We start from the raw sequence: 72,089 nt of genomic DNA on the forward strand, positions 1-72,089 counted from the left end.
AAATATACAAAAACCGCCGAAAATTTAAACGTTTACGCTGTTCATACCTTTTAAAGATACATAAGATAACTTTAACTCCGATTCTTAACGGAAGATGTGTATTCTGTGACACTAAGAATAAATCAGTAATTTCTTCTTTTTACCATGAACTTAACAGCAGACTCTAACGAAATTTCACTAGACCAAAACTCCATCATGGACTTTATCCGCAAATTCGCACAAATTTTTGCCGCGATTGGTATTTTCAGCCTAACAATAGCTAGCGTATTGCGGCCTGGACGAAAATCCTTAGGAGGAAAGAAGACTCCCCCATTAACCTTTTTAACGTAGCTGTGATAGCAGCGAGACAGCGTTAGATGAAACAGCAGACGATACAGTGGGAAATGTGGCAAATAAGCGACAAAATCTTTGTTCTTGGATGATTAGTCTGATTGGAGTTCAAATTTCGGGTGATCTTCTGATCAATGCGCGAAGTCTGCTAACTCTCGGTCTCGTTATCCCCATCTTAAGGTCTAGCCTCAGTCCTATTAGTGTAATCCGATGATACAATCGAATCCACCAATAACTTTAAATTTTGCAATCTACCCTATAATTCAAGCCGAAGTTGTTGAAGTCACGTTTGATTACTTTTCGGTTAATCCGCTCATCATAGAACTTGTGGGAGAAGGCCGTTGATGGTCTATTGTGACCTGTCAATCACTGCTATCTTTCAAATAAGCCTAATGAAGTTCAACCAAATTATGCCTACGATATTGACGATACCGACCATATTCTACCAATATAACCCTATGGCCTTAAACTTTTTGTTTTAGCGTTGTATTCGAATGCGGCTATGGATATTTATTATTTTATAGTATATTTTGTGCTCATGCATGGCATACTCAAAAGTGTAGAGTCACGACTTATTTGAATTTGGTATAACTTACACCACTCGCACACACACATATCCAACTTCTTTGGTCTCCCAACTGCAATAGCGTTCACGTAGGCCGCTGGATAGGCCAGCTACCACGAAATATCCTTACTGCTATTCGATACTATTTTCATCAGGTAATTATTAATATTTTTTTTTTGTTTACTTCTTTGATTCTAATATCATTTTATACGTTCAAAATTTTTGCTAACCCACCTTTGCCTCTTCACGCTAACCAGTCCATTTAAATCAGTGTGTTAACCTCCAACAGTGACTTAAATTTAGACGACTCTTTTTCGAGTCAGTAATTACTATTTACCTTTCTCTGGACATTATTATACATGGATATCTACAGAGCCGCACCTAATTAAGCAATAAACAACTGTGACAAAAATTATACCTCTAATCAATTTCAGATATAATAAAAAATTTCTCGTTTAAGATTCCTTGTGACACAGTTCCCTTCCTGCCCTAAAGTTCCAAATGGTTGAAAATTCGTAGGTAGAGCCTTTTGAATCCCTAAGGTAGTTTTCTCTCCCCCTCCACAATGCTATCGCTGTCCCGTCGTATTTGTAATTATAACATTCTAAGCTATTTGCTTTGATAATTAATTATTTATTGGTTGCAATGTATACTTATTTTTACAGAACTCCCATTATCTTTTTCAATAAATACTGTATTACCGCTATGTAGTTTCGGGGGAAATAGTATTCAAAGGACCTAACTAGATAGAATTAAATTACAAACATTAAAATTTATAAATCACACAGTACACTTTGGGAAATTGAATTGTTGTTCTTGTGCGCTATACTATAGTATAGGAGTTTTGCAGAGAATGCACGAAGTAAATTGTTAACTGAAAGGACGATGATACAATTTCTTACAGTGTACGGTTATTTTCATTCCTTGGGCGATTAAAATTTTGGTTCTCACTTGTAGCTCTACTAGATATGGAAAGTGAAATTCATAGATAACAAAATAATAAATTTATTTCATGAACGATTTTGGTAAGCATTATCAATTCAGATTTAAATTTCCTTATATAATTTTTAAATGAATCATTTTAAACTTCTAGGTATGTTATAGCTGTACCAAACACAGTTTTATTATTTTTAAATTTACATTTAGTTATGAATGATGTGGGCACATACATAAATGCTACAATATTTTTAATTACTAAGAAATTTGTACTCTACTATGATTGATCTATTTAAAAACGAAATAAAGGACAGACACTGAACATTTTCCGGATTCTGTTTTACGTATTATCACAAATATTGCAATCCAATACCAAACTGGAACTGCCGAAAAACATCAGTTTTAAAGATTTTATATGGTATTATAAAATTTAATTCAACTCTTGCCACATTTCCTAACTTCATTGCAACACCTGCTCCAAATGACAAACGAAAGTCCTTGGTAAACATTTTAATATTTTCCTCGTAAGTACTTCCTGAAACAAAATAATAATAATATAATAAGAAACATATCTTAAAGACATTGATTAATGCCCTAATATTAAAGCACAGGTTTTAGAACTAAAAGCAACTTTTCATGAAGATTTAAAATGTTCTTCCCATAAATTGATATCTGAATTCAACAGCCACACCATTATGCACCCATCCACCAAGTTATATCAGATTACATAGTCATTGTTATGAATTACGCCTAGAAATTCAACGAAAAGTTGTAGTTAGTTGCTAGATCTATAATAAAGGATACTTGTTTTTTAGCAAGGTGTAAGGAATTTTGGTGTTTCATTGTTTAAGTTACTAATCAGATGTCTTAATGAGATATAAAAAATTGAAAACTAATACGTTTTTTATTAATAGAAATTAAAAGTGTTTGGCATAATTGCCATATGTTGAAGTAAAAATAAGGAACTATATCAATAATTTTAATGAAATAAATCTTGTAAAGAGAAATTGATTTCCAGCAAGCAATTTCACAACATGTAACGATTTCTCAAGCATTTCATGTAATTAAACGGATTAATCAAGTGGTTGAAATTTAATTCAAGAATATCTTCTACAATGTTAGGAATATGTACTTCTTTTTAAATATCAAATTGGATAGTTTTACTCTGCTTAAATGCGATATACTTTTGCTTTTTGGATTTTAAAACATTATTACGAATAAAAAAGCCCAAAGTACGATGCTGAAGCTAGCAGCTAGACTTAGCAGCCGTTCAGGGACGAATAGGCAATGGGCGCATGTGGGGCCCATATTAAAATCTGATGATAAATTTCTCCTTTAAAATTCAAAATACTGACGTCTATAGTTTTTGATAGATCAATTAGATTAAAATGTTCTTCTTTTGATTCCGTAAAAATTAATTTTAATTAGATTAATGCTACCCCTGCACCTATCTTCCTTGCAAGTCAACTGTCCACCAGACGCAAAATAAAAGTTAAATAAAATTTGGCAGAAATATTCTACACTTAGAGTAGAATTAATATGCATTTAGTTTTTGAGGAAGCGGGAAGGGTAAACATTGTTTTCTTACTTTCAAACGATCCACTGCACGCACTTATGTATGTTAAAATCCCACAAAAAACAAGCTTCGCTTGTAAAGAAAGGGCGGCAAGTACATAAGTCGTATCTAGCATAATTAATATAGTAATATAAAATATTTTAATTAAAAAAAATAGTGAAATCCAAATGCTAGGCAAGTATAAATTATTGTTACAATGATGAAAGTTAAAATTTGGAAAAAGGAAAATAGTAACACAAAAATTACTTGCCGGTGGCCCGTTGTATGCAATCGTATTAAATAGCCACATTTTTAACTTATGAGAAGCAACGCTTAAATTGCAAGATAGCGACTTACACATGAATATTACGGGCCCGGCAAGTAATTTTTGTGTTACTATTTTCCTTTTTCCAAATTTTAACTTTCATGATGGTAACAATAATTTATACTTGCCTAGCATTTGGATTTCACTATTTTTTTTAAATAAAATATTTTATATTACTATATTAATTATGCTAGATACGACTTATGTACTTGCCGTCCTTTCTTTACAAACGAAGCTTGTTTTTTGTGGGATCTTCTATACTTAGAGAAGAATTAATGTGCATTTAGTTATTGAGGGAGCGCGAAGTTTAAACTTTTTTTTTTTACTTAAGAACAGCCTCAGCCACGCAATTCTTCCCTTTAAACTCAGCTGCTGACCAGACACAAAATAGGATTCGATTGAAATTTGGAAAAAATTTTATTGTAGCGGTGTAGAAGAATTATTTATACATTTACTTATATTGTATGCATAGGATTTCTTGTGATTTTTAATTGGATTACATTTTACATTTTTCCGCCAAATAGTTTTGAATAGGCACTAATAGATTAGGGAGATTCTTAAAAAGCAAAAAGAAATTATATTAAACATTCCACAGGAAACGTAATTATTAGCTTTTATTACTTATCTGCTTATCAGTGAATAAATTAGTTTGAAAACTCTAAACTTTGTAAACAACATTTACTAGCTTATTATCATTCACATTACATCGACATAAGCATAGATTTTGTTATCTGCATGCAGTAAATGGATGTGAAGATGAGGACAAATACGAGTGCTCCATCATTAAAAATTAATAGATATTGTATATACAGAATTTTTAGATTAGTTATATTAATTTTCACATGCCTTTTTGTAATGCCTGCAATATTTTTATCCGTTATTCCGTGAACATATCCATAAAAAAAGGACCTTATTTTTTTTTATTTTTGAGCCTTGAACATACCTACCCTAGCAAATTTATTTAAACTGTCCTGCAATTTTTTGAGAAATACTTTCAACTTTGGGTACAAACCATTCTTTTTATTTAGCTAGCTCTATCTCAATTTTCTCCAAAAGCATAAAGCTTGGCGTATCCTTGTGATTCCTCTCTTTTTTATAAATTATACATTTAGTCATTTCAAAAAATTCATAAAGTTATCATTTTCATGAAGTTCTTCTATCGCTACCATAAGATCTTCAAATTTTGCAAGAATAAGATGCTATATATTGTGACGAGGTAAAAACTTCGTCCCGTGGTTTCTGGTTGTTCGCGCTTCAATGGTCGCGGAAGATGGGGAGGCAGCGCCATCTGCCTGTCGCAGCGATCATCCCGCTGATTAATTTACATCGCGGATCGAAGACGGAGTCGATACGCGCATGCGTGGTTGGCTTCGAGTCGCGTGCCGTCGTCGCCTGACGACATTCGATCGCTGGGACCTACCAAAGACAGACGCGAAAATTCTATCGGGATACTTTTCTCTCCGAACAAGACGAGTCGACGAACGTTTATAACGATTGCTTCGTCCACGGTAAGGGAATTCCCTGAGGATATCCTTGTAGGAATTTAAGTAATAGCAGTGTGCACAGGTGTATGGCAAGTGCAGTGTAGAACTAAGTAGTTGCCGGATGGAAACCCTGATGGAAATTGGGATCCAGGAGACTTGGGATTTGGACGGCATGCAGTATCGACCCGAATTACCACTAGACCTGCATGAGTAGCCTATTAGCAGGTACAACTGGCTTTTCGCGAGAAGAGCCAGTTCCCTTATTACCCTATAATACCTCTGTTTCCACGAACCGTGGGGTTCTCATAACAGCCGGGGCGCGTGGGCGCAGCGTGCTCAGGGAGCAGCCTGCCCGTGCCTTATCGTCGGGCCTCCCCGCGGACTAGCGTACCTCGGTGGATCGAAATAGAACAGATCCTCTATATCCCTACTTGGCATACCGCGGATTTAGTGGGTCCGGAAGCCCGATGCCCCGTAGACGCCGCGGACCGGCGCGTATTATTAAAGAGGAGAGACGCATTATTGACTTGTCCTCCTGGGCTCCCTGGTAACTCGAGAGATCAAGCCATCCCTGGCCATTAGGTAGTTTCTCCTTTTAGGCGGAATCGTACAGAGTGTCTAGCACCATCCCCTGAAGCAGTCTCAAGCCGGACAGCTGTGGAGAGGGACTCAGGAAAAGCAGCTAACTAGCGCCCGGTAGTTTCTCGTGTGAATTCCGAAGCTAATGAAAATTATTACCAAGAGGGAGTGCCCTATCACATAGCCTTGCAGATGTGTGCACGAGAAACTTTTATTTGTTAAATATAGATGTTACGCTGCTAAAACCCGAATGTTCATTTACCCTTCTTCAGACAGGCCAATTCCCCTCTCCGCATGCCTTGTGCGTCGATTCTGGTCACTGCCCATCCCCTGGCAAACCAAGGTCTAGAAATAGTGTTTTTCCCGTTCCTAGGCACTACCCTTAGTAGAAGCACAAAATTGGCCAAGCCGCGAAATACGACGTCACAATATATTTTAAAACATCTGAAATGCGTATGCTATAAACATAATAGAAATTGTGAATTTTAATTGTTTCAAATTACAAAATAGTTGAAATCAGGCTGTCGTTCTCTTATTGCAGCATTGAATATTGGTTAAAGTTTAATAGAGTGTAGAATTATTAAAATGAAAGTTAAAAAAGTGAAATTTGAAGATCTTGTAGTAGCGATAGAAGAACTTCATGAAGATGATAATGTTATGGATTTTTTGGAACGACTTAAATGAACAAGCTATAAAAAAAAGGGAATCTATGGGAATTGGTTTGTCGAACAATTTTTATGAATATTATAGATAATAGGACAATAAAGAGATACGTAAAGATATGCTACTATACGTTTCATCGACATATCAAATCAATAACTGAATTGTTATCATCACAATCACGAAAGAAAGAATCGAGGAAAGAATCATCTGCTGTTTATGATTTAAAATCTAAAATTGATAATAAAGCTGATGAACCAGAAAGAATCATAGATGACGTTGACTTTGTTGTTTATCATTTTTGTGATGAAAATTTTGCAACTAAGAATGCTGGGACTTTAACCAAACATTTAAAGAAAATCGGTGATGATGACTTTTCTTTATCCTCTACAATTACACAAGATTGTGATAGTGTTAAAACTAAAGATTCGTCCTTTATCATACTAAAAAAATGTTGGGAAACCTTCTGGAATGAACCTAAAAAGTCATTAAAAAAGGGTTGGTGTGACGAGTTCAATAAATACTTCGAAAGAAGCTTTGAGAAATGAGTTCTAGCTATCAAGTGGCATAAATGCTATGGAAAAAGATCTGGTAATAACTTCATAGCATCAGCAATTTGCAAGCATTCCACCTGTTGTACGTACCAATTCATTGTTAGGGAAGAAATAAAATTTCCATTTGAAGATACTGTTGTCCTCGTCTCTAGAAGTAAAGAAATTAATCATGAAATATCTGAATGTCACCGTCGACATATTAAGGGAAAACGGTGTAAACAATATGCAGAAGAATTAAGAGCTACAACGCGCCAGGCTTGCTGAAATTGGACAAATTATCCTCTACTTCCTTAACCAAATTAAATGCTGAGAACCTCAATGATGCACCAAGCTCTATGCTTTTACAGAAAATTTCAAGTGAGTTACATAAAGAGAATGATTTAGATCCGAACTTGGAAATATTTATCAAAAAATTGAAGGATCAATGTAAAGAAATCTGGAAGGGCAAGTACGTTCAGGGCTACATACAACAAATATGTGATCCTTTTTTTATCATTATGTACACAGAAGAACAAATCAAATTATTACAGGCATTACAAAAAGGCAAAGTATTTTGTCATTTAAATGCAACAGGGTCAATAATTGATAATCCTGAAGGAGTATTGAAAAGAATATATTATTATCCATTAATTTTGCCGGGTTCGGAAGAATATGGACCTATACAAATATCTGAATGCATTTCAAGTATGCATAATATTGTATATATATCACATTTTTTAACAAAGTTTGTTAGTGCTGCTAGACAAGTGACGCGCCATCGATATATTGTACATAAAGTAGAAACGGATTTTACTCTTGCTCTATTGCAGTTTGCGTGCCTTTCTTTTAATGGAATGACTCTAGAGTATTTTTTAAATGTCATTTATAACGAGTTGATGGGTGATAATGTGACAAAACGAACTATTCTTCACATATGTTCTTCGCACTTCATTCATACCGTTTTAAAGAAAATTAAACAGATATTTAATAAAAGCCCTGATGAACTACGAGTCGCTCCTTTGGCGATAACACAACTACTCCATACAACCAGTTTAACGATGGCTTCATCTATTGCAGCTAAGTTAGTTCGAATATTCGCTTCTGTATATAAATGTAATAATTTCTCTCATATTCTTCAATCTTTCGAAAGCGCTGATACTAATAATACATTATTTGATTTGGATGATATCTGTGATTTTAGTCCTGTAGCGAATGACGACAATGAATTTGCAGATGCTGTAAGATTGAGCTCTCCATTTTACAAACATTTTAATAATTGTAACGTTATTCCCGTCAGTGTGAGGTGCCACTCACACTACGGGTTTTCCCATTACCTTTGCCCGTTCTTATTTATCGGTATCAGGGCGCCAGTTGGTCAGTTGGGTGGCCAACAACCCTACGGTATCATTTGAGTCTTTCGACTCCATTTTCTATGCATCTTATACGGCCCTCCGGCCATGCATTTGGACGGTAGCGGTAGCCAGGGTCGCTCAGTATGCTAGGTCGTGGAGAGAGGGGAGGGTTCCTCACGGAAGTCCGAGCCTCGCAGACCTATCTACTGAGGGGCATACATTTATCCCTCACCACCCACACACAGGTGGTGGTGAGGAGTGCGGGAACATGCGGTATCATTTGCCAAGCATAGAGCCTGCCAGGAGCGGACCACCACGGAGGCAATGTTCGCGGCTCGTCCAGTCATAGCGCAAGCCTATGGAATTACGGAGGGCACCGGGACACATTCCAACGGGCTAACTACGCCCCTGCACAACCCACTATGCATTGGCCGGTATCCAGTCATGACGTACGTGCAGGCTGGCCTATAGCACACGCCTCACGTACGCGAACCGACCCATGGCTACTGAGTGCCGCGTCACGCGCTCACCAACACGCACGGACACATCAGCACAGTCCCATGGTCGCGTTCCGACTGCCTGCTTCAAGCGCGTAACTAGCGTTCAAGCCAGACTCGATGTTCTATTTCCCCTCCTCGTGGGGACTTATAGACATGGTCATTCTTTTTAGGACTCCCCGAGGCCGCTTCTCCTTATCTCAGGTTGCCTGGATTGTTTGGCATGGTCCTGCCTTACTTCTCAGGGTAACCTGGACATCGTTTACTGGAGCGCCGGTCTTTTCATCCGGGCCTCTGCCTGTCAACGGGGTCTATCCTTGACGTTAGCTATACTCCTCTCGTGAGCCTATCTCACGAGTCGGTAACGTAGGGATTAATAATATCCACTGTTCGGTAGCTTTTATACTTTTTATTCGGTATCTCGTATACGTAACGGGGAACTTCGTTACATAATATTTACGAAAGAATATTGACAGAAAAGTCAGAGTTAACAAATGTTCGCAATCCATATTATTCATTACCCTTTATAAAGTATGTGTACTGCTTCCTACTTCCGTATTATCCAATATAGTCGGGAATTTTAATAAAAAAATTTGGGTTATTAGTGCTTACTGTCAGATATTCTATTTTTGCATTATAGAAGTATTGGACAAGTCTTAGAATATTTTTATCTACGACGGAACAATTTTTTAAGGTAATAATTCCTCTCTGCAGTGCGAATTTTTATGGAACCATTCAAAACTTTTGCATTTATCTCAATTTTCATCGAAACTTGAAATTGTTTGCAAATTTTGTGTTAAAGAGTTAATTGCAGCCCAGATTCTTCCTGCATTTGCTACAAAATATTTTCTTTGTTCGAATTTGAACCTGGCTTAGTGTCGCGTAATGGTTTTTGAGAGCAGAAACTCAACCTCAGAAATTCAATAAAATAAATACTTCTTTTCATTATTCTGTCTACGGATAGTGATAACTTAGTCACTGAAAATCTGAATTCGTAAATATTGTAAATATGCCCAAACGGAAAGCAGCAAAAAATATCTAAAATGGACGAATCTAAATCTACCCTGAATGAAAATTTAGAATGTGATGAGGATGATGAGTATGTAATAATACGTGATGCAGAAAACTTATGTTCTAATAGAGATTTTGAGTCAGATGATGAAAATTCTAAGTCGAGCATTTCACTTTCAAATGTATCATACAAATCTATTTTTCATAATTATACCGGAAATAAAAAAAAATTAGAAGCAAATCATAATTTTTCATGGAGTGAAGGAGAAAAGCATTGGATGGGGAATCTAGATGATCAATTACTTTTGAGCGATGAAATACAGAGAGAAATATCGTCAATAACCTGCAGAATTATTTGAGCTTCTTTTTTCTTTAGAAATAATAAATTATGTCATCGAAGCTTGTGAAAAAAACGGATTTGATTTATCTATAGAAGAACTGAATATTTTTTTAGGAATATTATTGCTATCGTCATATAACATACAAAATGATCAAAAAGAGTATTGGGAAAAGGACTGTCTCGTCTCATGCCCTGCTGTTTCTTTAGCAATGTGTCGGGATAAATTTATTGAAATAAAATCTAACACAAATTATTCAAAATCTTATGATAAAAATGATAATGAAAAAGCCTGGAAAGATGGGACAATTTTTCTATTTATTTAAAAAAAAATTCAACAATTAGGATTTTTTTAAACCGCTCTTTCTGTGGATGAAATGATGATTAGATTTTTCGGGCGCACATGTCTAATATAATATTTGCCCTACTAACCTGACAAATATGGTATAAGGGTTTGGGGATTGTGTGGAGCGAATTGATATATTCTCAATTTAGACATTTATTGTGGTAAAAACGATCAAAGTTTTGGAATAAATTTATCTTCGTGTCCACTTGGCTCCAGAGTAGTCTTACAAATGATCAATCCACTTTTAATGGGGCTATCAAAAAGAAAATTTTCTAACTATCATATTTAATTTGATAATTATATTACCAGTCCAAATTTAGTAATTCATTTGAGTAAATGTGGTTTTTGATCGACAGGAACAGCTTGTAAAGACAGAATAAAAGGAAAGCATACATTTGAAAAACAAGCTCCACGAAGATCGTTCAAAGTAAGTCCTGACAAGAATAGTTATATGAATTTTGTCAGTGTGATTGACTCAAAAGAATTTTCTATTCTATCTACAGCTGCTGGTGTGACTTCTATCAAACTAATTAAAAGATATTCACAAAATCTTTGCAATAGAACAGAAATAGGATTTCCTTTTGCTTTCACGTTATACAATACATGGAACTGATTGACTTACATGGTTTTCGATGTACGAAAGCTTCACCAAGCATTAGTTTAAAAAAAATGGGCATTCAAAATTTGTATACGAATGATTGAAACGTCAGTCACAAATGCTGTAACAACCTGGAACATTTGCAACAAACATCAAAGTACTGACAGGAAAACAAAATATCTTTGTAAAGAATTGAGTAGAAGGTATTTATCGAACTCAAAGTTGGTTAATATAAAATCCGACCAGTACCAGCAGATTTTGCATCAATTACGGCAAATACTATTACTTGCACTGTTTTCCAAAATTGCATTCTGGAAAAGCACATAAAGTAAACGATCGGATAATCGAAAATAGAAAAGGTAGAAAATGCGAAAAGCATTCGTTTAAAAATGATAAAATCAAATAAAACTAAAAAAGATACATAAAACCAATAAATTGTTCAAGAAAAAACGCACAAAACAGACTATTTATATTCGTCGACCTCCATGCTGGTGATAGTTGGGCAACGTGAACTTTATTTACGGCAAACAGACGATGAAACTATTGCATATTAATACAAAATTTACCAGAATAAAAGACTTTGAGAATTAGCTAAAGCACAGATGAGAATTTTTCGGAAGAGTTTTGAGCTATTTTTCGATTTTGCAAAAATTTTATTTGCAAAAAAAAAATCTGCAAAATTTTTTTTTTTTAAATTCGGTGAATTGGTTGAAAGATTTTAAGAATATTTTCCCTTTTGACAATTCACTGATAAGCTTGTAGTTTTCGAATAAAAAATTCATCAAAGTATTAGTAAAAATGTTACGATTTGGACACCATTTTTAAAATACTAAAGCTTAAAATGAATTCTTCAAGTATGTATTCTTTAACTTCAGACGTTTATTCCACGGGTTAAAAAGGTCCCAAATCAATTGCTAAAGGAAAAATCTTTGAAAACCCGAGTTAATAAAAAAAGAGTAAAAAAATCCTCCGTTTTTTGTGTTTAAATGAAATTTTCATATAATTAGCTATGTTATAGCAATTTCGATTTTATCATCGGAAAGAACAGGTTTCAAGCTTTAAAATTATGTATTGCCTAAATTTGTCTAATGCTTATAACATTAGGTATAAGCTCTGAAAAACCGGTGCACGGTGAGTGTGGCATTCTCGGCCGAAACGGGTTAAACTGGTAACATTTAAATTGAGTTAAATAATTTTATTAAAACGTTAGCGTACTATTTACAATTTGAAGAACAATTCTTATTGTGTTAAGATGATTAAGATGTTCCACGATGAAGACAAAACTTCATTTGAAAAAATATAAAATACAGGGAATAAATAATTTCCCCATCAACATAGTTATTTAGTTTATTGCGCATAATGGTGCTAAAATTTTGGCATTTTGGAAATAAAAAGAAATAGAACTTTTAATATAAAGGATAAATTAGTCAGTCAAGTATATCTTCCAAATTTTTAAGAGTATTTGTTTCTTTTTGGTATTAAATTACTCGTTAACGTTTGCCCGAAGGCGCTATAATGCTCACTTTTTTAAATTTATATGAAAGGAAATAAATATTAATCTTACACTTTTCGTTTGGATTTTTTTTGTGTATTTCAAGAAACTGACTGGGTTAAGCCCTTAAGCACACTGAATAGAATAAATTTAATCCTTCGTAAACAAATCGTATCTTCAATAGTTTAGAACAGTTCCCTGATATCCTGTTAGTTCCCTTGTCTGCTTGTTGAAGACGGTGACGCTAGTAACATTCACCACTGCTTCATATACAGGGTGTAACAGCAATGATGTTTTTAATTTTAACCACATATTCTTGAGCATAAACTAAGGCGAAAAGTCCGATACTATGACACCCTTAAAAGCATCATTGCTTCGATAAATCAATTTTAAACCGTTAAATCAGCGTTTTGATTCAACAGAAAAATTACTTTACTTTCACTTTCGTTGATAGTTCCCCTCCAAAAAATAAAAGAAGTTTGTACTTCTCTGTCGATCCGTATAGTCGTACACGCATATACACACACGAACGTAACTACGCCGATTATTAATATTACCTCCTTATGTCTTACATTCCTAATCCTGATACTGATGAAATTCATTTTCTGCCTATTTTTAAAGGACTCTCGATAGCACCCATTTAATTGAAAAGTCTGGAGAATAATACGGCGTAATTCGTAGATTAACTTTCAAGTCGTTTTATCTTTTCGGTAACGCGACATATGAACTGCTCTAAGGTAGTCAAGAAATAAGTATTATATTAAAAAAACTATTATAAGAAATTGTACTTTTTGCCTGTTTTTGGAAATCTCATTGTTTTATCAGATAAAGAAGTTTGCTGTATCATTGGAAGAGCAAAATGATTCGAAAATTGGTTTTCAAGTAAAGCCATAGTCTTATCTCGAAATTTCGGTCTAATAAATGGAGAGCTTGAAGGATCCCTTTAAGAATAAATGAGCCTTTTTTCATTTTAAAAAAGGTCAAGCTACAAAATTAAGAATAATTTTTTGTTAATGCTGTAGATTATTATTCATAGTCTTTGCACGTTCTTAGGTATATACGGCGAGATATATCCTGTCCAACTTATAACCAAATGTTTTAAGGAGCGTATTTCAATAGCGGTCAACACTTTTCCACATCACGCTGGTTACCTGATCTAGCACCGAGTCCTGAGCAATAAACCGAGAACAATCGAAGAACTCTAATATGCCTGATACTCTAATCACTAATCCAAAATTACAATTTTTATATTTTTAATCGAACATATTTGAAATAATTATGAATACATTCCTTGTATTTTTAACATGAAAATGAGTCCAAATTCGACATTAATCGGTCCATTATTTCTTTTAGTTATACCTTGTACAGTTGCTACTTTATTATACAGGGCGTTCAAAAAGTCCTTGTATCCCTAGTTATCACGGAAACTAAAGGTTTTAGAAAAAAATTGTGAAGTAGGTATATTTAATATTTTTGAAAAGCTATCAAACTGGATTATTGGCTTAACCTTGGGTGATGTACTGAAGGTCATATGAAGGTCACAAAGAGATTTTTAAATGGATTACCCTATTTTTTTATTACATAATCTTGTAGCTTATTTCAAGGGCTTTTCAAAACACTACGACAAAGTTTGATTCCATCCAGTCGTTTGTTAGATATTTCAATTCCAAATAACAAGAGTGTCAGGCGTATTCGAATTCCGCACTTCATTTTAGAATAAACATCTGATGTAAACGATAGCCCAAATAATCGATATGATTTTATGCGAGGAATCCAATAGAAACTGTAATTTCTATTCTGACTTTGAAGTCATTTGAAGGTCATAAGAGGAATTAGAAACTGAAATGGATAGACACCAGTAATTAAAAAATTATTTTCTAGGGAAGAAACGTATTCGCAAAATTATTTTCCTGTCAGTACTCTCTGATGTTTATAAATGCTGCATATCATAGTAAACCATCCATATGTCAATAACTCATCGCAGTCTAGTCTTGAAAACGTTTTCTAAGTTTACTATTTCACGAATTTACTCGTATTGATTTATTAATTTAGGAGGTTACTCGTGGGAGGAAGTTTACTGAGAACCGATAATCAGTCTTTTTTACGATTTTGTCATCATTGTATTTTTTGACGGACCTACCTAAACATTCATTATGGCACAACTATCTGAGAAGGAGCGTCTATCTCTGCTAATGATGTGAGAATGGGGCGATCAGCAAAGGAGCTATAAAAAAGTAGCTCAGTTATTTAATGAGCAATTTCGAAATGAGAATGATAAGATTCCTGTATCTACAGTTGCTCATACAGTTAAATATTTTGAAAAGACAGGCTCTGTTAGTAATCGTTCAAGATCTGGTAGACCAAAATCAGCAACAACTAACGAGAAATCACAACTGATTTTACAATCTTTCATTGAAAATCCACACGCTTCCATACGTCATGTTGCCCTTGAACAAAATATCTCGACTGGATCCGTTTCTAAAATTGTGAAATTAAATAAGTGGCATCCCTACAAAATTCATTTACATTAAGAGTTATCAGAAAATGATTACGACAGATGTATTGAAATTTGCGAAATTATGATGAATATGATCGACAATAATCCTCTATTATTAAACAACATTGTATTTTTTGACGAGTCAACATTTGTAATTACTGGCAATGTTAATAGGCATAATTGCAGGTACTGGAGTGATTATAATCTTTACTGGTCAAGGGAAAATCATACTCAAAATCCACAGTCTGAATGTGTGAACTGCCATTTCTAATCATCAAAAAGTCGGTCCTTTTTTTATAGAAGGTACTATGAATGCTTTTAAATACGAAAAAATACTTCGAGAACAAATTGTTCCAGCTATTTTAGCCTAAAATAATAATCAAATAAGTGAAATTTATTTTCAACAATATGGGGCTCCTCCTCATTATGCTCGAAGTGTTTGTAAATATCTTGATCAGGTGTTCCAAGGAAAATGAATAGGACGAAGAGGTTACATTGAATGGCCGCCACGTTCGCCCGACTTAATACCTCTTGACTTTTTCCTATGGGGCTATTTAAAATCTAAAGTATACGCAACTAAACCAAAAATTCTAGATGAATTGCGTATCAGAATGGTGGATGAAATGAAAGCGATACCCTCAAAAATGTATCAAAATGCTATTAAAGATTTTTACACCAGGCTGGGTCATTGCCAAATTAATGAAGGAAAACATCTCGAACATTTGTTGTAGGCCAATGCATATTTTGCCTTAAGAGATCAGATATCTAATATTAATTGATAGTCTGGGTTGAGGTCATATTCAATTATAAAATTTCCACTTCTTTCCATTTCTGCGGTAAAATGTAGAGATACTGTTTCTAATTCCTTTTATGACCTTCAAATGACCTCAAAGTCAGAATAGAAATTACAGTTTCTATTGGATTCCTCGCATAAAATCCTGTCGATTATTGGGACTACCGTTTACATCAGATGTTTATTCTAAAATGAAGTGCGGAATTCGGATACATCTGACACTCTTGTTATTTGGAATTGAAATATCTAACAAACGATTGGATGGAATCAAACTTTATCATAGTGGTTTCAAAAGCCCTTGAAATAAGCTATGAGATTATGTAATAAAAAATAGGGTAATCCATTTAAAAATTTCTTTGTGACCTTCATATGACCTTCAGTACTCCACCCAAGGTTAAGCCAATAATTCCAGTTTGACAGCTTTTTAAAAATATTAAATATACGTACTTCACAATTTTTTTCTAAAACTTTTAGTTTCCGAGATAACTAGGGGTACAAGGACTTTTTGAACGCCCTGTATAATAAAGTAGCAACTGTGCAAGGTATAACTAAAAGAAACAATGGTCCGATTAATGTTGTATTTGAACTCATATTCCTGTTAAAAATACAAGGAATGTATTCATAATTATTTCAAATATGTTCGATTAAAAATATAAAAATTTTAATTTTGGATTAGTGATTAGAGTATCAGATATATTAGGGTTCTTCGAATGTTCTCGGTTTATTGCTCGAGACTCGGTGCTAGACAAGGTAACCAGCGTGATGTGGAAAAGTGTTGACCGCTATTGAAGTACGGCCATTTAAAACATTTGGTTTTAAGTTGGACAGAATATATTTCCCCGAGTGTACATGTGTCTTATTTTCGATCGCGTAATCGCCCTTCTAAATTTATTGCATTGTCCTTTCTACGACAAGCTTTATAAAAATAAGAAATAATTAGAGTTGTATGTACATTATCGTGAGCTTGTAATGTATTTATTCAATGGACAATCATACTTTTGCTTTTCTCAAAATGAATTGCAGAATAAATGAGTCAGTGACGCTTGAAGATCTGAGAGTACGGAAAACGCGGAATAATAAAACAAACGTATTTCTAAATAGAATTGGGTGAAGCTAATTATAAGCAAAGCTATTCTTCGTGTATATTGTCCTAAGAATCTTGAATTTTGTATGAATCTTTTACTTTCTTAAATATAAATAACTGAAGCTGAGCGGGGCACATACAGGGTTTTTCTCTAACTCCGGCATATAGGAGATTCGTGTTAGTTGATTATAGCACTCGGTTAGATGAAATCGGAGGACGCTAATTGGTCAACCTTGTGTAGTGCCAACTTAAAATGGGGCATTACCAACATATGGAAAAAGAAAATGAGACAAATCCGCCATCTTGGTATGTAGAAGTGTTTACTAGCTAGTCATAGCAGAAAGAGGTGTAAAATGGAGAAATGTCAAAAATAATGGGGTTAAGGAACAAAAATGTAAATACATGAAGTGATCCTTAGAAAAATATTAAACTAAGGATACGTAAGAAAATAATTAGAGTTTAATATTGTAGTTAATTATGTTCTTTGATATAATAAAAAGCACTTTTTAATCAATATTAATTCTCAATTATTTGTGTTAGATTAATTAACATAATAAGGGTCTTATTAAATTGCACAATTAATAAGACAACGAGAGGATGCACAGTGTGTCACAAATACATTAAAGCAATCGAAGAAGATCAGGTAGTAGCGAATCTCAAACAAATAATGGATTTTTACCTGTAGACATGCTTGACCATACTAAATTCCAGTGTACTTATAAACAAATTGATTAGACGCTGAAGTAATTTATAAATAAAAAATTAAGGGATTAATGCAGCGCACAGGTTTTAAGGTATGAAACATTGATTGTCATTAAAGTTTCATACTTTAATACCTGTGCGCTGCATTAATTCCTTAATTTTTTATTTATAAATTACTTCAGCGTCTAATCAATTTGTTTATAAGTACACTGGAATTTAGTATGGTCAAGCATGTCTACAGGTAAAAATCCATTATTTGTTTGAGATTCGCTACTACCTGATCTTCTTCGATTGCTTTAATGTATTTGTGACACACTGTGCATCCTCTCGTTGTCTTATTAATTGTGCAATTTAATAAGACCCTTATTATGTTAATTAATCTAAAACAAATAATTGAGAATTAATAATGATTAAAAAGTGCTTTTTATTATATCAAAGAACATAATTAACTACAATATTAAACTCTAATTATTTTCTTACGTATCCTTAGTTTAATATTTTTCTAACGATCACTTCATGTATTTACATTTTTGTTCCTTAACCCCATTATTTTTGACATTTCTCCATTTTACACCTCTTTCTGCTATGATTAGCTAGTAAACACTTCTACATACGAAGATCGCGGATTTGTCTCATTTTCTTTTTCCATCTGTTGGTAATGCCCCATTTTAAGTTGGCACTATACAAAATTGACCAATCAGCGTCCTCCGATTTCATCTAATCGAGTGCTATAATTAACTAACACGAACCTCCTATATGCCGGAGTTAGAGAAAAACCCTGTATATATTTATCTTTATATATATATATATATATCGCATGGATTAGCTGTTGCGTATCTTCCATCATCAGTCGTCTATAGCTGGATGACTATAAGTTTTACTAAAAATGCAAGTTCTTTATGATAATTTGCATAAAGATAAACATTTACTACATCCAGTTTCATCTCTATTTCTGATAGGAAATACGTATGTAGCATTATACGGGGTTTGTGCCGTATGCCTTGTATTTCAAGCGTTACGAAATCACCTTTTTGACGATTTTATTTCACACACAATAATAATTGCATTTAAAGCAATTCCCTTATAACGACAAGATGAAATGTTCTCAATTTTATTTTTCCAATACTTTTGTGTAGTTGTGATAGGAGAATAGCATAAGTGGGGTAAGCTTTCGCATTAGACCATATTTTGACACTGAAAAGAGGGAACACATTAGTATGAGCCGCGAGAGGCTAGCTTTCTTCCCTACAGCCCTCCTTACAAGTTTCGGTTATCGTCCACCTCAAAAACGCGGGATAATGAGAGATACGATGTTATTTCTTATCTGATTTCAATTTTTTGGGCTTATTGAAATCGTTAGATCGGATACCTTGCCTTAAATAAGCCCATTTTTCATTTTATTTTGCATTTAAACATTATTAACGCAATTATTTAAACAATTTGATTTTTCTTTTGGTTTTTGTCAAATCCGGCTTTCTCATGACACGGTACCTGTCCTAATGATTCCAACTAGCCTAAGAACATTGAAATCGAACGAAAAATAACGCCGGACCATTACCTTTCGTTTTTCCTTCCATAGTGTTGGTAACATACAGCTTGAAATTGTATAGATACATATTGCTTGTTAAAAGGATAAAAAGTTTAGAAAGCTTCCTTATATTCTGGAGCAATTAAAACAATAATATTTTTTTTAAGTACTTTATTGTTACAAATCTTTATGAGATCCCACAAGAATAATAAGCTTCACTTGTAAAAAATTTCAACAAGTACATACATATCCTAGTAAATATAGTAGGCTAATAGGAGATAACATTATTAAATCATTCATTTACTAAACAATACAAATAATATTATAAAGTAATTTTCCTATGAATAAAATCTACCAAACACGCGCGCGCACGTGCGCGTACTAGAATTACAAATATTTATAATAAAAAAACAGTGAAATCAATATTGCACGCAAGTACTATAAATCCTAGCTGAAGATTCTAATATATTAATTCCGAATATAGTTAAATCGAAATATGGTAAGTAGTTGACTTAGACTATCCATCGTAAAAAAATGTTCAAGAAATTTACATCACTAGAATGAACATATGAAAATGAAAATGTCAAATTGCTTATGAAACCATAGTAGTTAAAACATAATCAGATGCATACATTCCTAAACAGAAAAGTAACTGAAATTTTATATCTAGAAACTAATATCTAAACCAAGAAGCTACTTGCCGAGTCCGTGCTTTATGAAATGACTAAAAGTGACCAAACTTTTTTTAATAACGATAAACAAGGTTTTTATGATAGTAATGTAACGATATAGTATTTGTATAAAATGCACGAGCCCGGCAAGTAGCTTTTTGGTTTTGAAATTAGTATCTGTAGTGGGATTCTGTAACACTTAGCGACAACTTTCAATATCGTTAAGTCCAGTTACCGACAGAAATCACTAAGTACGATTCTGTAACACAGAGTCACCGATGATTGTCGCTAGTAATGTCGGCACTGTCGGTAGCCTACTGAATCCTACCGAATAATAGTAGCTTTTCGTTTTAAGAAAATTCTCAGCTCAATCTCAATTAAGCGATGTAGTTACGAACAATTGAAGTTAATATAAAGAGTACTAAACCGAGTCGATCAGCTGAAAATTGAGATTTAAATGAGTTTTTTATTGAAAGGAAAACTAATAATATCGTTATAACTTAACAACGACCGAGATAGATATCGCTAGAGGTTCAACGGTATTAATATAAAATTTATCCGAAGAATAACTTTAAAAAACTTTAGCTTTTCCTTGGACGCGTTCCACCAAAGACTCACAATGCTCGTAATAAATAATACATATCACATCAACTATTATATTATGAGTATTTTTGGCCTCAAGTGGGTCGCTCCCCCCTTAATAATAGCTATCGGTATCGCTAACTACCGACAGAGTTATCGCTTGCGCTAACAAATGAGCAATTCTGTAACATTGGCTTAACGACAATAGTCGGTGCAACTTATGTTTGTATGATAACGATAAAATTCGTTAAGTTTTTAGGAAAGTTAATAATGTTGGTATATGTAACACCAACCTCAATAAGAATTTCTGTGTTACTTGACTAAATCAATTTTGACTATAGCAATTTTGAAAATAGCAAAATTATCATATTTTATTTAAACGAAGTATTAAACTTATAAGTATATTTGAATCAAAATAAGCATTAAAAATTAATGTTCTAACATTTTTTTAAGTCAGACAATGTACAGTTAGTGCCTGTGTGTGCTATAGTTAAATAACACAATTAATTCTATATTTTATAGAAAATTCCTGCATGTATGTATACATGGTGTAACGAAACGACCGCCTTTTCTCGTAACTAGAGGTTCGGAGTGACAACCTGAGTGCACGTTTAAAATTTTGTTCGAATCGTTCAAGGGGGTTAAAAGTTATTTCTACTTAAAAATCACCCTTTTTTCGGTCCTTTTCGAACGGCTTTAACTGCACAATGGAAAATGGAAAAAGTGAAAAAACAATTGATGAATACCCCCCTAGAATGTAAAATTTATCGTTCATACGCGATAATACTTTTGCTATTTTTGAAATTAATTTGGCTATTAGATTAACTTCATAAATAGCGAATTCCTTTTCATTACAATTCCAGTTCAATTCAGTATAAGCATCATTGACTGAATTGATGAAAAGAACGAGTTGACACAATGAAGGAAAGTATCAGAAGCTAAGAGTCGCGCGAGCGCACTGATAGTTTAATAGGTAATGCATGAGGGCAATCTCTTTTTACTAACGAAGCTATAGAGAATGATTCAAAATCAATGCATTGATGATAAAGAAAACTAAACTTGTCTATTTAACGTTCTCCAAAGTCCTTTAGATCGAAGTTTTTGAGAAAGCTTCAAACTAGCTCCTCGATGATTTCCAGAAAACACACTATCACTGTTTTTGCATTTAAACACTCGCGAATTTAAACAAATTAGGTATTAACCTACGCTTCTTCAAAATACTGGTCAATTTGACTCTTTTTCTGTTTGAAGTAGGCTGACAAAGAGTGGTCGAAACCAATTATTGATTATTCTTTCTCTCTGTGTCTCTCTCTTCAGCCTACGTCAAACAGTTCAAAAGTGTCAAATTAACCAGTGTTTTGAAGAAACGTAGGTTAATACCTAATTCGTTTAAATTTGCGAGTGTTTAAATGCAAAAACAGTGATAGTGTGTTTTCTGGAAATCATCGAGGAGCTAGTTTGAAACTTTCTCAAAAACTTCGATCTAAAGGACCTTGGAGAACATTAAATAGATAAGTCTAGTTTTCTCTATCATCAATGCATTGATTTTGAATCATTCTCTATAGCTTCGTTAGTAAAAAGAGAATGCCCTCATGCATTACCTATTAAACTAATAGTGCGCTCGCACGACATCTTAGCTTCTGATACTTCCCTTCATTGTATCAACTCGTTCTTTTCATCAATTCAGTCAATGATGCTTATACTGAATTGAACTGGAATTGTAATGAAAAGGAATTCGCTATTTATGAAGTTAATCTAATAGCCAAATTAATTTCAAAAATAGCAAAAGTATTATCGCGTATGAACGATAAATTTTACATTCTAGGGGGGTATTCATCAATTGTTTTTTCACTTTTTCCATTTTCCATTGAGCAGTTAAAGCCGTTCGAAAAGGACCGAAAAAAGGGTGATTTTTAAGTGTAAATAACTTTTAAAACCCTTGAACAATTCGAACGAAATTTTAAACGTGCACTCAGGTTGTCACCCCGAACATCCAGTTAGGAGAAAAGGCGGTCGTTTCGTTACACCCGTATATACAATATAGTTTTTATTTGAATATAAAAAATTGGAAAAATATTAAGTTTTATTTCCTACGATTTTTATTGTAAGTTTTAATTTATAAGGTAAATTTATTGTAAGTACTTTTCTATGATTTCTAAATATTAATTTAAGAAATATTTGTGACATTTATCATATTTACTTTTTCGATAAACCTCTACCGATGCCTATCTCGGTCGTCGTCAAGTTAACGATAGAATTCGGTAGCGACCCCGAGAGAGACATTTTTAACGACAATTATCGAAAATTTTGTGATACAGAATTGTTGTTAGCGATATCTCTTGGTAACTCGAGTCAACTACCTAAAGTTGTCGGTAACGTGTTACTGAATCCTTATAGATGGAAGTTACAGAATAGCTCATTTCGTTACTGCAAGCGACAACTATTGGTAGTTAGCGATACCGATAATCGTTGCTGGGAAGTTATAGAATCCCACTACTGGACATAAAAAATTTCAGTTATTTATATATTTAGTAATGTAAATTTCCGACTATATTTTAAATACTATGATTTCATAAGTAATTTGACATTTTCATTATCATATATTTATTCCTGCGATGTTAAATTTGTGAACGTTTTTTTTTAAATGAACAATCGCAGTCAATTGCTTACCCTATTTTGAATTTAGCTATATTCGGAATTAATATATAAGAATCTTTTGTTAGGATTAATAATACTTGTCTGCAAAATTGATTTCACTATGTTTTTTAATTATAAATTTTTGTAACTCTAGTACGTGTTTGATAGATTTTATTAGTAGGAAAAAATTACTTTAATATTATTTGTATTTTTTACTAAATGAATGATTCAATAATATTGTCTCCTACTAGCCTACTATAATTACTAGGACTTGTATGTACTTGCCGAAATTTTTTACAGTCGAAAGCTTGTATTTTTGCGGGTTTTATTCACCGCGGTTTGGTTTCAAAAAATTGCCATTTAGACATTTGGAAGTTTATCGAAAATCAAAAAGCGATAAGGCCCCTTGAATTTAGTCTAGTTTAACAGCATCATTCCGTCTTTTCTTTTACATAGATTGGCAAGATTGTAGAGCGCCCCGAGCAGACTAGTACCGTGTTCTAAAATTTACTGCCAGTACTGCGGACATCATTATATCTTTATAAATAATGAAGCATTGAAAGAAGAAAGAAAAATATTCGCATTGCTGGGCACTGAATTCAAGAACACGGCCTAGTTTACGACTTTATTTAACAGGAGGTACGAACGCCATTTTGGATTTGTTTATGTCAATAAAATTGGAATGTACCCTTCTTTGATAGAAGAATAAAATGTGCTGAATCCCATATTTAAAGAAACTATATTATATAAAAAAATAATTCCAAAGGTAATGTAATTTTTAAAGCCTCTCGAAGGTATAACCTCCCATTAACGGGATCCCTCACACGTGCTTTACCGACAGTATAAGTCAATAAACAATTAGTTTAATAAAATTCAAATGCGAAGTAAATTGAACAATCGGGCGTTTGTAAGACAATGTGCTAGTCCTAACGAGTCAAACGATCTTAAAAACACTCAAATTAGTTGAAAAATAACGCTGTACCATTGTGCCGCGTTCTTGAAGAAAGGTTACTTTTGGTTATTTCCACTTCAAGAACGCGGGAGAGTGGTACAGCGTTATTCTTCATCCAATTTGAGTTTTTTTAAGCTCGATTAACTTGTTAGAACTGGCACCTTATCATAAAGATGTCCGTTTCTTCAATTTGCTTCGCATTTGATTTTTATTAAACTAGTTGTTTATTGACTTTTGTATTGTTGGTAAAACAGGCGTGAGTGATTCCGTTAAGGCTATACATGCGTTGCATAGCCAATCGTATCTAAATTATGAAATTTTCTGTTTTTTTCCAACTGTTTTATTGCACGAGTAATTCATCCAGCCGTGAAGTTGTATTTGAAAAAAATATTTTCAAAGATTCTTTATCAATGCAATTTCCAACGCTTAAGATAGGGCGAGCGCGACTCTCTAGTGAAATAGAGTTATATATGTAATTACAAAATTGAAAGTAGTACTTTACTTATTCTGGTTATGATAGAAAACCAATTTGTAAATTATAAATAATTTAAGTGTTATTTTTATCAATATTTTTGAAACAATTATATTAACAGAAATACGCATAAGATTTGAGTAGTTGTCACATTTCCATGCAGAATATAGACAAGCACGAGATTTAACATTTTTCACGAGTAATAATAAGAGATTATTATCGGTAATATACACGTTTTTGATGATTAAAAAATTGCTATTAATTTAAAATATATTACTACAGTTTTTTATTGCTTTGTGCAGTCATTGCAATACAGGACATCATAAATTTCTTCACAATGTGTTGATCGCCCATTAGGCTACACGTTAAAAGTGCCAATTTCAAATAATTATTTCTTTCTTATGTCATCGGTAACACATCATTCCAAATTTTAGTAGATTATTCCTCTATGCCTAAATAACCTTTCTTTAAAATTTTAAATAATTCTGAAGAAATTTTAAAGAAAGGTTATTTAGGCATAGAGGAATAATCTACTAAAATTTGGAATGATGTGTTACCGATGACATAAGTAAGAAATAATTATTTGAAATTGGCACTTTTAACGTGTAGCCTAATGGGCGTTCAACACATTGTGAAGATATTTATGATGTCCTGTATTGCAATGACTGCACAAAGCATTAAAAAACAGTAGTAATATATTTTAAATTAAAAGCAATTTTTTAATCATCAAAAATGTGTATATTACCGATAATAATCTCTTATTATTACTCGTGAAAAATGTTAAATCTCGTACTTGTCTATATTCTGCATGGAAATGTGGCAACTACTCAAATCTTATGCGTATTTCTGTTAATATAATTGTTTCAAAAATATTAATAAAAATAACACTTAAATTATTTATAATTTACAAATTGATTTTCTATCATAACCAGAATAAGTAAAGTACTACTTTCAATTTTGTAACTACCTACAACTCTGTTTGACCAGAGAATCGCGCTCGAACCACCTTAAGAAAGATATATATGTATAAACTTAAATATGAATGTATATTAAATAAGCCCTCTGAAATGTTTTTCCGCTCCCCTATCTATATTATATGCTTTTAAGAAAAAACAGCAAAATTCAGTTTCTTTTCAAACGTTAAAATGGTGCTACTCTTTGAAATAACTTTAAAACCGCTACATTAAATCCGCAATCTCGAACTCTGTTACTATGACGATAACATAGTAATTGGTGACCCTAAAAAATCTCATGAAGTATATAATTTTTCCAACGAGAAAAGTTTCTGGAAAAAGGCTAATTAGTTTCGGAATTTAGCTTAAAATAGACACATAAGTATATTAACAATTGACTTTTCAAGTGAATTATAGGAATGAATCCATAAAACATGCTTTAACGACTAAAATAACTATTTAAAAATAAAAATTTAATAAAAAAAAAATTTCAAAATAATACCGAAATTTAATCGGAAAAAGTATAGTTCATAATATTGTATTTAATATTAATATACTATTGAAATATGTTACTGTTTTTTAATTGCTTTGTGTGTGTGAATAATTCATAATTTATTACCTAAATATAGCTTAACTATATACAACGTATCCAAAGTGTAAAATAGATATTAAAAAAATTAAAACTGTAGGCAAATAACATTAAGGCTTATTGGCATTCAGTAGTTGAATATAGAAATTTTGCTAATTTCAAAATGATCATAAAATATTTATACTTACGTAATTTAAAAGTAAAGTTAGATAAATTTCCTCCATTAATGAAACCATGAAGTCGAAACATGTCACTAGAACTAAAACCTCCTGGTCTGAATGGTAATGGTGTATATATGTGCAAACCTAATGCCCAATAAATTTCTCCACCCATAAAGTCTCCATCGCAACAAGGACCACAACTTCTGGTTTCAAATCCTCTTATATTTAATGGTCCACCAAGAAAAAATCGATCAGCAATATTTATTTTTAAATCGTTATTAATTCCTCTCATTAGACCGAATTGAAAGCCTAACTGAAGTATCTGTAAATTAAAATATTTTATGAATATAATTATTCAATATAAAAGTTATAAACAATTTCGTTTTCAAACTTACAATATTTTCCAATAATAGCCAGTTATTCTGAAAAAGAAATTCATTTTTTAAAAATCCAATATCTCCACCTAATCCAGCCAGCTCTGATGTCAGCTGTAGAAGTGACCCGTAGCTTGGGAAAATTGTTTCATTTCGTTTATCTATTGAGCAAATGTACTTTAATGCTGATTTCAGATTAAAACCGCATTGCTCACGAATTGTAAAAGCTACTTGTTTTGATGTAGATAATTCTCTAATTACAGCTTCATACTGAAATTTATGTTTCAAAGCACCAGCCCGAATTGAGTTAAATGCTAGATCTATCAAAAATCCATAATCACACTGTTTATATCCTGACGATGGATATTCACTTGATGCGTTAAAAACACTCCCAGTAAATCTATCATAAAAATAAGAAAATATTCACATATAAATACACAACTGACCGAATTAAGCTTTTCTATAAACATAATATATGTAGACTGAGCTAAGAGCAATTATAAGGACACTCCTAAAGAGAAAGGATAAAATGATGTTATACCATATACATATTTCATTTAATGTATGTGTAAGATAGAGAGCAATGACATCTCTTAATAGGTCTGTTTCTTTTTCTCTGCATTGCTGCACTAATACAATAACTTAAACTAAGAAAACATGTTTGCTTATTTCAACTAAGTGCATCAGTTCAATAGTGCAAGAAAAAAGAACAGATCCAATAACTATCACCATTCTCCATCTTCAAGAGGGTACCTCCTACAATAGGTGAAGTAACCATGGCTCAGCCTATATATATTATGCCATAGATGTTTCCTCTGTATTTAAACATCTTGATAATACATCTGTAGTAATACTAATCTTAATTAAATATAAATTATAATTTTTACTGAACAGATGAAATAACAAAGTTGAAGCAGTCAGCCTTATATAGTATACAAGACACTTTTCTAACAGCAAAACGTAGCATTCAAATTGTTTGACCTTAACATCCTCTATTATCATGTTTCCTGATACCTGAAATGTACTAAATTTTTCTATGTCAGTTGAAGAAACTATACTCATCAGTAGAAGTATTATTTTTTCTTAATTGATCACAATTATTTTATATAATACTAAATTAAATAAAATATAAAGTACTAAAGTGATTTAGTTAAACAACAGAAAATCAGCAACTGCTTTGCTTTTAGAAAAATGATTTGTATAATAATTCTTATTAATGCTTACAACTATCTTGCAGCTTTATATCAACTATTATTCCTGTTATTGCATTGTAGTAAGATTTTTGTCTCATCCCTCTGATTCCTACATGGTATTCTGGTGAGCTCGTATGAATCATTAAAAAGTAACAAAATTTCAATGATATCATTATAATAGGAATATCAGTTGATCTGACTTCATATGCCTACTTAATGGATAATGCAGCAACTGAATGTAAAAACACTTACATAGGTTGAAGTCTGTTGCTATAAATAGGTTTGATGATAGATACATTGAAATTTGTTGAGTTTTTATTACTGTATGAATATTCCATTTGAATCCTTTCTGCTCGTCCAAACATATTAGGTGCTGTGGCTCCAATCATAAGAGATCCCTCATTGTTCCCAACTGTAGTCTTTATTCCACCCATTAACCTCTTCATTTCATTGACGATAAATGTGACCTACGATTTAAAATCTTGTAGTTTTTGAAGAGTAAATAGCATTAAAAATAATTATAATATACTTATGCAATAGAGTTTTTAAAAGGCTTAATACAGAAATTACTTATTCTTTGTTGAAATAGTTTGTAATTATTTAGACCCACTTCTACACCTTCTGGGGTAGCATCTGGACCTTGGCTTGTATCAATATAAATTCCAATGTTCTTGAAACATCCTAATGCTTCTAATTTGGCCCGTACATTATGTGCTTTTAGAACAACATCTTGGAAATCATGTGCATTAAATAATTCGGTCACTTGAGCTTTCACAATATCATCTTTGGTTCTTTTGAGTCCATCAATATGGACTTTATCTACACGCACCTACACGATAAATTAAGTAATATATCAATATATTTCTCTAGTTTATTTACAACAATAATTTTTATGTTAATTAAAATAGAAACCTTCACTTCCTCTAAGTTTAATGGTTTTGATTCCATGGTACTATGTTTTGATACAGATTTAAAATCCTTGTTTTGCAGAGCAGACTATAAATGAGAAAAATGGAGTTTAACAAAAATTAAATATAATAATTCAATATTCTTATAAATTTTTTATACACAATATACAATTTTATACATAAGCTTTAATCAAAATTTTTGACAATCAACTTTTAGAAAAAATGGTCAAAAGCTGATAACAAAATTAATGTACCACAATGGAAAAAAACATTATGATATTTAATAACATGCAATATGATATATGAAGCTAATGGCTTCAGTGTCGGTATTTTTAAAATTATAATACTAGCTTAAAACATTATTAATTCAAAGCGCTTAATTATACCTATTTTTAATTACGTACAAATTAATAGTTAAAAGCTCTGTAAGACTAAATTAAAAATAATTTATTATTTTATCAAACATTACCTTTGCATAAACCGTGCCCATATTTTACCTACTTCTATATATTATTGATAAAATCTTATGTGTGTGTGTGAATTATAAAACAGTTTCTTATAAATCCTTCAATTTCGCTGAAATTAATATAAAACTAACATTTGCAAAAACAATTAAAATTTATCGTTCCTAAAATACCCACCATTATAGCTCGGCTGAAATTTGCTGAATATCAAAATGAGCAATTTACAGCGGGGATTGGTGGAACAGCCAGAAAATCATATTGGCAACAAAAACCTGATCCAACACCCTACTTTTCTCTAGTAAAAAAATGGCGATTGAGGTTTTTTGGGGTAATGCGGGTCAACAGTGTCAACACCTACCAAGGTTGCCAAGTGTAGTACTTTCGGTACTACCGTAGTACCCAAAAGCGACATATCCTATAGCGTAGTACTATTTTGGGTACTACGCTATAGTCGCTGCTGATACTACTGGTCGGCGGAAATACGTCAGAGGGTAGAGACTGTAGAGGGACCGCAATATAGATATTTCTAATTACTAATTTCAAAATACATAATGCATGGTCCGTGAGCCAAGACAAATGTTAGTATATACATACCACAAGTTATAAAGTAATATAAAGAAATAAAGTGACAGTTTTAATCTTACTGACAGCTGATGTACTGATGGTATAAGTGAATAAATAAAGTGACGAAATTTGTAAAATGTACATAAAAATAATTTTTAAAAGTATATAAAGGACTGAACATTTTAGATAAGTATAACAATAAATTTTATAATATAAAATGTAAGATATAAATATTTTGTGGTACTTTGTGGGATTTTATTTCAGATTAAATTATAGTAATGTGTTTACTATGTCACTGTGCTGAGGATGGAGCTATGCAGATTTTCAAAATTAAAATAAAGGAATAGACTAAACATAATGTGGTTATTGTGTCATCGTTGAGATTCAAACTATGTTAATTGAGACGGATAATAAAATAAACGAGTGAAAAAACTGGGTAAATACAATAATAAATAAAGAAGCTGACAAATTAGATATATAATATAAAATGTAAGATATTTTATAGTACTTTCTGGGATTTTATTTCAGATTAAATTATAGTAATGTGTTTACTATGTCACTACTGAGGATGGAGCTATGTGGATTGAACATTAAAATGAAAGGAATAGATTCACCATATTATGGTTACTGTGTCATCGCTGAGGATCAAACTGTGTTAATTGAGATGAATATTAAAATAAACAAGTCAACACATTGGGTAAATACGATACAAATAAAGAAGCTGACAGATTACATTTGTAATTTCAAATGTAAGATTTTATATAGTACGTTTTGGGATTTTGTTTCAGATTAAATTATTGTAAAGTGTTTACTATGTCAATGCTGAGAATGGAGCTATGTGGATTGAACATTAAAACAAAAGGAATAGATTCACCATAATGTTGTTTCTGTGTCATCGCTGATGAGGATCAAACTGTGTTAATTGAGACAGACATTAAAATAAATGAGTCAGCATTTTGGGTAAATACAATAATAAATAAAGAAAATGACAGAATAAATATATAATATAAAATGTAAGATGTTTTATAGTACTTTGTGGGATTTTGTTTCAGATTAAATTATAGTAATGTACGTGTGTTTACTGTATCACTGCTGAGGATGAAGCTATGTGGATCGAACATTAAAAGAAAAGAATAGATTCACCATAATGTGGTTACTGTGTCATCGCTGAGGATCAAACTGTGATAATTGAGATGAATATTAAAATAAAGAAGCTGACAGATTAGATATATAATATAACATGTTAGATATTTTACAGTACTTTGTGGGATTTTATTTAAAGTTAATATATGTAAAATAAAATTTTTGTTTTCTTTTTACAATTGTATCTATATTAATTACTATATGTTGCAATCTCTTAAAATTAAGCCTCTGCTTTTATTAGCAAACTAATAGTTCCACACGGCAGTGATGCCAGAATCAAGCTTTTAGCAACAAAAATGAAGATAAGCGCTAGCCAGCAGGAGTATAGAAAATTTAAAGGGAAGCGGTACAAACACAACTATGCCTGGAGAGCATAGGTGTGATTTGGACTTCAGGCAACATTGGCTTTAGAAGAAGAGCGACTACCGCTAACCGTGACATTTTTACGTGTTATCCGTGTGAAGTGGTGCTGCGTTTACCTAAAAACTCAAAGCAAATAAAAATGCTTTTCCTAAATTGATTTGTAATATTGATAAAATGGTCAAATGTAGCCATTAATTAATTAGATTTGGTAATAAATACAGAAAATGCGTTTTATTATAACAAATGAGTTGAGGTAAAATAAACTCAATGTTTTTATATTAATCTGTTAACAAATGCATTTTTTTATTTATTATTGAGTCCAATAAATTAATGGTTATTAAAAAAAAAATTCCTTGTAATGAAAAAAAAAATGAAAAAATTCTAAATTTCACCAAGACTCGAACACGAGCCCACCGCATGACAAACGATAACCTTACCACCTGCGCTACAGCGCTCACTTGATGTACCAAGAGCAAAACAGCCTTTTAAAGACTGACTACAATTCTTTCACTAACTCGTCATAAACGATCAAGAATTAGCTGCAATAATAAATACATTTATCTCCATAGCATTATTGCACTAAATTTATTATGTTTTTAATTTGAAGCATACATTTTACATGAAGATACGATACTTTAAGGATGTTCATGCAATACTTTAAATACAAAACTATTCATATGCTGGTTTATCATAGTTATTCGACTACATATAACAAATATTATAATATTACTTAATTAATTTATGATAGTTGAGCATATGAGTAGTTTTATATATAGAGTACTGAATGGTTTTAAATTATCATATCTTCATGCAAAATGTATGCTTCAAATTAAAAACAATAAATTTAGTACAATAATGCTATGTAGATAAATGTATTTATTATTACAGCTAATTCTTGATCGTTTATGACGAGGTAGTGAAAGAATTGTAGTCAGTCTTTAAAAGGCTGTTTTGCTCTTGGTAGTTGGTACATCAAGTGAGCGCTGTAGCGCAGGCGGTAAGGTTGCCGTTTGTCATGCGGTGGGCTCGTGTTCGAGTCTTGGTGAAGATTAAAATTTTTTCATTTTTTGTTTCATTACAAAGAATGTTTTTTTTAATAACCGTTAACTTATTGGACTCAATAATAAATAAAAAAATGCATTTGTTAACAAATTAATATAAAAACATTGAGTTTATTTTACCTCAACTCATTTGTTATAATAAAACGCATTTTTTGTATTTATTACCAAATCTAATTAATTAATGGCTACATTTGACCATTTTATCAAAATTAAAAATCAATTTAGGAAAAGCATTTTTATTTTATTTATTCACTTATATCATAAGTACATCAACTGTCAGATAGATCAAAGCTGTCACTACTCCTTATTTCTTTATTACACTTTATTTTTCCGTATACTAACATTTGTCTTCGTTCACGCCGTTCACGGTGACAGGCTGTGAATATAATATATATAATTTTTGATATATTACGTTCTGCATTTAAGATGGCTACTGACGTATTTCCGCTGGCAGTATACTTTGTGCAGTCTGCATTCCTTATATCAAAATTCACTTACTATAGAGCGTAGTACTATTCAAGATGGCGGACTTGGCAACCTTGACACCTACTTTTCTCTAGTGACAAGATGGCGGCGGCGGTTACGTTTTCTATGGAGCGCATTCCATCTATGTTATTAAATGAATTATGGAGGAATTTTTTTGTAACATACACTATTGCTCAATAATCTTGCGTCAGGCGAGGGGCAGTGGGGATAAGAGGGTCAAGGGGTTATCTAGGGAATTCTAGTGGACACCGTCAAATTTTAGATCGGCTATCCCTTTGACGTCAAAAGAGCTGTCAAAACCTAAATTAACCTGTATTTTGAAGAAATACAGAAAGATAAATATTTTTAAAAAACGAATAAAAGGAAAGAAAGAAAGGATTTTAATAAATATATAAAGAAAAAATATCAGATGAGTATTAGTTAATAGGAAATGTTAAAGTAATTATAAATTATTAAGAAAATATACTTTGTGGTTTTTTTATATATGTTACAGGTTAAATGCTGTTTCTGATGAGTTTAAATTACAGCAAAGAAATATATATAGACCAATGAATAAAAAAGGACTAATTTATGAAGCATTTCTGTGTGGACCAGTTATTTCAATAATTATGGTTTAATTATGTTATAATAGTGATTGTGAAAGCGTTTGGTGTATATACACAAAGAAATTCTATTATAAATTAATAATTATATATAATAATGTGTTGATTCCTATTACTATAAATTAAAGCTAGTTCAATTAAAATACTCGTTCTCTTTCTTCCTTATCCAAATTCTATACATACATAGTAATTAGATATTCTCATAGAATCTATCCTTTAAACTAATTAAATTGCAACTATTTGAAATGTGCAAGTCATAACTATTTGCTTCAATTATTTGTATTATTCAATGCGAGACAAATTGCATAAAGACTCTTCAAATTTCTTATTGATCTGTCACATTCTTTCACATCTTGTGTGACATTTATTTGCCTTGTTTGTTCCTTCTTCTTTTAGTTTTCAACATATACCAATATTTCTCTAGATATTTTCAAATACGCTGAAGTATGCTTATTCTGCTGTCTAATTGATTCTATCAATGTGAGGATGATAGGTAAGCTATTGCTCTATTAAATTTGAAGAATCTAGACACTTCACTTAATTTATTGTACTTAAATGTAATGTTTGGTACTTCATCTACATGATATCTTTTCTTTACATTTGACAGGATATTGTCCTCCAATACATTCATGTATACTGCTGAGTTAATCTTGTTTTCAGCTTCAAATAATTTTCCAACTACATATTTGGATATCCATTCCTAATATACAATACTTATTTTGTTACTCCTATTTGTTGTTGAGAATTATCTGTCTTAAATCCTTAATTTATCTAGTCGCCATATATATATTCTATTATTTTCAGATGATTGATATATCTTACTACCAATTCTGTCAACATTATAATAGGAGTAACAAAATAAATATATTCTATATTCAAAATGTATATCCAAACACGTAGTTGAAAAACTATTCGAAGCTGAAAGCAAAATGAACTCATTAGTATACACATACCTTCTAAAGAACTTTATCTTCCCAAGTACTATGAGAACATATCTCACAAAAGAGATACCAAATTTAAATAACATCATTCAAATGCCTATTTTTCAAATTTAACTAGACAATGGTTTATCAATGATTTCAATATTTATAAAATTAATTAGAGATCAGCAGAATCATCAGATCTGCGTGTAATAATTAATGATTGTAAAATTATTTTTATATGTTATAGACTAGAAGAAAATAGTGCAAAGGAGGCATATAAATGTCATAAAAGATAATATGTAGAAGGATGTGACATATTAATAAGAAATTTGCAGAGGCTCTATGCAATTTCTCTTACAATGAATAATAAATATCATTGAAGCAAATAGTTATGACTTGCACATTCCAAATAGTTACAATTTAATTAGTTTAAAGAATAGATTCTACGAGAATATGTAATTACTATGTATGTATAGAATTCAGATAAGGAGGAAAGAAAAAGAATATTTTAATTGAACTAGCTTTAATTTATAGTAATAAGAATCAACACATTATTATATATAATTATTAATTTATAATAAAATTTCTTTGTGTATATACACCAAACGCTTACACATTCACTATTAGAACATTACATCATAATTATTGAAATGACTGGTCCACACAGAAATGCTTCATAAATTAGTCCTTTTTTATTTATTGGTCTATATATATTTCTTTTCTGTAATTTAAGCTCATCAGAAAACGCATTTAACCTGTAACAGAAATAAAAAAACCACAAAGTATATTTTCTTAATAATTAACAATTACTTTAACATTTCCTATTAACTAATACTCATCTGATATTTTTTCTTTATATATTTATTAAAATCCTTTCTTTCTTTCTTCTTATTTGTTTTTTAAAAATATTTATGTTTCTGTATTTCTTCAAAATACAGATTAATTTAGCTTTTGACAGCTCTTTTGACGTCAAAGGGATAGCCGATCAAAAATTTGACGGTGTCCACTAGAATTCCCTAGATAACCCCTTGCCTCTCTTATCCCCACTGCCCCTCGCCTGACGCAAGATTATTGAGCAATAGTGATGTATTTCCGGTGGGTACAGTGTGGTAAAAAGATATGAACGATATGAACTGACATAATACGAAGATTTCGAAAAAGAGGATATATAGTTAATAATGTTTATTAAATGACCATTTATTCTAATTAAAACGAGGAAATGAGGGATTTAAGACATTTAGATACGTAAAGTAATACAAAAATGAAAGTATGAGTTGTTTTTCTAAATTAAAGATCATTTATTTTGTGAACATTTCAATTTGTTACAGGTAAAGTACATGGATTATTTTATTCTTATCCGTGTTTGGGATCTATACTTTCTATTAGAGTATTATGAAGGAAGCATTATCAGTGTATTGTACAATGAATGAAAAAAAGATTACGTATATATGACCTACGAATAAACTCATTTACTCTTAACGGGAATCCGTATATCGACATTACAGAGCAAAAACTATTTCGCATGCAGCTTCATTATTTGTTGACGGATTGTAAAGTTATTACAGGTGTTTGGAAATGCCAGAAGTTTATCTACTAAGTTACGTTAGGAAAATTAACAAAAAATGAAAAAAAATTTTTGTTTAAATAAATATATTAACATTATTGAGAAACAACAATTAAATCGCAAAATCCCCCAACGTACTTTACTAGATAATGTTCATACGTTTCCAAAAAGTCCACATAAATGCAAATCCGTCAAGAAATGACGATGCTGCATGCGAAATAAATAATGGAAGAATTTCGTGTTAGCGACTTCCCGAACACGAAATTCTTCCATTATTTATTTCGCATGCAGCATCGTCATTTCTTGACGGATTTGCATTTATGTGGACTTTTTGGAAACGTATGAACATTATCTAGTACAGTACGTTGGGGGATTTTGCGATTTAATTGTTGTTTCTCAATAATGTTAATTTATTTATTTAAACAAAATTTTTTTTTCATTTTTTGTTAATTGTCCTAACGTAACTTAGTAGATAAGCTTCTGGCATTTCCAAAAACCTGTAATAACTTTACAATCCGTCAACAAATGACGACGCTGCATGCGAAATAGTTTTCGCCCTGTAATGTCGGTATACGGATTCCCGTTAAGGATGTTCTACCCCAAAGGGGTAGTATCCCATATGGCCGAACAGTATTATGGCCGAACAGTATTATGGCCGAAAGGTATTTTGGCCGAAAGGTATTATGGCCGAAAGGTATTATGGCCGAAAGGTATTATGGCCGAAAAAGTGCTATAGTTAGATCAGACAATCTGTCGTAAGATTGTTACCGACAGAACAACATTTCTGTAGGTAACTTGACAGTTAGCCGGAGAATAAGTATATGATACAGGCTGTTCAAAAAGTATGTACGTGTGATTCTCTAACGGCGGGACATAGGCTATGTCCCGCCGTTAGAGAATCACACGTACATACTTTTTGAACAGCCTGTATCATATACTTATTCTCCGGCTAACTGTCAAGTTACCTACAGAAATGTTGTTCTGTCGGTAACAATCTTACGACAGATTGTCTGATCTAACTATAGCACTTTTTCGGCCATAATACCTTTCGGCCATAATACCTTTCGGCCATAATACTGTTCGGCCATATGGGATACTACCGCCATGACCAATCTCCCGTTTCATCTCTGGTTTTATTCAAGATAGGATCCCTATAGCCATTTTCTGCAACTACTAACACATACAAGGTACATACATACATGTGTTTTTGACAGGATGAGGTTAACTGAGAAATAATTCCAGTGAGAAAATAGGAGTAAGATATAGTATAGAATTGAAATACTTGGAAAAATATATAAGAAATATTAATAAATGAATTTAATTGGTTTTTGTATAAAATTAATGAAGAATACTTTATTGTCACATCACATTGAAGAATGGAGATACAATTAGATAAGTTATCATTTATTTGTATATATCTATCAAATTGATGAATTAACGGGATCCCTCACGCGTGCTTTACCGACAGTACAAGTCAATAAACAATTCGTTTAATAAAATTCAAATGCGAAGCAAATTGAACAATCGGGCGTTTGTTGGACAATGTACCAGTCCTAATGAGTCAAACGAACTTAAAAACACTCAAATTAGTTAAAAATAACGCTGTACCATTGTGCCGCGTTCTTGAAGAGAGGTTACTTTTGGTTATTTCCACTTCAAGAACGCGGGACAGTGGTACAGCGTTATTCTTCATCCGATTTGAGTTTTTTTAAGCTCGATTGACTCGTTAGAATTGGCACCTTGTCATAAAGAAGCCCGTTTTTGCAATTTGCTTCGCATTTGGCTTTTATTAAACGATTTGTTTATTGACTTGTACTGTCGGTAAAGCACGCGTGAGGGATCCCGTTAATGTAAGGGCAAAATTCTTTGTTCAAATGTGGCTTTAATTTTACAGATTAACAAATTATAAACTGATGATTGACTTCGATGAATAATCTATAGGAAATAATAAGCCAATTGAGTTTTTTCATTGATGTATGGATGGACTTAAATTTAGCGAAGACTGCATGCTCAAATCTACGTACCATTGTATCCAGCTGATTAAACTCCGCTAACGTGTTCCCCCACTCCAGCATCGAAACTTACTGTGAAGCTTTCCTCATATTTACGCTACTCCCCTATCTGTAGCTATACACATATAAATACCGCTAAAATAATGTTGAGAACATTTCATTTCACCGATATAATGAAATTGCTGAAAATGCAATTCATTTTGTGTGCGAAACAATGTCCCAAGCTAGCTCCGTACCTGTGGTCAGAAGGGAAGGTCTTATTCTAGAATAAAATATTCAAAGCCAAAGATAAGAGGTAAAAGTAGTTTTTATTAAAATAAATAAAATGTAAAAAATATATTTACAAAAGAACCGCTAGACTAATGATCGACTTTCTAGGGAATTTGCTCTCGTCAACCTCTAGGGAATTTCGGTCTACGAAGATTCCCCAGAACCCCAGAAAACAGAATTCCCCAGAAAGGAACGCGGACTTAGAAGCTCCCGGACTGGGCAATTTTCCCTGGAGTATTCCCCAGTAAAATCCCCAGCCACGGGAGGAAGCGAAATAGGAGAAGTGGTTTTAGGGAAGGGGAAGTCCCCTTACCCCTCGGCCTACTTCTCCTAGAGCTATAGTGGCTCCGAGCCACCCCAACCCCTAGGGTGAATGCTACCCCTCCCGCTACCCGACTCTTTCGAGAGCCCTGGACTTGAGGGTCGGAACACTGGGTCCGAGGTAGTCCTCGGAGGCAGTGTGGAGGGGAAGGAGAGGGTTAACTTCTCCCGGGCAGTCCCCGGAGAAATTTCCCTTAGGAGGGAGGATATTGCCGCAGAGGGGTAGTCCCCTCTTGGTAGGCAGTGGGTGGTGGGTGATACTTACCAAAGTATTTGCCCGATGAGTTCGCCGGTGGAGGCGCTCTTCAAGATGCCGTTGAGGCGTCAAAAAACAAGCCGTGGAGGCGTCAAAGGATGCTGCTGTTGCTGCTGTCAAAGCAGCGGTCGAGTAAGGCTGAGGTGCGATGGGTCCTTACCAAGGACCCATATAAGTAATTCCGCGGCACGAAACTTGCCAGCGAGAGAGCTGCTCGTGGCGCTGGCCAGCTAGTGGCCAAGCGCGCAAGCTGTGCAGCGGCCGCGACGCGCCATGGCCAGTAGACGCGTAAGCGCGCCGCGGTGAGAGATAGAGAGAGACAGATGGAGCGGCTAAACGCTGTTGTTCTAGCCGTCCTGTGTAAACGCAATAGAGATAGGGAGATATAGCAGAAAATGTGGAATCTACTTCTCATCATTTTTGCTCCTCCCGATCTCGAACATTTTGAAATAAAACAGTAGAAAAGTAGATTTCGTAATGCTTGAAGTATAGGGCATACGGCGAAACGCGGGACAATGGTACAGTCATATTTTTCAACAGAATTTGATGAGACTAGTAATAATTAAAGTCATTCTTCATGTAGATTGTCCTAAAGAGCTCGCATTTTCGATAAATCTTATAGTTTTTCAACTATGAACGTTTGAAGTTGCACGGCGCACAAATACATATTTCTTCTCTCGCGTAGATCAGCTGTTGCGTACGTCCATCTTCAATCGTTCATAACTGGAAAACTATAGGCTTTATCGAAAATGCGAGCTCTTTAGGACAATCTACATGAAGAACGGCTTTAGTTATGACTAGTCTCATGAAATTCTATTGAGAAATACGCCTGTATCATTGTCCCGCGTTTTGCCGGAATTTCAGGTCTTCAAGCGTCACTGACTCGTTCTTTCTGCTATTTATTCCGAGCAAAGTAAAAATGCACCAACAACTTGGATAGCATCATTGAATAGAGCGTGAAAAGGGGAAACGCTTTTATAATATTTTCATAATTTTGCAACGCTTCTTTTGGTCATTATAATGCAAACTGTAACAAGATGCGTACTCGGAGTAAATAAAGTTGGCATCCCCTTTCCCCTCTGCAGCTTATTGCCTTGTCCAGCGTATGTAAACCAGCATAGTAGGCCTACATACATACGGGTGCGACTGTGTTAGTGACTCGTGCAGTGTACTGTAAACAAACACACATAGCGTTTACCATGTATGTACGTGGGTCTTATTTACAATCGCGAAAATGCCCTTCTAAATTTATTGCATTGCATCTTCTACGACAAGCTTCATAAGATTAAGAAATACTCATAGCAGCATGTACATTATCGAGAGCTTCTAATGTAATTTCTCAATGTGCAATCGTACTTTTATTTGTTCCGAAATAAATAGCAAAATGAACGAGTCAGTGAAGCTTGAAGACCTGAAATTACGGCAAAACGCGGGACAATGGTACAGGCGTATTTCTCAATAGAATTTGATGAGGCTAGTCATAACTAAAACCGTTCTTCATGTAGATTGTCCTAAAGAGCTCGCATTTTCGATAAAGCTTATAGTTTTCCAGTCATGAACGATTGAAGATGGACGTGCGCAACAGCTGATCTACGTGAGAGAAGAAATATGTATTTGTGCGCCGTGCAACTTCAAACGTTCATAGCTGAAAAACTATAAGCTTTATCGAAAATGCGAGCTCTTTAGGACAATCTACATGAAGAATGGCTTTAATTATTACTAGTCTCATCAAATTCTGTTAAAAAATACGAATGTACCATTGTCCCGCGTTTCGCCGTATGTCTTATATTTCAAGCATTACGAAATCTCCTTTTCTACAATTTTATTTCAAAATGATAATTGCATTTTTAGCAATTTCATTATATCGGCAAGATGAAATATTCTCAACATTATTTTAGCGATATTTATATGTGTATAGTTACAGATAGTGGAATAGCGTAAATATGAGGAAAGCTTCGCAGTAAGTTTCGATGCTGGAGTGGGGGAACACGTTAGCTTGAGCCGCGAGAGGGGCGGAAGCCTAGCTTTCTTCCTAAAAATTTTTGCTTTTCGTCCACCTCAAAAACGCGGGACAATGGTACGGCTCTATTTCTCAACCGATTTTAATGTTTTTGGGCTTCTTGGAATCGTTAGGTCTGGTACCTCGTCATAAAGAAGCCCGATTTTTCGATTTGTTTTGCGATTAAATATTATTAATGCGATTTTTTAAACAATTTGATTTTTTTCATTTTTTGGAAAGTAAGGCTTTTTTATGACAAGGTGCGAGTCCTAACGGTTCCAACAAGCCCAAAATTATTAAAATCAGTCGATAAATAACGTTGGACAATTCTCCCTGGTTTTTTTTTCCGTAATGTTGGCTACAGAGGGCTTGAGGGATCCCTCACGCGTACTTTACCGACAGTACAGGTCAATAAACAATTAGTTTAATAAAAGCCAAATGCGAAGCAAATTGCAAAAACGGGCTTCTTTATGAAAAGGTGCCAATTCTAACGAGTCAATCGAGCTTAAAAAAACTCAAATCGGATGAAGAATAATGCTGTATCACTGTCCCGCGTTCTTGAAGTGGAAATAACCAAAAGTAACCTCTTTTCAAGAACGCGGCACAATGGTACAGCGTTATTTTTCAACTAATTTGAGTGTTTTTAAGTTTGTTTGACTCTTTAGGACTGGCACATTGTCCTACAAACGTCCGATTGTTCAATTTGCTTCGCATTTGAATTTTATTAAACTAATTGTTTATTGACTTGAACTGTCGATAAAGTAGGCGTGAGGGATCCCGTTAATATTGGTAGCAGAGGATCAGAAGTGCAAACTATTAATAACAAGGATATTCCAGCTTTCGTAATAGATAATTCAACAAATATTGCAGATAAATTGATTGTAATAAAAAATAAATACTTACAAAAGAAGGAACAACTCCAATTTGTAATTATAAATGAAGGTGTTTTATAAAGTAAATAAACGAATAGTATTTATGCCCATATTGTCTTTATACAATTATGTGTTATTATTTTCAGATCCTTTCATATAGACATAGAATTAATGTGAATTACTATATACCATAGTAAACCAAATAAGTTAATTCATATTTTTCAACGTTAGACCTACAAATTTCAAAGATACATTAACTCATGTTACCTATACATATGTGTATAACAGATTTTATCGGATAAAATAGATTGATAATTCTATAAGTAATTAACCAAACCTAACACTTACAAACTCATAATAATAAATATGATAATTTTGAATTACTCACTTGTGTGTTTACATTGTATCATACATAGAAAATACTAAACTGTTCCCAATACAAACAATTTCATTCTCACATCCAATATTATGCTCTAGCAAAGTGCGACTCATATTAATGCCATTGTTAAATTATGTAAATATGAGTTTAATCAGCTGGATACAATGGTATGTAGATTTGAGCATGCAGTCTTCGCTAAATTTAAGTCCATCCATACATCAATGGAAAAACTCAATTGGCTTATTATTTCCTATAGATTATTCATCGAAGTCAATCATCAGTTTATAATTTGTTAATCTGTAAAATTAAAGCCACATTTGAACAAAGAATTTTGCCCTTACATTAATTTATCCATTTGATAGATATATACAAATAAATGATAACTTATCTAATTGTATCTCCATTCTTCAATGTGATATATGTGACAATAAAGTATTCTTCATTAATTTTATACAAAAACCAATTAAATTCATTTATTAATATTTCTTAAATATTTTTCCAAGTATTCCAATTCTATACTATATCTTGCTCCTATTTTCTCACTGGAATTATTTCTCAGTTAACCTCATCCTGTCAAAAACACATGTATTTACCTTGTATGTGTTAGTAGTTGCAGAAAATGGCTATAGGGATCCTATCTTGAATAAAACTCTTTGTGCTCTCAGTGCTGCCAACCTTGTAGACGAAAAGTTCCTCTAATGGGTGGTAAAATGTTGCAGTCCCCCACTGCGTAGCTACTTCGCAGAGCTGCCAGTTCAAATTGACTTTTTTCTGGTTTGTTTTATTTTTGTTGGGAATGCTGCTTTCCACTTTACAACGCTGGCCCTTAAATATCCACTGTGTGACTGACGTGTTTCTAAATACGATCGTTGGAGATAGAAAGCAAAAGCATTTAAAATGGGTCTAATAAAATTATTTTTGCGTCAGTACAGATTTATATCGACTAATAATCATATTTGGAAGGCAACCACACTTTATCGTATTCCTAAAGAAAAAACTATTACCACTGAAAAATCATTTAATATAAATGATAATAAATCATCAGAAACTATTTTAAACTTAGGAAAAATTTCACAAAAACACCCTGATTATCATATAGTGTATATGTTTAAATTTCCTAATTTTGCATTACTTTATAATAAAGTTAAAATTGCATTCACAGTAGGTTCAATTCTGAATATGCCTTTAGCATATTATTTTCATTATATGAGTTGGATTTCCTATAATGAAGCTTTATCGAGTATTGCTTCAGGTGAACAAACTTTTATTATTTAATATTTCTTATTAACTAATAATTCATTTTTTTACTTTGCCAACAGGAATATACTTTTCATTCTTATTACATATGAATGGAATTCTTTTCAATAATACTGTTAACTGTGTATACTACAATAAAGATATGGATAACATCAAAATATCTTATACTTCATATTGTGGTAAAAAGATAGAATGTGATACAAAGATACAAGAAATTTACAGCCCCATGGATACACCTTCATTGTTCATGGATAAATATTTTACAGATGTATATCAACGAATAAAAATTCACCATCACAAAAAGCTTCTTAAACTATATAATGAAAAAGTAGCTTCTATATATAATAAACAAGTCATAAATAAACTTTTTCAAAATATAAAATAATTGTTATATTTGAAGCTAAACAATATTTATAGCAAAAATAAAAACTTATTTTAACCATCTAAAGTGAGCAAAAGCTCTATTTGCTTCACATTGCTTATGCAAATCTTGTTTTCGTTTCAGTACACTGCCCTGAATAATGGAAAAAATATTCTTATGAAATTTGTACTAAAATATTCTTTTAAGAATTATATGAACTGAATACCTGGTTATTGTATGCATTTATAAGTTCTTTAGCTAATTTGTCTTCAAACCCACATGAGCGATCTTTCACTTTTGCAGCTTCAATAAACCACTTAATAGCCAGAAATTGCTGTTTCTTTTCAGTCAATGGCGTTGGGACCTAAATGTATCAATTTATGAGATACAGATAAGTTCCTACAAATACTTAAAGATAAAATAAATACCTGATATGTAATCCCACCTCTTTTAACTTTCGTCAAATGAATTATAGGTTTAACATTAGAAATTGCATTATGCATAATGGCTTTTGGATTAAGTTCAATCAAGAGTTTCTGTTTCTCATTTACATTATTATATTTTTCTAATTGCAGTCGTTTAATATTTTCAAATGTTTTCTCCATTAATTCTTGGGCTAGTACCTTATTACCTTTTTTCATAATATAATTAATAAACTTTCTAGTTGAAAAAGTATAATCATTAAAAATCAATAACAAATATAAAATAATAATGTCTACAAATTTCTGATAAAAAATAATATTTACTCTACTTTAGCATCATGAAATTCACTGCAAGTTGCACCAGTAGGAGCAGGCTTCATCATTGCATGTTTTAAAGAATCCATTTGTCCATTTTTAACAAAATATTCTTGCTCTTCCTTCTTGAAAATTGGCTTAATATAAGAAGGTGGAAAAACGCTGTATTTTCTAAAATATTAATAGAACTTTTCAATGTAAACAAACATCTGAATAAATCTCAAATATATTTAAGGAATATCGAAAGTATGAAAAAATTCTACAATAAACTTTAAACTTTATATCAAACTTATATATTTGATGTTACTACAGCATATAATGAACAATAAAATGTTTACCTAGATAAAATACAAATCTTTTGTAAATTTGAATATCTCTCTAGATTCATCAAACACAGAAACATTTTATTTGATAATAACTTTCCTTTCCATTAAAAAAAATGTGATAAAAATACAGATGTAACTGAATGCTTCGACGTAGTGGACGTTTAGGGTGATGGCAGACAACTCGATGGAACTGACGCAGCGGCCGTAAACGTAAACATAATGTAAGACAGACGAAGTCGTAAACTTAAGCGGCGAATTTGAATGATTTGATATTGTCTGCCGATGTCTGGTCGAAATCGTTAGCGTAATTTTTGCAACTGTGCTAGCTGTTTTGCAAAAATACTTTATTTATATCATTATTTAAGAAAAATATAATTCTGTAAGTAGCATTTTTAATTAAAAATGTATTGTACTAGTTTTTCGTACCCATTCCTTAAGTTATACAGAAATCGTTAAATAATATATATATATATATATAGTTATTATTTATCACTGTTAGGTTATAATATTAGTTTTGGAGAAATATAGTAAATTTTAAAATTTATAATTCAGGAATTTTAAAAATGCTTAGATTTGATTAAAATTTTCCGTTTTATTTTTTACATTTTTAAATTATGTAGAAGTATGGATCATGAAGATTATAGTGCTTCGTATGATATAATAAATGACACGGTTGACGATCCTGATGATGACTTAGATAATAATAGAAAAACTGGTGATGAGCTACTTATTGATTTGTACAAGGAAAGAAGCTTTTTGTATGATAAGCAGAATAAAAATTTTAAAGACAATATTATGAAAAGCAATGCATGGAAGGAGATATCTACGATAATGACAGAATTGCATGAAGGTTTTTAGATTACAAAGTTTCTATTTTAACTGAAAGCAATTTAACTTGTCACACATTATTTTGAATGCTTTGGTATATTTGGTTAATTTTAGATGATATGTATACTCCTATTTATTGTCAGAAAAGATGCAATTCTCTCAGAGATCAATACAACAGAGAAAAACGAAAAGCTCTTGAATGCAGAAGTGGAAGTGGAGCTGTCAAGCAAAGTTCATTTCTTTATTTACGTCAGCTTTCATTTTTGGACAAGATTGTAAAAAGAAGAAGGTAAAACAATATTTAGTTTTCGTTTTGTTTTAATTTGAATTACAATTTCTATTTTTTAGAAGCTACACTAATAGCAGCATTAATAAGAATAATAATAATGATTTATTAAATAACTTGCAAGAAAGTAATAAGCAGGTACTTGACGAAGAATGTATCAATACAGGTGATACTGAGCCAAATATTATGAAAAGACGTAAAGTTCATGAAACAAAATCTTTAGAGACTGCATTCTTAAATATGGGTGACACTATTTCTGAATATATGAAAAAGAAGAAAACAGAAATGGATAGTGTAGATGATGCCTTCATGAAATATTTAAAATTGCAGTTCGATACCTTCTCTGATAATGAGAAGCTTATAAGGAAAAAAATGATAATGGATGCTCTGGTAGCACGGATTGAGTAATATTATACACTATGTTATACATAAATTAATAATGATGACTATATAGTTGCTACAAAATAATTTAACATATATAAGGTATAAAATATGTATTTATGTTGAAATGCAAATATAAGGAAATACTTTATTTATTTTTTTAATTGTTCAACATTAATTGTTGGGAAGAAGAAATATTAAATTAAAATTTTAATTATTTACATAGGAATAAATATTTTTCTCAAACAATGTCTAATACTAAAATTGTTTCAATCTAACAGATTAATAGTTATTAAACATTATCCTCTATTTTTGTATCGATCTATTCGTCTGCATAAATCCCTCTCTGCACATATTCGTGTTGCCATTCTACTTGGCCATCTGTTGACTGAAAAAAGTTGTTTAAGATGGTTCTTTGGTGCTCACCCGTTAGTACAGAATTATTGGATGCGTGAATAGTTTCATTACTAATTTCAACCCAAGGAGGATGCTAAAATATTTCAAACAAAATTTTTACCGAATAAAATTGTTCAATTCCTTTTGTTTTACCTGAACAAGACGGTAATTTGATTCTTTGCTGTATGATTTATATCCATCAATTTGTTCTTCCTTCAAAATATAATTATGTAAGCATACAGAGGCGCTTACTATTAGGTCTGCTGTTTCTGGAAGTATAGTAATAGCAGTATGAAATATTCTCCATTTATTACTTAAAATTCCGAAAGCGCTTTCCACGGTTCTACGGGCTCTCGAAATCCTATAATTGAAAATTTTCTCATCATATGTTAAATTATGTTTGGAATAAGGCTTCATTATTCTATGAGACAGCTTAAAGGCATCATCTGCCACAAAATAAGCCGATGTTTTATTTTCGCTATTAGGTAAAGGCATTTGTTCTTTTGGCAAATTTAAGGTTTCATTTGTTAAATTTATTCCTATATTCGAGCCATTAAATATACCTGCATCGTTCATTCCTATAAATTAAAAAATTATAATACATGTATGTATATACATTTTAAAAATTTCACATAATATTTCACTGTTAATTTCTTACCACCAAATGCACCAATATCTACTAGTGTAAATCTATACAAGTGGTCGGCGATAGCCATTAAAACAATGCTGTAATATTTTTTATAATTGTAATATAGGCTTCCAGAATTTGGTGGTGCGCGTAATCTAATGTGTTTTCCATCTATAGACCCTACACAATTTGGTAGGTTCCATTTTTCCCAATATCCTGTGGCACATTTCTTCCAATCTTCTTCAGTAGGTTCAGCAAGATATTTTGTTTTTAAACTTTTTATTATGGCCATACAAACTTCTTTCACAATATTTCTTACTGTGGATTCACCTACTCTAAAAGCTAGAGCTATGGTATTTGGCAAGTCTCCAGTAGCCAAATATCTTCAAAAGTATATATATATGTGTTATATATTATTTATAAAAACATTATATCTCGTACATAGAATATATGAAATATTAGAAAAATATATAAATACCGTATAGCAATTATTAGCTTCAACTCTGGGGTAAAGGCTCGCCAATTCTTTTTATGTAAAAATGGTTCGGTTAATTTCAATAATTTTTTAAAATGTACTTCAGACATTCTTGTGTAGCGGTAAAATCTATGTGGTTCATTTTTTAGCTCTACAAATAGATTGTTGTAATCTCCTTGAGATAGCCTATTCTGGTTGATTGGATTTACTAACCATCTTCTATTCAACCAACGCTTTTGTTTCCTTTTTCTAATATATATATAAATGAATGCTAGCCAATAACTTGATAAAATTAAAATATCATTTTCCAGATCTCCATCCATATTTTCTAGAAATTGCATTTTTGCATGATACAAACAATATCTATGCTAATAAAGGTGAGGGTATAAAAAATCTATTGAAATATATTATTTCAATTTAATTTTTATTAAAATGCTACTTACAGAATTATATTTTTCTTAAATAATGATATAAATAAAGTATTTTTGCAAAACAGCTAGCACAATTGCAAAAATTACGTTAACGATTTCGACCAGACATCGGCAGACAATATCAAATCATTCAAATTCGCCGCTTAAGTTTACGACTTCGTCTGTCTTACATTATGTTTACGTTTACGGCCGCTGCGTCAGTTCCATCGAGTTGTCTGCCATCACCCTTACGTTCATGTTCCGATCCAGACAGCGTTGCCAAGTGTCAAGGTTGCCAAGTGTAGTACTTTCGGTACTACCGTAGCAGAGATGAAACGGGAGATTGCTCATGCGAGGTCCCGAGGCAATCCCTACCGGTAGGCGGCGCTGGTGTTGGCAAACGCGTGTCTCAGGTCCATCTAACCCGTAACGCCATCTATCGGAAGAGACCACGAAGCACGAGCGTTAAGCTTAGAATAGGGTAAAACATATATGCATTGTTGCCAGAAAGCGGAATAAAGAGAGAGCGGAGATATTTTCTCGGACCTCTCTGTCTTTCTCGCTGTTAGCTTCTAGCAGAAGAGTCGAGGCAAAATCTTTCCGTTTCGCTTTGCCGAAAATCTACCAATATTCGATGTCATTTATATTTGCAGGCCAATGCCTTTATACATGATTTTTTCAGCATATTTATTTATCAGCATTGACTTATTTAAATCAATAATAAATTAAGGAAATGCGTATTTGATATATAATAATTATTTTAACTATAATTTCATCGTTATATTTCGCTTATTTCCGTAAAATCTGAATTTCTTTAGTTTATTATTGATTATTGTAAGTCAATGGCCATTAAAAAAAATTTAATCTTAAAAAAAAAAAGAAAAGTACCGTTCAGGAATCGAACCCGGACCCACAAATCGCCACGCTATTACCTTACTGCCTAGACCACGAGGCTTCTTCAGTGCACCGTAAACAGATAGTCTTTTTAAGGGCTTGAAATCTTCTTTTAAACCATATAAATAAACGAAGAACCGACATCTTTATTCATTATTATTCTATCATAATGGTACACAAATTAAAGAATAATTATATAATGTAGATTTTCAAAAGCTTTTCCAATAACCAAGAACGGAAACTGCGAGCGTTGATTATTTATCTTCGTTCTTGGCTATTGGAAAAGCTTTTGAAAACTATTCAAAATATAATTATTCCTTAATTTGTGTACCATTATGACAGAATAATAATGAATAAAGCTGTCGGTTGCTCGTTTATTTATATGGTTTAAAAGAAGATTTCAAGCCCTTAAAAAGACTATCTGTTTACGGTGCACTGAAGAAGCCTCGTGGTCTAGGCGGTAAGGTAATAGCGTGGCGATTTGTGGGTCCGGGTTCGATTCCTGAACGGTACTTTTCTTTTTTTTTTTAAGATTAAATTTTTTTAATGGCCATTGACTTACAATAATCAATAATAAACTAAAGAAATTCAGATTTTACGGAAATAAGCGAAATATAACGATGAAATTATAGTTAAAATAATTATTATATATCAAATACGCATTTCCTTAATTTATTATTGATTTAAATAAGTCAATGCTGATAAATAAATATGCTGAAAAAATCATGTATAAAGGCATTGGCCTGCAAATATAAATGACATCGAATATTGGTAGATTTTCGGCAAAGCGAAACGGAAAGATTTTGCCTCGACTCTTCTGCTAGAAGCTAACAGCGAGAAAGACAGAGAGGTCCGAGAAAATATCTCCGCTCTCTCTTTATTCCGCTTTCTGGCAACAATGCATATATGTTTTACCCTATTCTAAGCTTAACGCTCGTGCTTCGTGGTCTCTTCCGATAGATGGCGTTACGGGTTAGATGGACCTGAGACACGCGTTTGCCAACACCAGCGCCGCCTACCGGTAGGGATTGCCTCGGGACCTCGCATGAGCAATCTCCCGTTTCATCTCTGACCGTAGTACCCAAAAGCGACATATCCTATAGCGTAGTACTATTTTGGGTACTACGCTATAGTCGCTGCTGATACTACTGGTCGGCGGAAATACGTCAGAGGGTAGAGACTGTAGAGGGACCGCAATATAGATATTTCTAATTACTAATTTCAAAATACATAATGCATGGTCCGTGAGCCAAGACAAATGTTAGTATATACATACCACAAGTTATAAAGTAATATAAAGAAATAAAGTGACAGTTTTAATCTTACTGACAGCTGATGTACTGATGGTATAAGTGAATAAATAAAGTGACGAAATTTGTAAAATGTACATAAAAATAATTTTTAAAAGTATATAAAGGACTGAACCTTTTAGATAAGTATAACAATAAATTTTATAATATAAAATGTAAGATATAAATATTTTGTGGTACTTTGTGGGATTTTATTTCAGATTAAATTATAGTAATGTGTTTACTATGTCACTGTGCTGAGGATGGAGCTATGCAGATTTTCAAAATTAAAATAAAGGAATAGACTAAACATAATGTGGTTATTGTGTCATCGTTGAGATTCAAACTATTATGTTAATTGAGACGGATAATAAAATAAACGAGTGAAAAAACTGGGTAAATACAATAATAAATAAAGAAGCTGACAAATTAGATATATAATATAAAATGTAAGATATTTTACAGTACTTTGTGGGATTTTATTTAAAGTTAATATATGTAAAATAAAATTTTTGTTTTCTTTTTACAATTGTATCTATATTAATTACTATATGTTGCAATCTCTTAAAATTAAGCCTCTGCTTTTATTAGCAAACTAATAGTTCCACACGGCAGTGATGCCAGAATCAAGCTTTTAGCAACAAAAATGAAGATAAGCGCTAGCCAGCAGGAGTATAGAAAATTTAAAGGGAAGCGGTACAAACACAACTATGCCTGGAGAGCATAGGTGTGATTTGGACTTCAGGCAACATTGGCTTTAGAAGAAGAGCGACTACTGCTAACCGTGACATTTTTACGTGTTATCCGTGTGAAGTGGTGCTGCGTTTACCTAAAAACTCAAAGCAAATAAAAATGCTTTTCCTAAATTGATTTGTAATATTGATAAAATGGTCAAATGTAGCCATTAATTAATTAGATTTGGTAATAAATACAGAAAATGCGTTTTATTATAACAAATGAGTTGAGGTAAAATAAACTCAATGTTTTTATATTAATCTGTTAACAAATGCATTTTTTTATTTATTATTGAGTCCAATAAATTAATGGTTATTAAAAAAAAAATTCCTTGTAATGAAAAAAAAAATGAAAAAATTTTAAACTTCACCAAGACTCGAACACGAGCCCACCGCATGACAAACGACAACCTTACCACCTGCGCTACAGCGCTCACTTGATGTACCAAGAGCAAAACAGCCTTTTAAAGACTGACTACAATTCTTTCACTAACTCGTCATAAACGATCAAGAATTAGCTGCAATAATAAATACATTTATCTCCACAGCATTATTGCACTAAATTTATTATGTTTTTAATTTGAAGCATACATTTTACATGAAGATACGATACTTTAAGGATGTTCATGCAATACTTTAAATACAAAACTATTCATATGCTGGTTTATCATAGTTATTCGACTACATATAACAAATATTATAATATTACTTAATTAATTTATGATAGTTGAGCATATGAATAGTTTTGTATATAGAGTACTGAATGGTTTTAAATTATCATATCTTCATGCAAAATGTATGCTTCAAATTAAAAACAATAAATTTAGTACAATAATGCTATGTAGATAAATGTATTTATTATTACAGCTAATTCTTAATCGTTTATGACGAGTTAGTGAAAGAATTGTAGTCAGTCTTTAAAAGGCTGTTTTGCTCTTGACATCAAGTGAGCGCTGTAGCGCAGGCGGTAAGGTTGCCGTTTGTCATGCGGTGGGCTCGTGTTCGAGTCTTGGTGAAGTTTAAAATTTTTTCATTTTTTTTTCATTACAAGGAATTTTTTTTTTAATAACCATTAATTTATTGGACTCCATAATAAATAAAAAAATGCATTTATTAACAGATTAATATAAAAACATTGAGTTTATTTTACCTCAACTCATTTGTTATAATAAAACGCATTTTTTGTATTTATTACCAAATCTAATTTATTAATGGCTACATTTGACCATTTTATCAAAATTAAAAATCAATTTAGGAAAAGCATTTTTATTTTATTTATTCACTTATACCATAAGTACATCAGCTGTCAGATAGATCAAATATTTCTTTATTACACTTTATTTTTCCGTATACTAACATTTGTCTTCGTTCACGCCGTTCACGGTGACAGGCTGTGAATATAATATATATAATTTTTGATATATTACGTTCTGCATTTAAGATGGCTACTGACGTATTTCCGCTGGCAGTACACTTTGTGCAGTCTGCATTCCTTATATCAAAATTCACTTACTATAGAGCGTAGTACTATTCAAGATGGCGGACTTGCCAAGTGTAGTGTAATGGTAGAGGGTAAAGGTAGAGGGTAAAGTGCCATAAAATTTTATAGTTACTTTCTAGGGATGGAGCTTTCGATGAGTAGACTATATTATAATGTATTTTGTGCGCTTGCGTGCGAGTAGAAGAAACTTACGAACACAAGTAATCCAAAAATGTTTTCATGTAAATGTGTGTGCATTGATACTTACAGCTGAAATTAAAAGATTATAATAAGTAATATAGAAAGTTTGAGGCATAAAAGAATTAAAAGTATAATAACCATCTCTGTAAGAAAACCAAAGAGAAATGGCCTGTCATTCACTATACATATTGATGCCATATGGCATATGCACAAAGAATATAATAAAAATACTTTTAGATAAGTATATCTTTTGTATATAATAAGTGCATATTCAAGAATAAATCTTTTGTATGCTTTGTGGATGTAATTTGTTTATTTTACAGATTTAATCATTTATTTATTGTAAGCCATCTTCAATTTTTTATTGATCTGAAGTTTACATAGAATGGAAATCTCCCACAGAATAATTTCCATACCCTTCGACAAAGAGTGAAAGATCAACTTAGTAATTTTTGACATATTGTCTAACAATAGCATGTTATATATTGTGTTTATATGCTTGATTAACACTAATACTTTACATATCGAAAAAAAGTACTCTTGACTATTTAATTAGAAAAATTTCATCATACAGTCTTAGGTCTAGTTGAGATAGTGTCTTTAATAGGTCTGTTGATTTGATATTATTTGTAATATTCTAATGTATTTTTCATATTATTATTATATGTCGAGTTTCGAAGCTGCAATTAAGATCCTCATACCGTGTTTAATGATTACAGGAAGTTCAACTTATATATAAAAGAAGAAAATATTTGGAATTGTCATACAAGAATGAGATAAGGAAATGGAGGAATTTTTACCAGCAGCCATAAAGGAAATTTCACAAGTATTTTCTGAACGGTGTGAAAAGATGAGAACAATTCAACAACTCCTATGGTAGCATGTGTGGTATCTATGCTATTATTGTAATATGTATAGTTTGCTACGACTTTATATCTTCAACAATAACACAGACCTGGAAAATTGAATTTTCTCAGTTTCAAGAATGGTCGGGAAGGAGGGGGGGGGGGCAATTCTTCCATTTTTTTTACTGAATATGAATGTGGCTTTGAAATTTCTCTATCACATCAGGTGTTTTGAAATATCAGTTAAATGGCTGAAAAACGGCTGTTTTCCTCAGTTTATGATTTTTATTTTAGAGAACAAATTTTCTTTTTGTAAATTACCACTATTGCATCGCATCCTGCTAGTATAATAAGTTTTGAAAATGGATTTTAAAGCTAACGAATAATACTATATGGTTTAATTGTGGAATTTAAACAAAATTCGTTCTCTGAAGTAAAATAATGAAAATGGCGAAAAAAGCCATTTTGTACTATTTAAGCTAAAAATTAAAAAAAAATCTGATGTACTGGAGTAATTTCAAAATCAGGTTCGTTTACAACACAATAAGATCAACAAGAATCGTCTCCGACCATTTTTAAAAATGAGGAAAATGAGATTTGGCACGTCTGTGTAAATATTTATTAAAATAAAGTGTATTAATTACTTTTCATATTATAAAAAAGAGGAATATAAAAAGCAACTTTAAAATACAATAAGTAACAGCTATAACACTAGTGAGATTAGACTGTTAAAATCTGGGTGTAGATAAGTGATGCTGAAATTATAAGGTTCTCAAAGGCGAGTGCTTAGAAAGGCTATAACTATTATTCTTCATCAAAAATATCTTCAGCTTTAGTGTAGAAAACATTAAAATTGTGTAATATGAAAAGGGGAATTTGTAAACGATTATATGGTATCATAAAAAATAATAGTAAAGCATTACGTAATTTATGAAAAACAATTATTTTATTGAAGACGAAGAAACACTAAAAAAGGAATACAAATATTTGTTTAAACATGCATACAAGTTTTACCTATTTATGAGTTCGCTCCTTAGTAAAGGATAATATTAAACACGTCAATGTATCCACTAAATTGTGTAGACATGCATAATCAAAATGTGTTTGTATGTTTTCTGAATAAGTTTTATTTAATTTCAATAAAAAATAAGAATAGTTTGCATTTCAAAACTATTATACAGTCAACATTTTGTAACTGAAAGAAAAAATATATGATTTCATAATCTCCAAATTAACCTCATACAGTACATAAATGTTTAAGGAAGGATGAACATTACTATATCATATTATTTTATAGTTGATGAGACGGTAGAGGGCATGTGCTGCATAATATAAACTACTCACCCAAAGTTCCTTAAATTTGCTATAGGAAAATATTATGGCACTTTACCCTCTACCTTACTATGCAGCGTAGTGTAATTCAAAATGGTGGACTTGGCAACGCTGGATCCAGATCACGATCCAACCTAACTGCAGGAATGCAACGTCGGAAAAAAAATTACTAGATGGATCAGAGGCTTCCGCGTGAGCACGATCCGATCCGATCAGGAGATTCAGAGGGTTGGTGATCAGACAGATCAGACAGATTTGGCTCCTGCATTGGGGTATTACTGACGTACCAACAGCGAGCGGCATTGGTGTAATTGAAGTGACAATAACTATTATCCAAAATAAATTTAATTTAAAAATATATAAAAAAGATAAGCTGATATTATAGAAAGCAATTATATTTAAAATGACATAAGCTTAACGCATATTTTTGAAAATTCTTTGATATAGATATTGTACAAAGTGATAGAATTAATATTGATTTTTTTCTTTAGATTTATGAAATAGAATAATGAATAGAAGTTGACAATATAGCATAGGTATATTAATGATATAGAATAAATAATATTTGAAAATATTTGTTTTTTTAATTACTATTTATATGTAACACATATCAGATCCATGTAAAAGTGTAGATTTTACTTGTTATAATAACTTAATTGTATATATATGTGTTTAACGTATGATAAAAAAATAAATTGCATTTATAATACTTGAAACGACAGTATAGACTTTGCTAATACTATGTGTCAAATAAAAAATTACCCACTTTATACATTTTAGTAATAATTTAAAATTTTTCATTATTTGGAAAGCTTATAATATTTCTTTCTGAAGTCATATTTGAGCAGTGTCTCCTCTTCACAAGTACCTTATCAAGAATAAGCATAATTAGTGGAACCAATTGTTGAAGGCATATTACACATGTAAAGGACTACGCATGGGGTAAAACCTTTTACGAAGAGGTGATATGGCTATATGAGCTACCAGAAATAAGAAAATGTACTATTATGTCTTCGTAAAAGGTTTTACCTCAGGCGTATTCCCTTTACATGTATAATATGCCTTGAACAATTGATTCCACTAATTATACTTATTCTTGATAAGGCAATTGTGAAGAGGAGACACTGCTCAAATATGACTTCAGAAAGAAATTTTATAAGCTTTCCAAATAATAATAAATTTGTAATTATTACTAAAATGTATAAAGTGGGTAATTTTTTATTTGACACATAGTATTAGCAAAGCTTATACTATCGTTTCAAGTATTATAAATGCTATTTATTTTTTTATCATACATTAAACATATTGTGACGCTACTGGCTATCCGTGGGAATAGTATAGAAGGGGAGGGAGGAGTGATCCCTCACCGATCGCGTTCACGTCCCAATAGGCGACTTCCTACAAGACCCGGGCGCCTTCGAAGTACTTTTATTAATACCCGAATATTTATGTATACAGAGGGGGTTCTAACCCTCGTACGCGACTATTGGGGATGGGGTGTTAATACAATAACTCGCTAATCTCGGTTAAATTCTCTTTATTATAAAAGAAATGCTCAATACAATCTCCGTTTCGCGGTACACGGTCTTGGTGAGTTACGCTAGGTCCTACGGGTGGACGCGGCCTAAGTGGTGTGAACGCGGCTGAAGTCCCGATGACGTACTAGCTAGCGTCGCGCTCGAGCCACTAGTCGTCGTCCGCGGCGGCCCAACCGAGTCGCGCGGTACTCGCGCGCCACCGGCGGATCCCTAGGTCAACTACTACTCGGCGCTACGCGGATAAGTCCCTCTTTCCGCACGTGCGCGTTCCGCGACGGTTATTCGCACTCACTCCGTTCCCGCGTACTTAAACACAACAACGACCCGGAGTGTTTACTTCCGTAAGCCTGAGGTCGCGAGTCCTCACAATAATGATACTAAGTCCGCGGCCTTGAAATGACTGAAGGGAACGTCCCTGTCAACGGTCAAACTCACGCGGAGTCGATGTAATCGCGAACACTTTTACTAAGTCGCGCTTCCACACACACTGACGCGATGTACAGGTCCGACGGAATGACCACTCCGCTAAGTTGCCCGCTTACCCTTGACAGGTGAGCCGGGCCAGCGGTTCCCTATAAAACCGTTCGGTGCTACGAGCCCTAAAGCCCTAGCACACCCCGGGACGTCACAGGACTATGATACAAAACGAATAATCACCCTTACTTCAGCTTTCTAGGGCTGGCTCTCTTCTTTTCTCTCTCTCTCTCTCTATCTCGCTCTCCTCTCGTCTCTCTCTCTCTCTCTCTCTCTCTCTCTCTCTCTCCTTCTATCGCTCTCGCCCTTGGTGGCTGGCCCGAAGGGCTAGGGAGTCCCGTCGTCCGATATGGGTTCGCGGCTCCCTGGCAGTCGCTGCACCTTCTTATTTTTTCTGCTTTGTGTGGCGGCTGTCGGTGGGGTCGCACTATATCGGCGGCGGGGCACTATGAGGCACTATCAGTGTCACCTTTGACATCCAAACTACGTGTGTCGGGGCAGTCCGCGGAAGCAGGTAAGGCCCTGCGCCTGTCCCGCCGCTGCCCCGCTACACCCATCGCGCGGCACTAGGGAGCCGACAAGTTATCGATCCTAGATCAATACTTATCGGTTGATAACTCCCTAGTTCGTACGCGACCCGCCTATCTAGCGCTTGAGATTAGCAAAGCGCTAGATGGCAGCTATAGTAACGTTGCGAGAACGCAACGTTACAATATATGTAGAATTAAGTTATTATTATAACAAGTAGAATCTACACTTTTACATGGATCTGGTATGTGTTACATATAAATAGTAATTAAAGAAACAAATATTTTCAGATATTATTTATTCTATAGCATTAATATACCCATGCTATATTGTCAACTTCTATTCATTATTCTATTTCATAAATCTAAAGAAAAAAATCAATATTAATTCTATCACTTTGTACAATATCCATATAAAAGAATTTTCAGAAATATGCCGAAAGCTTATGTCATTTTAAATATAATTGCTTTCTATAATATTAGCTTATCTTTTTTATATTTTTTTAAATTAAAATTATTTTGGATAATAGTTATTGTCACTTCAATTACACCAATGCCGCTCGCTGTTGGTACGTCAGTAATACCCCAATGCAGGAGCCAAATCTGTCTGATCAGTCTGATCACCAACCCTCTGAATCTCCTGATCGGATCGGATCGAGCTCACGCGGAAGCCTCTGATCCATCTAGTATTTTTTTTTCCGACGTTGCATTCCTGCGGCTAGGTTGGATCGTGATCTGGATCGGATCACGAACGTAAACGTCCAGTATGACACAGAGGGTGCGTTCGTTTTTGTGCTGGCAGTACTGGCAGTACTACGTCATCACAGTGTATTGCAATTAATGTTCGTTTTTTAATAAGCGTACTGCATTGTGTACTACTGCATACTGTATTTTCGAATGGTTGACAGCAGTTTAGTTCCAGTTACCGTGGGGTGGGAAATAACAGCTTATCACATCGAGTATTTACGTGAGCTATCAGAAAGGAAGAAGGGGAGAGGTATATAGTAATTCGGATTGATCATTAGAATAGATCTTTTTTTTTACTTTGCTTGAAAAAAAAACTTTGATAACATTTTTTGTATTCAGTGTGGTTAAAGTAATACTGAAAAAGTCTGAAAAATTTGGGAAATTAATAACTTAACGGGATCCCTCACGCCTATTTTATCGACAGTTCAAGTCAATAAACAATTAGTTTAATAAAATTCAAATGCAAAGCGAATTGAACAATCGTGAGTTTGTAGGACAATGTGCCAGTCCTAACGAGTCAAACGAACTTAAAAACACTCAAATTAGTTGAAAAATAACCCTGTACCATTGTGCCACGTTCTTGAAGAGAGGTTACTTTTGGTTATTTCCACTTCAAGAACGCGGGACAGTAGTACAGCGTTATTCTTCATCCGATTTGAGTTTTTTTAAGCTCAATTGACTCGTTATAATTGGCACCTTGTCATAAAGAAGCCCGTTTTTGCAATTTGCTTCGCATTTGACTTTTATTAAACGAATTGTTTATTGACTTGTACTGTCGGTAAAGCACGCGTGAGGGATCCCGTTAACTGAATATCTTGAATACTGATATTCTGATCGATTGGAAAAGACTTTATATTTGTTTAATGAAAATAGTTTGAAATAAACTGTATTCCACACCATCTTGCGAATAAATTTGTAAGCACAGTTTTTTTAAAATGCATGGTATTCTTGCCTAGATGGTATACAATAAGTAATCCATGGTAACTCATATCATTTAGCTTTTGGACAATTATCATACGAATTTTATTTATAACTTCGTATATTAATTGGTTATTTGAAGAGGTGTCAGTAGTATGTGTATACGTGATCGAACAAAATCAACTTAAGCGCCCTATGTCCATGCTCTGTTTGCGTAAAATTATAGAATTTAATTAATCAAACTGTTCTAGTAAATTATGAGATGTATAAAAACCATATGAATATTTGTCTAATCAAAACCATTTTAGCTTAAGAGATTGTAAATTAAATAAGTTAACTTATACCAATTTTTCGCATTTTGATTTATAACTTTTTAAATAAAATTTTTAGATATTTTTTTGAGTAATATAAAAAATAAAAAACATATTTTTCAGTCAACAGAAGTCGAGATATAATTATTTACCTTTCTTTCATCCCACCGTCGTTCATATTAATGAAAAAAAGTAGTCAAAAGCAAATTTTACTTATATATCCCCCCTAAGCTCATACCCTAAGACTTCAAATTTTGCGAAATTTATTTTCTTAAGTAGACCGTCGTTAAACAAAAAATAAAGAAACCTAAACTTAAGTATTTTTATACATATATATTTGAGCATTTTAACCTTAATTTGACTGGAGTAGCCTACAACTAGAAATTAAAATGAGCAGCAACATACACATTAATAAGAAGGTCTGCGTTGATGGCATTTATTTGCGTGTATTGCCGTGTATGTAATGCCCTTTACTCGTGTTTTGGCTGGTGTCGTCTGCTGTACAGCAGCTATACTACCTTTTCAGGCACAGTATTCGCAGTAGGAAGTGACATAAAAAGTTATAAAAACATTGAAGTTTTCAAATGTTGAATATCTGCGACTAAGCGGTTCTCATTGGCTGCAGTACCCACAGTAGGAAATGACATCAAAATCATTACGTCATAAAAACTTCACAGTACCGTAAAAGCGTACTGCAATGTATAAACGAACGTTACCTGTTATACTGCCGATACTGGCAGTACAAAAACGAACACAGCCAGAGGTAGCAGGTCAGTAACGTTACCAGATTTCTTTTTAAACTTCTACTTCTATTCGATAAAATTATAGGATCTAAGAGTAATAGCCAATAACATACACCGCTCCCTCAACATTTGTCTCTGCTGAATGCTACCAATGTGTCGGATCGGCGACAAAATGGTAGAGGGTAAAGTGCCATAATATTTTCCTATAGCAAATTTAAGGAACTTTGGGTGAGTAGTTTATATTATGCAGCACATGCCTTCTACCGTCTCATCAATTATAAAATAATATGATATAGTAATGTTCATCCTTCCTTAAACATTTATGTACTGTATGAGGTTAATTTGGAGATTATGAAATCATATATTTTTTCTTTCAGTTACAAAATGTTGACTGTATAATAGTTTTGAAATGCAAACTATTCTTATTTTTTATTGAAATTAAATAAAACTTATTCAGAAAACATACAAACACATTTTGATTATGCATGTCTACACAATTTAGTGGATACATTGACGTGTTTAATATTATCCTTTACTAAGGAGCGAACTCATAAATAGGTAAAACTTGTATGCATGTTTAAACAAATATTTGTATTCCTTTTTTAGTGTTTCTTCGTCTTCAATAAAATAATTTTTTTTTCATAAATTACGTAATGCTTTACTATTATTTTTTATGATACCATATAATCGTTTACAAATTCCCCTTTTCATATTACACAATTTTAATGTTTTCTACACTAAAGCTGAAGATATTTTTGATGAAGAATAATAGTTATAGCCTTTCTAAACACTCGCCTTTGAGAACCTTATAATTTCAGCATCACTTATCTACACCCAGATTTTAACAGTCTAATCTCACTAGTGTTATAGCTGTTACTTATTGTATTTTAAAGTTGCTTTTTATATTCCTCTTTTTTATAATATGAAAAGTAATTAATACACTTTATTTTAATAAATATTTACACAGACGTGCCAAATCTCATTTTCCTCATTTTTAAAAATGGTCGGAGACGATTCTTGTAGATCTTATTGTGTTGTAAACGAACCTGATTTTGAAATTACTCCAGTACATCAGATTTTTTTTTAATTTTTAGCTTAAATAGTACAAAATGGCTTTTTTCGCCATTTCCATTATTTTACTTCAGAGAACGAATTTTGTTTAAATTCCACAATTAAACCATATAGTATTATTCGTTACCTTTAAAATCCATTTTCAAAACTTATTATACTAGCAGGATGCGATGCAATAGTGGTAATTTACAAAAAGAAAATTTGTTCTCTAAAATAAAAATCATAAACTGAGGAAAACAGCCGTTTTTCAGCCATTTAACTGATATTTCAAAACACCTGATGTGATAGAGAAATTTCAAAGCCACATTCATATTCAGTAAAAAAAATGGAAGAATTGCCCCTCCCCCCCCCCCCCCCCCCTCCTTCCCGTCCATTCTTGAAACTGAGAAAATTGAATTTTCCAGGTCTGTGTTATTGTTGAAGATATAAAGTCGTAGCAAACTATACATATTACAATAATAGCATAGATACCACACATGCTACCATAGGAGTTGTTGAATTGTTCTCATCTTTTCACACCGTTCAGAAAATACTTGTAAAATTTCCTTTATGGCTGCTGGTAAAAATTCCTCCATTTCCTTATCTCATTCTTGTATGACAATTCCAAATATTTTCTTCTTTTATATATAAGTTGAACTTCCTGTAATCATTAAACACGGTATGAGGATCTTAATTGCAGCTTCGAAACTCGACATATAATAATAATATGAAAAATACATTAGAATATTACAAATAATATCAAATCAACAGACCTATTAAAGACACTATCTCAACTAGACCTAAGACTGTATGATGAAATTTTTCTAATTAAATAGTCAAGAGTACTTTCGATATGTAAAGTATTAGTGTTAATCAAGCATATAAACACAATATATAACATGCTATTGTTAGACAATATGTCAAAAATTACTAAGTTGATCTTTCACTCTTTGTCGAAGGGTATGGAAATTATTCTGTGGGAGATTTCCATTCTATGTAAACTTTAGATCAATAAAAAATTGAAGATGGCTTACAATAAATAAATGATTAAATCTGTAAAATAAACAAAATACATCCACAAAGCATACAAAAGATTTATTCTTGAATATGCACTTATTATATACAAAAGATATACTTATCTAAAAGTATTTTTGTTATATTCTTTGTGCATATGCCATATGGCATCAATATGTATAGTGAATGACAGGCCATTTCTCTTTGGTTTTCTTACAGAGATGGTTATTATACTTTTAATTCTTTTATGCCTCAAACTTTCTATATTACTTATTATAATCTTTTAATTTCAGCTGTAAGTATCAATGCACACACATTTACATGAAAACATTTTTGGATTACTTGTGTTCGTAAGTTTCTTCTACTCGCACGCATGCGCACAAAATACATTATAATATAGTCTACTCATCGAAAGCTCCATCCCTAGAAAGTAACTATAAAATTTTATGGCACTTTACCCTCTACCCTACGGTAGTACCGAAAGTACTACACTTGGCAACCTTGGATGGACCTGAGACACGCGTTTGCCAACACCAGCGCCGCCTACCGATAGGGATTGCCTCGGGACCTCGCATGAGCAATCTCCCGTTTCATCTCTGGTACTACACTTGGCAACCTTGCTTCTAACAAGCATCAGCGCCGCCTACCGGCAAGGATTATTTTAGAACCCTGCCATGAGCAATCTCCCGTTTCATCTCTGGTAGTATATGCAACTAGCCACCGCATTAACAGGATATGTTTCGATACCAATCACTAAACAAAAAGTTACTAGATAGTTTTCGGTATTTTGTCGGGTAGAGGGTAAAGTGCCATAAAATTTTATAGTTACTTTCTAGGGATGGAGCTTTCGATGAGTAGACTATATTATAATGTATTTTGTGCGCTTGCGTGCGAGTAGAAGAAACTTACGAACACAAGTAATCCAAAAATGTTTTCATGTAAATGTGTGTGCATTGATACTTACAGCTGAAATTAAAAGATTATAATAAGTAATATAGAAAGTTTGAGGCATAAAAGAATTAAAAGTATAATAACCATCTCTGTAAGAAAACCAAAGAGAAATGGCCTGTCATTCACTATACATATTGATGCCATATGGCATATGCACAAAGAATATAACAAAAATACTTTTAGATAAGTATATCTTTTGTATATAATAAGTGCATATTCAAGAATAAATCTTTTGTATGCTTTGTGGATGTATTTTGTTTATTTTACAGATTTAATCATTTATTTATTGTAAGCCATCTTCAATTTTTTATTGATCTAAAGTTTACATAGAATGGAAATCTCCCACAGAATAATTTCCATACCCTTCGACAAAGAGTGAAAGATCAACTTAGTAATTTTTGACATATTGTCTAACAATAGCATGTTATATATTGTGTTTATATGCTTGATTAACACTAATACTTTACATATCGAAAGTACTCTTGACTATTTAATTAGAAAAATTTCATCATACAGTCTTAGGTCTAGTTGAGATAGTGTCTTTAATAGGTCTGTTGATTTGATATTATTTGTAATATTCTAATGTATTTTTCATATTATTATTATATGTCGAGTTTCGAAGCTGCAATTAAGATCCTCATACCGTGTTTAATGATTACAGGAAGTTCAACTTATATATAAAAGAAGAAAATATTTGGAATTGTCATACAAGAATGAGATAAGGAAATGGAGGAATTTTTACCAGCAGCCATAAAGGAAATTTTACAAGTATTTTCTGAACGGTGTGAAAAGATGAGAACAATTCAACAACTCCTATGGTAGCATGTGTGGTATCTATGCTATTATTGTAATATGTATAGTTTGCTACGACTTTATATCTTCAACAATAACACAGACCTGGAAAATTCAATTTTCTCAGTTTCAAGAATGGACGGGAAGGAGGGGGGGGGGGAGGGGCAATTCTTCCATTTTTTTTACTGAATATGAATGTGGCTTTGAAATTTCTCTATCACATCAGGTGTTTTGAAATATCAGTTAAATGGCTGAAAAACGGCTGTTTTCCTCAGTTTATGATTTTTATTTTAGAGAACAAATTTTCTTTTTGTAAATTACCACTATTGCATCGCATCCTGCTAGTATAATAAGTTTTGAAAATGGATTTTAAAGGTAACGAATAATACTATATGGTTTAATTGTGGAATTTAAACAAAATTCGTTCTCTGAAGTAAAATAATGGAAATGGCGAAAAAAGCCATTTTGTACTATTTAAGCTAAAAATTAAAAAAAAATCTGATGTACTGGAGTAATTTCAAAATCAGGTTCGTTTACAACACAATAAGATCTACAAGAATCGTCTCCGACCATTTTTAAAAATGAGGAAAATGAGATTTGGCACGTCTGTGTAAATATTTATTAAAATAAAGTGTATTAATTACTTTTCATATTATAAAAAAGAGGAATATAAAAAGCAACTTTAAAATACAATAAGTAACAGCTATAACACTAGTGAGATTAGACTGTTAAAATCTGGGTGTAGATAAGTGATGCTGAAATTATAAGGTTCTCAAAGGCGAGTGTTTAGAAAGGCTATAACTATTATTCTTCATCAAAAATATCTTCAGCTTTAGTGTAGAAAACATTAAAATTGTGTAATATGAAAAGGGGAATTTGTAAACGATTATATGGTATCATAAAAAATAATAGTAAAGCATTACGTAATTTATGAAAAAAAAATTATTTTATTGAAGACGAAGAAACACTAAAAAAGGAATACAAATATTTGTTTAAACATGCATACAAGTTTTACCTATTTATGAGTTCGCTCCTTAGTAAAGGATAATATTAAACACGTCAATGTATCCACTAAATTGTGTAGACATGCATAATCAAAATGTGTTTGTATGTTTTCTGAATAAGTTTTATTTAATTTCAATAAAAAATAAGAATAGTTTGCATTTCAAAACTATTATACAGTCAACATTTTGTAACTGAAAGAAAAAATATATGATTTCATAATCTCCAAATTAACCTCATACAGTACATAAATGTTTAAGGAAGGATGAACATTACTATATCATATTATTTTATAGTTGATGAGACGGTAGAAGGCATGTGCTGCATAATATAAACTACTCACCCAAAGTTCCTTAAATTTGCTATAGGAAAATATTATGGCACTTTCCCTCTACCGACGTTAAAGATTTGGAGTAAACCATACTATTGTAAAAATATGTGAAATTGGAATAAACTATAGCAAACAGTTTAGACAACTGCAAAGAAAGTTAGTATAGTCAGATCTATAGTGTTTTTGCCATAAATCTTGCGTCGAGGCGAGGGGATTTATAGGGAGTTTGTCCATAGCTGCAAGGTTGCCAAGTGTAGTACTTTCGGTACTACCGTAGTACCCAAAAGCGACATATCCTATAGCGTAGTACTATTTTGGGTACTACGCTATAGTCGCTGCTGATACTACTGGTCGGCGGAAATACGTCAGAGGGTAGAGACTGTAGAGGGACCGCAATATAGATATTTCTAATTACTAATTTCAAAATACATAATGCATGGTCCGTGAGCCAAGACAAATGTTAGTATATACATACCACAAGTTATAAAGTAATATAAAGAAATAAAGTGACAGTTTTAATCTTACTGACAGCTGATGTACTGATGGTATAAGTGAATAAATAAAGTGACGAAATTTGTAAAATGTACATAAAAATAATTTTTAAAAGTATATAAAGGACTGAACATTTTAGATAAGTATAACAATAAATTTTATAATATAAAATGTAAGATATAAATATTTTGTGGTACTTTGTGGGATTTTATTTCAGATTAAATTATAGTAATGTGTTTACTATGTCACTGTGCTGAGGATGGAGCTATGCAGATTTTCAAAATTAAAATAACGGAATAGACTAAACATAATGTGGTTATTGTGTCATCGTTGAGATTCAAACTATGTTAATTGAGACGGATAATAAAATAAACGAGTGAAAAAACTGGGTAAATACAATAATAAATAAAGAAGCTGACAAATTAGATATATAATATAAAATGTAAGATATTTTATAGTACTTTCTGGGATTTTATTTCAGATTAAATTATAGTAATGTGTTTACTATGTCACTACTGAGGATGGAGCTATGTGGATTGAACATTAAAATGAAAGGAATAGATTCACCATAATGTTGTTTCTGTGTCATCGCTGATGAGGATCAAACTGTGTTAATTGAGACAGACATTAAAATAAATGAGTCAGCATTTTGGGTAAATACAATAATAAATAAAGAAAATGACAGAATAAATATATAATATAAAATGTAAGATGTTTTATAGTACTTTGTGGGATTTTGTTTCAGATTAAATTATAGTAATGTACGTGTGTTTACTGTACCACTGCTGAGGATGAAGCTATGTGGATCGAACATTAAAAGAAAAGAATAGATTCACCATAATGTGGTTACTGTGTCATCGCTGAGGATCAAACTGTGATAATTGAGATGAATATTAAAATAAAGAAGCTGACAGATTAGATATATAATATAACATGTTAGATATTTTACAGTACTTTGTGGGATTTTATTTAAAGTTAATATATGTAAAATAAAATTTTTGTTTTCTTTTTACAATTGTATCTATATTAATTACTATATGTTGCAATCTCTTAAAATTAAGCCTCTGCTTTTATTAGCAAACTAATAGTTCCACACGGCAGTGATGCCAGAATCAAGCTTTTAGCAACAAAAATGAAGATAAGCGCTAGCCAGCAGGAGTATAGAAAATTTAAAGGGAAGCGGTACAAACACAACTATGCCTGGAGAGCATAGGTGTGATTTGGACATCAGGCAACATTGGCTTTAGAAGAAGAGCGACTACCGCTAACCGTGACATTTTTACGTGTTATCCGTGTGAAGTGGTGCTGCGTTTACCTAAAAACTCAAAGCAAATAAAAATGCTTTTCCTAAATTGATTTGTAATATTGATAAAATGGTCAAATGTAGCCATTAATTAATTAGATTTGGTAATAAATACAGAAAATGCGTTTTATTATAACAAATGAGTTGAGGTAAAATAAACTCAATGTTTTTATATTAATCTGTTAACAAATGCATTTTTTTATTTATTATTGAGTCCAATAAATTAATGGTTATTAAAAAAAAAATTCCTTGTAATGAAAAAAAAATGAAAAAATTCTAAACTTCACCAAGACTCGAGCACGAGCCCACCGCATGACAAACGACAACCTTACCACCTGCGCTACAGCGCTCACTTGATGTACCAAGAGCAAAACAGCCTTTTAAAGACTGACTACAATTCTTTCACTAACTCGTCATAAACGATCAAGAATTAGCTGCAATAATAAATACATTTATCTCCATAGCATTATTGCACTAAATTTATTATGTTTTTAATTTGAAGCATACATTTTACATGAAGATACGATACTTTAAGGATGTTCATGCAATACTTTAAATACAAAACTATTCATATGCTGGTTTATCATAGTTATTCGACTACATATAACAAATATTATAATATTACTTAATTAATTTATGATAGTTGAGCATATGAGTAGTTTTGTATATAGAGTACTGAATGGTTTTAAATTATCATATCTTCATGCAAAATGTATGCTTCAAATTAAAAACAATAAATTTAGTACAATAATGCTATGTAGATAAATGTATTTATTATTACAGCTAATTCTTGATCGTTTATGACGAGTTAGTGAAAGAATTGTAGTCAGTCTTTAAAAGGCTGTTTTGCTCTTGGTACATCAAGTGAGCGCTGTAGCGCAGGCGGTAAGGTTGCCGTTGTCATGCGGTGGGCTCGTGTTCGAGGCTTGGTGAAGATTAAAATTTTTTCATTTTTTGTTTCATTACAAAGAATGTTTTTTTTAATAACCGTTAACTTATTGGACTCAATAATAAATAAAAAAATGCATTTGTTAACAAATTAATATAAAAACATTGAGTTTATTTTACCTCAACTCATTTGTTATAATAAAACGCATTTTTTGTATTTATTACCAAATCTAATTAATTAATGGCTACATTTGACCATTTTATCAAAATTAAAAATCAATTTAGGAAAAGCATTTTTATTTTATTTATTCACTTATACCATAAGTACATCAACTGTCAGATAGATCAAAGCTGTCACTACTCCTTATTTCTTTATTACACTTTATTTTTCCGTATACTAACATTTGTCTTCGTTCACGCCGTTCACGGTGACAGGCTGTGAATATAATATATATAATTTTTGATATATTACGTTCTGCATTTAAGATGGCTACTGACGTATTTCCGCTGGCAGTATACTTTGTGCAGTCTGCATTCCTTATATCAAAATTCACTTACTATAGAGCGTAGTACTATTCAAGATGGCGGACTTGGCAACCTTGCATAGCTGTCAAATGGCGCAATTAACCCTTAATTCTGTATTGCAAACAAAAATAATATTTTTGGAAAACGATTGCGGAAAAGAAGGAAGGATTGTAATACATAACAGAAAAGAAAAAATATATCAGATGAGTATAAATTAATAACAAAAAATGAAAATTAATGTGAATTTTTAAGGAAATATACTTTGTGGTTATTTTATTTTTGTTACAGGTGAAATCCTGTTATGATGACTTTCTATTAAGGAAAAAGTACTTATAAACAAAAAAGTGCAAAAGCATTTCTGTGTGGCCCAGTCATTTCGATAATTGTGACTTAATGTTATAATAGTGAATGTGTAAGCAATTAGTGTATATACAACGAACTCTTATTGTAAATTGAATAATCTTGTATGACAATGTTTTAATTGCTATTATTTTAAATTAAAGCTAGTACAATAAACATATTATTTTTATTGTTTCCCTTCCTCCAAATTCTATACACATAGTAATTGCCTATTCTCGTAGTAGTCATATATTCTTTAAATTACTAACAAAATTAGAACAGTTTTATATTTGTAAATCATAGCTGTTTGTTGGAATGGTCTTTATTATTCAATGTGAGACAAATTGCATAGGGTTTAGGCAAATATCTTATTGATCCGCCACATTTTTCCATATCTTATGTTACATTTATTTGCCTCCGTTGCACTAATTTCTTCTAGTCTTTAACATATAACAATAATTCTCCAATCATTTTTGCATATATACAGATGTGATAATACTGCTGACCTACAATTATTTTTGTAATAGTTGAAATGATTGTTAAACCATTATCTTGTTTAATTTGAATAATGAATATTTGAATGATGGTATTTTATCTTAACATATGTTGGTATTATTTCTGCTAGATATTTCTTATAATGTTTGGGAAGATAAAGTTCTTTAAAAGGTATGTGTATATTTCTGAGTTCATCTTATTTTCAGCTTCGAATAGTTTTCCAACTACAAGATTGGATATCCACTCTGCAGATAAAATACTTATTTCGTTACTCCTATTATGATGTTGCTAGGATTGATAGAAAGATATATTAATCCTTTGAAAATGATATATAATATGTCTTGTAACTGGATATACTAAGGATTTAGAACAGGTAAATTTCACAAACAAATAGGACTAACTAAATATGTATTGTATATTGAGGAAGGATATCCAAATGTAAATTATTTGAAGCTAAAAGCAAGATAAATTCAACAATATACTTAAATGTATTGCAGAACAATATCATCTCAAATGTAAAGAGAAGATATCCTATGCAAGAGGTGCCAAACATTATAAGTAAAATAATTCAAGTGTCCATTCTTCAATTTTAATAGAACATTGATTTACCAATCATCTTAACATTTATAAAATTAATTAGTCAATAGAATAGCCATATCCAAGTGTATTTTAAAATAGCACAAAAATATTGGTATATGTTGAAAACTAGAAAAAGGGACTAATGAGGAAAATAGATGTCATACAAGATGTGGAAAGATGTGGCGGATCAATAAGATATTTGCCTAAACCCTATGCAATTTGTCTCACATTGAATAATAAAGACCACTCCAACAAACAGCTATGATTTACAAAATATAAAACAGTTGTAATTTTGTTAGTAATTTAAAGAATATATGACTACTACGAGAATAGGTAATTACTATGTGTATAGAATTTGGAGGAAGGGAAACAATAAAAATAATATGTTTATTGTACTAGCTTTAATTTAAAATAATAGCAATTAAAACATTGTCATACAAGATTATTCAATTTACAATAAGAGTTCGTTGTATATACACTAATTGCTTACACATTCACTATTATAACATTAAGTCACAATTATCGAAATGACTGGGCCACACAGAAATGCTTTTGCACTTTTTTGTTTATAAGTACTTTTTCCTTAATAGAAAGTCATCATAACAGGATTTCACCTGTAACAAAAATAAAATAACCACAAAGTATATTTCCTTAAAAATTCACATTAATTTTCATTTTTTGTTATTAATTTATACTCATCTGATATATTTTTTCTTTTCTGTTATGTATTACAATCCTTCTTTTCCGCAATCGTTTTCCAAAAATATTATTTTTGTTTACAATACAGAATTAAGGGTTAATTGCGCCATTTGACAGCTATGGACAAACTTCCTATAAATCCCCTCGTCTCGACGCAAGATTTATGGCAAAAACACTATAGATATCTGACTATACTAAATATTCTTTGCAGTTGTCTAAACTGTTTGCTATAGTTTATTCCAATTTCACATATTTTTACTATAGTATGGTTTACTCCAAATCTTACAGGTATTGGCTGCTTTCCTATTGAAGTTACTAGCAACACAGTGTAGCACTGTGCAACACATTCTAACACAAGTTATGTTCCTATTAATTTTTCTTCCAACACCCTGAAACACAGTCAAACTCTAAGAAGTTCAGAGTTAAATGTCACTAATATCAACATAATAAAAGAAAAATACTGTAATTATGTATGTACACAGTCGGTACAGTCTTCAGGCTGGCAGTAGTGTTTATATAGTTTAAGTTTAAGCAGTTTGAAATATGGAGGAGGCAATGGAGTCCACGGAGTTTTCAAATAAAATAAGTAAGATATTATTATCAATATGCTTTAATTATATTTTAATATAAGTGCATTTCTAACTAAACTAAATAATATGAAAATCATTTAATTAAAATTAATATATATGCCTAATTAAAGTTGGCATTTATTATAATTATTATAAGATGCCTTTCTTTAAATAAATACTCAAAATTATTATAATTATTGTTTTACAGCTGCTCAATGGACTCACAATGCAATATTATGTATGCTAGCATCATATGATGCAAATAAAGATTCCTTAGAACATCCTAAAAAGAAAACTCATTTATGGGATCAGATTGTTTTAGATATGGATGATTTAGGTTTTCAAGTAAGAGTCACATCTTCATTTTGACTATGTTGAGTTTTCTGTAGTTTACAATGTCAACTGTAAAATAATTAATAAGACAGAGTAAAATCTCTTTCTCTTCCCTTATATATATACATATACAACATACTTTTTTCATTAAAGAATAAGATAAAAATCAAATATACTGTAAAGTGCAGAAAACCATAAAGCGTAGCTAAAAAAACAAATTTTTTGTATCCGTACAGTAATCCACAGTTTGTCAATTATAATACAGATAAACTGTTTTCAGTTTAGCAGAGATCAAGTTAGATGGAAATTTAATGCCTTACACAAATCATATAAGGAATGTGTCGATAACAATAGCAAAAGTGGGCGGCAGCTAAAAAATTTTAAGTATTACGAAGAGTTTGATGAAATTTTCGGATACAAAGAAAAATTGTCCCAGATTTCAACTTTTTCTTCATTTTCTGCAAAGGCAAATGTAGAAAATACAAAGAAGCCTACAAATATTTCCTGCTCAATTGGTAATTATACCATCTTAGAAAGTACTGAAGAGATAAACAAGAAAAATCAGGACAAGGAAGATCACATAATTGAAAAAAATATAACAAACAATTCAGTCATGAACCAAAGGTAATGTGTA

The 72,089-nt window shown here is 32.1% G+C and overlaps 5 protein-coding genes across 5 annotated transcripts in view; 2 read left to right on the top strand and 3 right to left on the bottom strand.

The window, feature by feature from the left end:
• Positions 1-1,936: 1,936 nt before the first annotated feature.
• Positions 1,937-29,441, bottom strand: LOC136781195 (sorting and assembly machinery component 50 homolog B). Its single transcript, XM_066739994.1, has 8 exons — positions 29,338-29,441; positions 29,166-29,272; positions 28,701-28,784; positions 28,399-28,617; positions 28,041-28,255; positions 26,617-26,995; positions 26,249-26,543; positions 1,937-2,366 (listed from the first exon to the last, which is right to left on the bottom strand). Exons 2-8 carry the CDS (start codon positions 29,184-29,186, stop codon positions 2,182-2,184), a joined length of 1,398 nt encoding a protein of 465 aa, XP_066596091.1. The 5' UTR covers positions 29,187-29,272; positions 29,338-29,441; the 3' UTR covers positions 1,937-2,181.
• Positions 29,442-43,447: 14,006 nt separating this feature from the next.
• Positions 43,448-44,822, bottom strand: mRpS7 (mitochondrial ribosomal protein S7). The gene is made up of 5 exons (XM_066739975.1): positions 44,669-44,822; positions 44,340-44,501; positions 44,022-44,253; positions 43,820-43,957; positions 43,448-43,746 (listed from the first exon to the last, which is right to left on the bottom strand). The coding sequence occupies exons 1-5, from the start codon at positions 44,731-44,733 to the stop codon at positions 43,663-43,665; spliced, it is 681 nt and encodes a 226-aa protein (XP_066596072.1). The 5' UTR covers positions 44,734-44,822; the 3' UTR covers positions 43,448-43,662.
• Positions 44,823-45,478: 656 nt separating this feature from the next.
• Positions 45,479-46,929, top strand: LOC136781185 (uncharacterized). Its single transcript, XM_066739976.1, has 3 exons — positions 45,479-45,506; positions 45,599-45,773; positions 45,833-46,929. The coding sequence occupies exons 1-3, from the start codon at positions 45,488-45,490 to the stop codon at positions 46,176-46,178; spliced, it is 540 nt and encodes a 179-aa protein (XP_066596073.1). The 5' UTR covers positions 45,479-45,487; the 3' UTR covers positions 46,179-46,929.
• LOC136781322 (uncharacterized) lies at positions 46,474-47,814 on the bottom strand. The gene is made up of 4 exons (XM_066740174.1): positions 47,654-47,814; positions 47,206-47,558; positions 46,701-47,125; positions 46,474-46,641 (listed from the first exon to the last, which is right to left on the bottom strand). Exons 1-4 carry the CDS (start codon positions 47,758-47,760, stop codon positions 46,474-46,476), a joined length of 1,053 nt encoding a protein of 350 aa, XP_066596271.1. The 5' UTR covers positions 47,761-47,814.
• Positions 47,815-71,096: 23,282 nt separating this feature from the next.
• LOC136781323 (ribonuclease Y-like) overlaps positions 71,097-72,089 on the top strand; it is a 1,598-nt gene continuing 605 nt past the window's right edge. Inside the window, exons 1-3 of the mRNA XM_066740175.1 lie at positions 71,097-71,139; positions 71,331-71,467; positions 71,736-72,079. Coding sequence (XP_066596272.1) covers positions 71,097-71,139; positions 71,331-71,467; positions 71,736-72,079 — 524 coding nt within the window. The remainder of the gene's footprint in view (positions 71,140-71,330; positions 71,468-71,735; positions 72,080-72,089) is intronic.

The sequence above is a fragment of the Prorops nasuta genome, unplaced genomic scaffold, assembly GCF_024137725.1.
Source record: "Prorops nasuta isolate Cenicafe-Biocafe unplaced genomic scaffold, Cenicafe_Pnas_1.2 PNAS00022, whole genome shotgun sequence".
Lineage (NCBI taxonomy): Eukaryota > Metazoa > Arthropoda > Insecta > Hymenoptera > Bethylidae > Prorops > Prorops nasuta.

Excerpts from the sequence above, each read along its gene's own strand:
- LOC136781195 (XM_066739994.1), bottom strand. The coding sequence starts at position 29,186 with ATGGGCACGGTTTATGCAAAG. Across the intron at positions 28,785-29,165 it reads TGGGCACGGTTTATGCAAAG|TCTGCTCTGCAAAACAAGGA; the intron begins GTAATGTTTGAT and ends TCTCATTTATAG. Across the intron at positions 28,618-28,700 it reads TAAACTTAGAGGAAGTGAAG|GTGCGTGTAGATAAAGTCCA; the intron begins GTTTCTATTTTA and ends TTTATCGTGTAG.
- mRpS7 (XM_066739975.1), bottom strand. The coding sequence starts at position 44,733 with ATGTTTCTGTGTTTGATGAATCTAGAGAGATATTCAAATTTACAAAAG. Across the intron at positions 44,254-44,339 it reads TTTCATGATGCTAAAGTAGA|AAAGTTTATTAATTATATTA; the intron begins GTAAATATTATT and ends TTTTTCAACTAG. Across the intron at positions 43,747-43,819 it reads TAAATGCATACAATAACCAG|GGCAGTGTACTGAAACGAAA; the intron begins GTATTCAGTTCA and ends TCCATTATTCAG.
- LOC136781185 (XM_066739976.1), top strand. Across the intron at positions 45,774-45,832 it reads AAGATTGTAAAAAGAAGAAG|AAGCTACACTAATAGCAGCA; the intron begins GTAAAACAATAT and ends TCTATTTTTTAG.
- LOC136781322 (XM_066740174.1), bottom strand. The coding sequence starts at position 47,760 with ATGTCTGAAGTACATTTTAAAAAATTATTGAAATTAACCGAACCATTT. Across the intron at positions 47,126-47,205 it reads AGATATTGGTGCATTTGGTG|GAATGAACGATGCAGGTATA; the intron begins GTAAGAAATTAA and ends TTTAATTTATAG. Across the intron at positions 46,642-46,700 it reads CAAATTACCGTCTTGTTCAG|CATCCTCCTTGGGTTGAAAT; the intron begins GTAAAACAAAAG and ends GAAATATTTTAG.